The sequence below is a fragment of the Arachis ipaensis genome, chromosome B2 (assembly GCF_059453495.1).
Source record: "Arachis ipaensis isolate K30076 ecotype BB chromosome B2, ASM5945349v1, whole genome shotgun sequence".
In the NCBI taxonomy this organism is placed as follows: domain Eukaryota; kingdom Viridiplantae; phylum Streptophyta; class Magnoliopsida; order Fabales; family Fabaceae; genus Arachis; species Arachis ipaensis.
The window spans coordinates 88,502,461-88,574,549 of record NC_142437.1 but is presented as its reverse complement, the minus strand read 5'-3'; the positions used below and the strand labels follow the sequence as shown (position 1 = coordinate 88,574,549).

Below are 72,089 nucleotides of genomic sequence, written 5' to 3'. Positions count from 1 at the left end.
CCGAGATTGGATAGATAATGTCGGCCTCAAGCAGTCGGGTCACTTCCTTCTTCACAACTTCCAGAATTGTGGGGTTCAACCGCCTTTGAGGTTGACGGATAGGCTTGGCTCCCTTCTCTAGAAAAATGTGGTGCTCACAAACTTAAGGGATTATACCTACTATGTCTGCCAAACTCCACCCAATGGCTTTCTTGTTTCTTCTTAGTACATTAAGCAGTCGCTCCTCTTGTTGGAAAGTAAGTTCCTTTGCAATAATCACCGGGAGCTTTTGATTGTCTTCAAGATAAGCATACTTGAGGTGAGGTGGAAGGGGTTTTAACTCCATAGTCAGCTCATGGTTTGGCACTTGATTATCTGGAACCATTGGAGGTGGCAAGGTATCTTCAATATACTCAGGGAGCTTCCCCACACTTGCACCTTGAACCGTGTTCTTCTTCTCAACTATCTCTTGGTGAACTTCAGCCACAGTCTCATCAATAATATCACACTAGAAGAACGAGTGGTCTTCCGGTGGATGCTTCATAGCTTCATCAAGGTTGAAACTCACTGCTCTTCCATCAATCTCAAAAGAATATGTACCTGAGAAGGCATCCAATTTAAACCGAGAGGTCTTCAAGAACGGCCTTCCAAGTAAGATAGATGATGGTCTTCCTGAGTCATTAGGGGGCATCTCTAGAATATAGAGATTAATAGGAAAAATCAATTCCTTAATGCTCACCAAGACGTCTTCCGCAATGCCAACTACTGAGATTATGCTTTTATCTGCCAACACAAAACCGGCTGCCGACCTTCTCAACAGTGGAAGCTTCAAAGCATCATAAACAGATAATGGCATAATGTTAACACAGGCACCTAGGTCACACGTGCAATCAACAAACTGTACACCACCTATAGTGCACGTAACTATACAAGGACCGGGATCACCATATTTCTCTGGTATAGCACCCATCAAAGCAGAAATCGAGCTACCCAAAGGAATAGTTTCTAAATCATGGGTCTTTTCCTTATTCATGCACAAATCCTTTAGAAACTTAGCATACTTAGGAACTTGACGAATAGCATCAAAAAGGGGAATAGTTACCTCAACCTTTTTGAAGATATCTACCATCTTGGGATCTAGCTCCACTTGCTTTTTAGTCCTCCTAGCTAGGTGTGGAAAAGGAATGGAAATGGCCTCTTTCAAAACATTGTCTTCTTTAGATACTCCATCCCTTGGTTGAGCAACTTCTTCTTCAACCGCCTCTTGTACCTTATCCTCGTCTTTCACATCTTCTACCTCAACAACATCTTCATCTTGAGTGGCTTGTGTTGAGCTTGGCTCCTCGGGACTCCTCTCATGCAATGTAGTGTCAGACTTCAAAGTGATGGCATTGATTCCACCCTTGGGGTTAGGTAAAGGTTGAGAGAGAAGTGCACTAGAGATTGAAGATTGAGTATTGGAGGTAGAGGGTGGGTCCATACGGGATAGAAGAGCTTGGATGGTAGAGGTAAGACCAGTGATGCTAGAGGCAACTGTTGCTTAAAGCTCTTTTTGTCATTGCATAAGAGAGCGAATAATCTCATCTTGGATGGAGGAAGAAGGGAGGTATGTAATTTGGGAAACTTGTGGTTGGTTGAGTTGAAGTGCTTGAGCTTTCCTTTGGTGAGGTGGTTGGTATCTTTGGCCTTGGTTTTGCTGTTGGTACGGAGGGTTTTGTTGATACCGGTTTTGTTGGTAGTTATTATTCCACCTTTGATTCCCACCATTTTCTCTGCCTCCTTGGTTATAATTTTCTCTCCATCCCTGGTTGGGATTGTCTTACCAACCTTGATTGTAGTTACCACCTTGATTATAGTTACTGCCTTGTTGATAGTACCCTTGATTCGAACGGTTGTAATAAGTATTGGTAGCCGCCAAGGTGTTGTCCTCTTGGAGTTGTGGACATTCATCAGTATAGTGAGAATAGCAAGCGCAAATTTCACATACTCTCTGAGGGACTAACTATTGACATTGTTGTTGTGGAGGGGGTGGAGGCTGTTGTTGATTGAGTTGGAGTTGCTTGAGTATATTGATCATCTCTCCCAAAGTTTTGGTGAGAACGGCAATCTCACTACTAGAAAAAACTTTTGCAATAACCTTGGAATGATTATTCCTTTGCCTTGCATGTTGGGTAGACCCGGCTAAATCGGTGATAAGCTGCCACCCTTCCGTCGTCGTCTTGTACTTTGTCAAAGAGCCATTACTTGCAACATCCTAAAGGGTCTTGTCTTGAGGTTTCATGCCTTGGTAGAAGTAGCTAATTAACACCAATAGGTCAATCATGTGATGGGGACACGAATCTAGGAGATTCCTAAAGCGTTTCCAATACTCATACAGAGTCTCTGATTCACCTTGAAAGACGCAAGAAATTTCCTTCCTCAGTCTATATTTGACCTCTGATGGAAAGAACTTGTCCAAGAATTCCCATCTAAGGAAATTCCAATTAGTTACAACAGCTTCAGGTTGAGTGTAGAACCACTCCTTTGCTTTTTCGTCGAGAAAATGGAAGGCATATAACCAAACGGCAACCTCATCCGCACCATGCCGCCTAGTAGTTGAACAAGTTGTTTGAAAGTCTCTAAGGTGCTTGATAAACCACTATTTTATGGTTTATTTTGTATTAAATTGAGTGAATTTTATCCATTATTCTCACACTTATTCATATAATTCGCATGTTTTACATTTTCCTTCCTGATTTTGTGCTATGATTGAAAACATGCTTCTTTGGCCTTAAATTTGCTAATTTTAATCCTCTCTTATTACCATTCGATGCTGTGATATGTTTCTTAAGTGTTTTCAGGGTTTATAGGACAGAAATGGCCTAGAGGATAGAAAGGAAGCATGCAAAAGTGGAAGGAACACAAGAAATTAAGTATTTCAGAATATGGTAGCGACGCGAACGCGTGGCGGACGCATACGCAAGTCCAGTGACGCATACGCGTGGCTGACGCGTACGCGTGACAGAGCGTCGCGTGCTGCAATTAATAGAAAACGCTGGGGGTGATTTTTGAGCTGTTTTTGACCCAATTTTAGGCCCGAAAATACTTATTAGAGGCTGCAGAGTGAAGCTGGAAGGGGGGATTCAAAAACTTTTCATTCATACACTTTAGTGTTTAGATGTAGAATTCTAGAGAGAGAGGTTCTCTCCTGTATCTAAGTTTTAGGATTTTTAGTCTTGTTCCTTCTCAAATTCAGATTTCTGCCTTACTTTAATTTAGTTTTCTTCTACTTTTATTTGTTTTAGTACTTTGGTTTATCTACTTTTATCATTGATTCCTTTATGTTACCAATTTAGTTTATGAATTCTTCTTGTTTCCTTTAATCCATATTAATGCAAGTTATGTTTTCATGTTTACGATTGCTTCTTTCTTCATTTGTTATTATTGATTCCTTGCAATTTTTGGTCTTAGATTTACATTCTCTTATTACTTTTCTATGCTTTTATTTTGTGCCTTCCAAGTGTTTGATAAAATGCTTGGGTGGATTTTAATTTAGATTTTTATGTTCTTAACTTGGATTGATCAATTAGAGACTCTTAAGTTATCAAAACTCTTTTGTTGAATCGTAATTGAAGATTGCCAATTAGCTTGAACTTCACTAAATCTAGTCTCTCATTATGAGTTGACTAGGATTTGTGAACTCAAGTTGATTGTATGCACTTGACCTTCCTCCATTGGTTAGAGGTTAACTAAGTGAGGGCAATTCATATTTACCATCACAATTGACGATGATAATGAGGATAGGACTTCTAATTCTCTTTTCTTGCTAAGAGCTTTCTTTTAGTTATTAGTTTATTTTATTGTCATTTTACTTTCTCGTTTCTTATTACAAAACCCAAAAAGATACTTTCCCATAGCCAATAATAACCATACTTCCCTGCAATTCCTTGAGAGACGACCCGAGGTTTGAATACTTTGGTTAATTTTATTGGGTTTGTATTTGTGACAAACAATTTAAACATTGACCGAGGATAATTTGTTGGTTTAGAACTATACTTGCAATGCGACATTTTTGTGAAATCTTTACCAACAATTTTCCTCTGTTAGGGCTCTTGAGCGGGTAAACCATAGAATTTAGGAAGTAGATTGATCAATGCGGTCTTCAGTTCAAAATCAGTAGTCAAATTCTGATGACGCGCTTGAAATGGTTGAAGAGTAAAATATGGAGCTCCCGCTTCCTTGAGAGTGATCCTTCTAGGAGCAGCAATAGTATCTGCACCTAAATCAACAGAACAGATGTCAATGGATTTAGTAGGAGAGGAGTTAGTTTCTTCCTCAAATGACGCTTCAGACTCAACCTCGGATAAGATTGGTGAATTCGGTGAAACCCCTTCACCACCCTCGGAGACTATCCGACACCGAGCTCACCTAATATGTGAGATAGTTTTTTTAATTTCAGGATCAAATGCGGCTAGGCTCGGATCCGGTAATGAACGCGTCATTCAATAAAAGAAACATAGAGCTCATGGCAACAAAATATACTAAGAAAAATAAATAACAAATACTACTAATAAACAAAAAACACACAAATAAAAGATGCAATTATGTAAATATAAATATATTTATAGCAATCAATAACTTAACACACCTACGCAACTCCTCGGCAACAGCGCCAAAAATTGATAGGAGGAAAAATGCCGGTTAAGAATTTCTGAAAAGAATTTTCCAAAATGGCATTGCAAGTATAGCCTTAACCGACGAAATTTCTACTAACAATTTAGAATGTGTCACAATTAATAATAAATAACCGGGAGTAGAATCCCGGGTCGTTTCCCTAAGAGTTGACACAAGATGCAAATTATTGGTTAAGATTTTTCTGAATAATTTTTGAAATTGAGATCGGAAAAATAAATAGCTCGGAATTAAAGCAATGAATAACTAACAAGAGGTGATAAGTATTCAAAATAAAAGGCCTTGGTTAGGGGAGAGAATTGGAGTTTCTATCCTTGTTGTCTTTTCCAAGTATAATAGTAAGGGTTCATTACTCCCACTTAGTTATCCTCTAACAATTGAAGGAAAGTCAAGTGGGCGTCACTAACTCTAGCTCACAAGTCCTAGTCACTTCATAGGGAAGGACTAGAGTTGGTGAGAATTAAGCTAGCCAGCAATTTTCAATTACAGATTAATACTTGAGTATCACAACTCAAGAGTTTCTAATTACTCAACCCCCAACCAAGTTGGGAGCTTTACTCCATTAACATGAATGCCATTTTCATAAACACATAATAGCTATAAAAATCTGAAACGTTTCCAACGGCTCGGAAATTATTTTAGTTTTGCTAAACTAGAATTCAAAGAATACTTTAAAACTTTTCTAAAATGTCAAAAAATGTGATTTGTCATTTGAAATCCAAATTCTTTCAAAGTCACTAAAACTCCTCCAAGTAAAAATCTTTAAGTCAAATTAAAAAAAAACATAAATCTCTTCTGAATGACTTGCACCCAAAAACATAATATTTTTCTTAGAAAACAAGGCTAAGTCATAACTCTCTTTTCAATAATTCTTTTCAAAACATAATTTTATCACTTTCATAAATAATTCAGGTAAAGATAATAAAAGTCTTAAATTCACAATTCTCCAAGTAAAATAGTAAAGGCCTTAAATTCATAATTTTTCTAATAGCATTTCAAATAACGACTCGGATTTTATAGAAATTTTGGCAGCATCTCCGCTAAAACTTGGACTCTGCCACCCTTTTCGGGTCCCAACCAAACCATTCCACCACCCTCTTCAATGGGTTCAAAACCAAATCAGTCCAAAGTCAATCTGAATCTAAAAGTGTATACTATTTTCATATTTCAAGAAAACCGATTCAAACTCAAATTAATTTCCAACGGATTAAACTCGATTTCAAAACTTTAAAGAAACAACTTTAAAGAAACGCTTCAAGAACCGTCCGTTTCGCAAAACCAAACAATAATCCAGTCAAACAAACATTCATATCCATCCAAGACAACCAAACAATACATAAGACTTATACAATCACTAAAGGTACATTTCTCACACCAGTATCCATGTATAATAATTCCAAAATCATAAAGTTTAGTTCTCTAAAAATCCCCTACCTCGATAAGTCGAACCCGTGACCCAAACGCATCACAGAAAATATTTCCTCTCGGCCCGCGGTTAGCGGAATCCGCAACCTCAGTCTCGAACTATTTTCGCAGCAACCACAACAACTTAAAAGCGACATGCAACGCTCAGAACTCCACCCTACGGTTCCAAAACCTTTAACAACCCATAACAGAAACCTTATACGCTAGCAAAGAAGGTTTCTGATCAGAGATACCTACTTCAACAGGAAAGAACTGAGCCGAACAGCAGAATGAATCAGGATAGAAGCGACAGCAGCGGGATTGGCGGCTCTGATAGTGGCGCATGACGAAAAAACTTGCAGTGATCATATATCCTGACACAGACAACCTCAGTAACCACTCTCACAGTAAAAACCAACTTAACAGACAAAGAAGTTAAAGCAAGGTTAGAGCTTACCACACAGACACAGGCTTCAGTGGCGGTCTCAGGCGGCAGCAGCAGCAGCGTGGAACTCCAGCGACACAGCAACAAGCATAAACAACGGCGGACAGATCGGTGAGGGCGGCCTCCTTCCAACAGTGGCGGCAGGACGCGAACGGCCATCCTCTCCTCGTGGATTCTCTCCTCCGCTTCACCCATGGACGGCGGTAATGCTGGCTCCCTTCGGCGATGACGACGGCACAGACAACAGCAGTCAGAGGCGGCGAGCTTCAGCCGCGATGAGGAACGGTGGAACGGTGTCGTTCTTCTTCTCATCTGGCTCCCTCCTCCACGTCACACCAGCGGCGATGGTGGCGAGCGGCGAGTAGCTTGGCGGCGATGGCGAGGCCCACCAGCGCTAGCTCGTCCCTCTCTTCCTCTCCTTCTTCTCCGTTTCTCTCCTCTCCTCTGCGTGTGGTGTGCGTGTGTTTACTGTGTGTGCTTATGTTTGTGTGTGTGTGTTGGTGAGGTGGGTGTCATCATGTGAGATGAGGGGTGAGGAGTGCAGCTAGGGTTTCACTTGGGGTAAAGGAAAAAATTGTGATTTAATTAGGGTTAGGGTTTGTGTATGGAATTGAGAATTTGGGAGTTTAATTTGAAACTAATTGAATCTTTAAAATTATTTTAAAATATTATTTGTTGTATAAAAATACTATTTGGTTTGGAACCAAATACTCTAATTGAAATTATAAGATAATAGGATTAATTTCTTTTATTTCTAAAACTTAAAGTATTAAATCATAAAAACATCAATTAGTTGAAATAAGTCATATAAAAACTCTTATTATTTTATAACTACTAACTTTATAATTTAAATACAGAAAATAACTTAATAATTGTAAAATTAGATAAAATCTTAATTTAAATAGCCTAATCTCATTATTTTTGGATTTCTAAAACTTTAAATTGTAAATAAAAAAGTAATCCATAATTATAGAGTTTGAAAGAAAACCTTAATTTATTTCAAATCTAATTAATCAAAATTGCCTTTAATTATCTTTAATAAAAATAGTTTCTAAAATTAATCCTGTAAATAAATATATAATTTGAAATTAATTCATAGTAAGACTTTTCAAAAATTATGGGCTTTACAACGGTAGTAGTGTCAGGTTCAATGAACGACAGCGATACTTCTCTTCCCCCTTCAACTCGCGCGTCTCTCTCTCTCTTTCTCTTCGTGGCCAGCGACGGTGACGGAGGCACGAATAGCGACAGCAACTACTCCACTCTTCTCCACGGGCAACGGCGACGAGGCTGGTTGAACGGCGCTGCAGCTTAGTGACGGCGACGCGGTGGCATCTCGCGAGGATGACGATGGCAGCAGCTCCTTATGGTGGTCGCCCTTCTCCTCCCCTTGGCGACGCCAAAGGCGACAGTGAGCCCAGTGCCGCCGGCGTGGCTCCCTCTCCTTCTTCTTCTTTGTTCTCTTCTCCGTTCCCTCACTCTTCTCTTTTCTTTTTCTTTTTTGTGCGTGGATAATCGGGATGTTGACGGCAGTGTGTGTGAGGGAGTGGGTGAGGTGAGTGTGTGTGTGTGTTAAGGTTAAGGTTAGGGTTAGGAGTAGTGTAAATTAGGATTTGTTTTGGAAATTTTGGAATTTAGATAGTGTAGTAATTTTAATAAAAATAAAAGGATAGAATAAGAATTTAAATTTAGATTAAATATAAAATAATTATCTTTAAAATATCATTTTATTATTAACTTATAAATTATTTTTAAATAAATACTAATCAATAAAAATTAGAGATAATTAAATTAAATCTCCTTTATTTATAAAATAAGGTTCAAAAGCTTAATATTCAAATTAAAACACTTAAAATTCTCGTTATTTTTTAATTATTAAAGGTCTAAATTATAAGTAAGAAATTGTCCGTTTTATATATAAAATCTCTAAAAATATAATCTTAAATAAAAATAATAAATTATAGATAACTTATCATTTAATTTTTGAAAATTTGGAGTCTTACATAGAGTATCTTCAATTAACATCTTCATCATCTTCTAAATTAATAATATTATAGAAATTTGTAAAATAAATGGCCCTGACAAAAAAAAAAAAGGCTAGCCTACCAGAAAGTCCGCCTCACTTGCCAAATCACACATATTAGGCGGTGCGAGTTAGGTGTATAACACCCCGAATTTTGAAAAAAATAAAAAATAAAAATAATAATTTATTATTTTATTTAAAAAAATTATTCTTCTAAAAATAATTAAATTAAATTTTATGATATTTTGAGTTTAAAATTTATTAAAATTTTTAAATTATTTTTATTATTATAATAAGATATTTCAAAAAATATAAAAGAATTATTATTATTATTATTATTATTATTATTATTATTATTATTATTATTATTATTATTATTAAGGCTTATATATATATATATATGAACGAAGCTTAGAGGGATTCAAAGAAGTTAAAGCCAAACGTGGCTTGCTAATCATACATACATATATATAATTACACATGTTTTCTTTCCATTCAATAACCATGACACCTAACCCTTTCTTATCACATTAATCATCATCATCTAGCTTCTTTGCATTTCATTTTCTTGTAAGGTGAGAAAATAGTGACCGAGAGTGAGAGAGAAAATTGTGGAACCCTTATACCTTTCTACTTCAATTTCTTTAAATCCGTAACTCCAATAAAAAATCTAATCTGGTAAAAGTGTTCGTATCTTCCTCCTTTACACGTTGACATTATTTTTGTTCGGTGGAAACTGATAGTGACGTAGCTTCTCTTTCCCTTGAGTTCAGCCAACTGGAGTTCTAGGAGGCACAGACGATTTCAGACGTTTTCTTCTTCGGCAGCTCGGTCATAAATCTTCTCCAGAGATTCGAGTATTTTGATTTCGTACGGAGATAGTGGATAAAGCTGTGGTTGCAGCTGCCGCTGGGTGTGAGGCGAGAGAAAAGGGTTTTTTTGAGGCGTTTAGTTTATGGGTTCGACAATCGAGATAGGGGGTTTCGTTTTTAAAATTACAAGTTTTTAATTTAAGGATGCCAAAAAGCTTATTGAGTAATTGTAAATAATTTATACGTATTTTGTGTGTCTAATTGATGAGAATTGGTTGTAATTGTAAGTGTTGGTCATTTTTGGTGTTGCTTGTTAAATTCCAATGTGGTTTGAGTTTATGAATTGGGTTTGAATTGAGACTGTGTTTGATGCTGGAATTTATGGTTATGGAAGTGGATGGTAACTAATTTTGGTATTAGTATGATGGTGAATAGGTGCTGATGAAAGGCTGGTAAAAATACACAAGAAGGTAATTTTGGTTAGTATTAAATGTTAAACGAGTATGGTTGGAGGGATTTGTAAAGTCTAAATGAAGAAATGAATTTCCTTTAATTTTCAAAAGCAAAAGATTTGAAACGGGCTAATTTTATTGAAATAGAAAGAGGCTTAGTTTTAAAGAAAATGATTTGATTCTATTTGATATTTTGAACGATGTGAATATTGAAAACGATTTATTACTTGAAAATGTTTTGAAAAGGGTTTGAAAGATAATTAATGGAATCTCTGCCACAAGAGAGCAGAGAATAAAGATTAGAGAATATATTAACCAAAAGGATATCTGCCACAGGAGAGCAGAGAACAAAGATTAAAGGAATATATTAATTAATGAAATGAGTGCCACAGGAGAGCAGATGTGACATTGTTTGGGCCTTAGTGCCAAATGTATAGTGGGGACGCCCACACACTGAGAATTGTTTTACAGATGTACGCTTATTGATTTGAAAAGTCACACTGTATGCAGCCTAGCCGTATGACTTATAAGCACACTGTATGCATCTGAAAAGCCATATCTGGGACTCGTGCCCAGGTAATGTCGGGAGCGGGTAGGCAACCGACATATGAGCTCATGGCCTGCATTAGGAATAGACATGCATCATGTTGTTTGCACATTTGTATTTAGTTGTGTTTGTTTGTATTACTTCTCTGTGATTGTGCTGTTTGACTTGTTTGTATGTTGGTTTGAATCCCTTACTTGTGCTGTTAGTTCACGGATATATTGAGGTGAGATGTTGTGGTTGAAAAATGATTATGTGGCTGAGAGATGGTTAGTACGACTAATTTCGTGATTCAAATCTGTTTTGCGTTTAGATATTTAGAGAAAAGTAATTATTTATCTAAAGTAGAAATAAAAGTATTTTTAAAGGTTTAACAAAATAGTTTTAATAAGTAAGTTAATTATTTGCATTAAATTCATTACTTTTACGGCATTCCCATTCCCTACTGAGAAAGTGTGGTTTGTTCTCACCCCAAAATCTTCCACCTTTTCAGTGACAGGTTCGAAGATTTAGTATGAAGCTGCGGACGACTAGTAGATTTATTTGTGATACCTGTTGTTTTTATAGAGTTCCCTCATCCTTGTTGCTTTAGCTTTTATTTTGTCCAGATGGATGGATATTGTCTTCAAGTTTTATATTGAATTCATTTGTATAGTATTTATTATTATTAATAATTGTGTGATTTTTTTTAATTACTAAAAATAATTTTTCTGGTATTTTCTTATAAACTAAAACGCGATATCACCGTAAAGGCTCAATATTAAATAGATAATAAAGGAAATCAGGTTCGTAACGCCTTACTTTTGGTACGATCATGACGTGCTAAAAGTTAGGGTGTTACATTATGGTATCAGAGCAGTTCGTTCCCGTTAGAGCCTTGGAAATGGACTGACTATGCTTCATTGCATACTCTGAGTGTCTGTCATGCTTAGTGACTTGTTCTGATAACAAGAATTTAGATTTGATATGCATGACTATCTGATGATTAACGCTGTTAGTCTACCAATGCATACCTCATGGTATTAGGTCTGGCCAACCTAATACTAATGATTTATGTTTATGGGAATACTAATAGGTTTTCATGGACGAATAGAGCTAATAGGCGATGCGAATCGTGGGTTTTTGGAACGTTATGAGTTAGTTTCTTGATGCTACTCGGTTACGTATCTATTCTTTCATGGTTTGCCTTGAAGTTCTAGTTCGACATTTCTTTCCTGAAAAGAGTTAACTTATTATTCTCCAACCCTGTTTTCTTGTTCATATGCTTTCTCATTTGATCCTAACTGCATATGTTTTCTTAAATTTCTTGTGTATCAGTCTTGTATTGTTTAAACTTCTCTTCTTGACTTATATATTCTTCGATGTAATTTTGGACTTGTTTAATGAATTAAAGTCAATCGTTGAAATCTTTGTGAACCTTGTCCGAGTTGCTTGTCCTTTCTCTGAGGTCTTGTATCTTTTGAGTGACTTGAGATTCATTTTGGTGTCTCGTGTGACCGTTACACATAGCAAGTGGTGTGTTAGTTCTTTAGGATGCATTCGTGAACACGAAAGGTGGAGCTTGTAAGCGTGCGACGTCACAGGATGTTTTGAGATTTTGAGTCACGTGAAGAAGTTTGCGGAAGTTAGATTTTTGAACAGTAATGGGTCGCAAAGTATATGATGAGGTTGAGAAATTCACGAATAATCTGTTTGTTAAAGTACATTTTGGAGTGGCGAATATACCTCAGGTTGAAGTTTAGAATTGAAGCCCTAAAGTTGGTGTGAGATTAGATTAGTGTGTGGACGTTAAGCACATCATTTTAATCCCATGCATGTTTTATAACATTTCATTATCTTTCCTTACCATCACATGATTGAACCATGTTATCTTTTGCATCGAACATGTCTTGTTACTTTTGCTTTGCAACCACATTTCTACCCTTGTTATGCCATATGACCATCAAAGTATTTGAAAGTTGTATATATGTATATATGCTGAGATATATTTACTTCTTCCTTAAATATGTTTAAAAAGTGAAGTGGTATCAAATATCTTTCGTTTTGTATGAATTTTCGAGGGCGAAAGTTTTTGTAAGGTGGGCGGGATATAACACCCCGAATTTTTAAAAAAATAAAAATAAAAATAATGATTTATTATTTTATTTAAAAAAAATTATTCTTCTAAAAGTAATTAAATTAAATTTTATGATACTTTGAGTTTAAAATTTATTAAAATTTTTAAATTATTTTTATTATTATAATAAGATATTTCAAAAAATATAAAAAAAATTATTATTATTATTATTATTATTATTAAGAACTAAATAAGGCTTTTATATATATATATATGAACGAAGCTTAGAGGGATTCAAAGAAGTTAAAGCCAAACGTGGCTTGCTAATCATACATACATATATATAATTACACATGTTTTCTTTCCATTCAATAACCATGACACCTAACCCTTTCTTATCACATTAATCATCATCATCTAGCTTCTTTGGATTTCATTTTCTTGCACGGTGAGAAGATAGTGACCGAGAGTGAGAGAGAAAACCGTGGAACTCTTATACCTTTCTACTTCAATTCCTTTAAATCCGTAACTCCAATAAAAAATCTAATTCGGTAAAAATGTTCGTATCTTTCTCCTCTATACGTTGATGTTATTTTTGTTCGGTGAAAATTGATGGTGACGTAGCTTCTCTTTTTCTTGAGTTCGGCCAACTGGAGTTCTAGGAGGCACAGACGATTTCAGACGTTTTCTTCTTCGGCAGCTCGGTCAGAAAGCTTCTCCGGAGCTTCGAGTATTTTGATTTCGTACGGAGATAGTGAATAAAGCTGTGGTTGCGGCTGCCGCTGGATGTGAGGCGAGAGAAAAGGGTTTCTTTGAGGCGTTTAGTTTATGGGTTCGACAATCGAGGTAGGGGTTTGGTTTTTAAAATTACAAGTTTTTAATTTAAGGATGCCAAAAAGTTTATTGAGTAATTGCAAATAATTTATACGTGTTTTGTGTGTCTAATTGATGAGAATTGGTTGTAATTGTGAGTGTTGGTCAATTTGGTGTTGCTTGTTAAATTGCAATGTGGTTTGAGTTTATGAATTGGGTTTGAATTGGGACTATGTTTGATGCTGGAATTTATGGTTATGGAAGTGGATGGTAACTGATTTTGGTATTAGTATCATGGTGAATAGGTGCTGATGAAGGGCTGGTAAAAATACGCAAGAAGGTGATTTTGGTTAGTATTAAATGTTAAACGAGTATGGTCGGAGGGATTTGTAAAGTCTGAATGAAGAAATGAATTTCCTTTAATTTTCAAAAGCAAAAAATTTGAAACAGGCTAATTTTATTGAAATAGAAAGAGGCTTAGTTTTAAAGAAAATGATTTGATTCTATTTGATATTTTGAACGATGTGAATATTGAAAACGATTTATTACTTGAAATATTTTGAAAAGGGTTTGAAAGATAATTAATGGAATCTCTGCCACAAGAGAGTAGAGAATAAAAATTAGAGAATATATTAACCAAAAGAATATCTACCACAGGAGAGCAGAGAACAAAGATTAAAGGAATATATTAATTAATGAAATGACTGCCACAGGAGAGCAGATGTGACATTGTTTGGGCCTTAGTGCCAAATGTATAGTGGGGACGCCCACACACTGAGAACTGTTTTCCAAATGTACGCTTATTGATTTGAAAAGTCACACTGTATGCGGCCTAGCCGTACGACTTAAAGTCACACTGTATGCGGCCTAGCCATACGACTTATAAGCACACTGTATGCATCTAGAAAGCCATATCTGGGACTCGTGCCCAGGTAATGTCGGGAGCGGGTAGGCAACCAACACATAAGCTCATGGCCTGCATTAGGAATAGACATGCATCATGTTGTTTGCACATTTGTATTTAGTTGTGTTTGCTTGTATTACTTCTCTGTGATTGTGCTGTTTGACTTGTTTGTATGTTGGTTTGAATCTCTTACTTATGCTGTTAGTTCACGGATATATTGAGGTGAGATATTGTGGCTGAAAAATGATTATGTAGCTGAGAGATGGTTAGTATGACTAATTTCGTGATTCAAATCTATTTTGCGTTTAGATATTTAGAGAAAAGTAATTATTTATCTAAAGTAGAAATAAAAGTATTTTTAAAGGTTTAACAAAATAGTTTTATTAAGTAAGTTAATTATTTGCATTAAATTCATTACTTTTACGGCATTCTCATTCCTTACTGAGAACGTGTGGTTTGTTCTCACCCCAAAATCTTCCACCCTTTCAGTGACAGGTTCGAAGATTTAGTATGAAGCTGCGGATGACTAGTAGATTTACTTGTGATATGTGTTGTTTTTATAGAGTTCTCTCATCCTTGTTGCTTTAGCTTTTATTTTGTCCAGATGGATGGATATTGTCTTCAAGTTTTATATTGAATTCATTTGTATAGTATTTATTATTATTAATAATTGTGTGGTTTTTTTTATTACTAAAAATAATTTTTCTTGTATTTTCTTATAAACTGAAATGCGATATCACCGTAAAGGCTCAATATTAAATAGATAATAAAGAAAATCAGGTCCGTAACGCCTTACTTTTGGTACAATCATGACGTGCTAAAAGTTAGGGTGTTACAAGGTGGACTTTTTAAGTTTAGCAGTTTTAAATTTTCAGCCATCCCAATTTTTTTAGCGGGTTACGCGAGTTGGCCTGACAGATTTTAGTCTATTTACCACCGCTATATACACACACTAGCAGTAGATCCGCCCCACATATACACGCGATGATAAAACAATTTTTATGGTTTAAATTTTATTTATACTTGTTTTTATATAAATTTTTTAAATTTTTATTAGTTATATATTAGGCATTTAATAGTAGCTAGATTCAAGTAATAATTAAAAATTAATTGTAATTTAAAAAAAAGTATAATCAAGTATAAATTTTTACTATATAATATATATAAAACAAATGATTAATTATGCCAGCTTAATAATACAAATTTTTTTGTCCTATACCTATTAATTTTTTATGAAAATTTTGTTGATCTAGTTTATTTAAATATATCATTTGACTGTAATTTGAATATTTAAACATTCAGTATTATTCATTTAAGGAAAGAAGTAGATATTAGAGCATAAAATAAAAATTTTAAAAAAAATTATGTTATTTGAATTGAAGAATTGTACTTATTTATTTAAAGGCCTTGAAATTATAGCATCATGATTAATTTAATGTAAAAAAAAATTTTGAGTATATTAAATAATAAACTAACATGGATGTGTATAAGAATAATCATCTATAATAACCTCATTGTGAATTATTGTTCTTGATATAAGTGTTAATTTTGGCGACCTAATAAAAGGTTAATTTTTTTTTTTTTTAAATTTCCTTACATGTCATACTCTATAAATTTGTATACCCATAATATGTTGATATTTGTTTGCCTCTTTATTAGTTAATTTACTTTATAAAAGATAAGTTATTTACGAGATTAATAAAAACAATTATATATTCTTTAATGTTCAAAATTTGGCTAAATAAATATTATACTTAAAAACGTTGGTTAATCATGAGATTAAATCTTCAATTATTAAAATAGTATGTCCTAACTTTACATTTTTCATGTGCTAAAATCATTAGTATTAAACTAAAAACTAAAATAGTTATATTTGCAACTAGGCAAGAATCTACTTTTGGGAGAAGAGGAAACACTTGTCCCTACTGGAATTATGTAAATATATATATATATATATATATATATATATATATATATTATGATCTTATTTTTATCTCATAATAAATTATAAATAATTTTTTTAGAATTTATCTTTAAAACAATTTTATTTAGTTAAATTTAACATGTAGCAATATTTATCTTATTAACTCTGATTTAGTATTAAAACTAAAAATAAATAGATCAACTCAATAAAAAAATTAATAAGTAGTAATAATGTACTTTTTTTAATAAACCAATTGATTAATTATCAAACTACAAACTTAATTTTCTAAACACACATGAAATTGTTAACATCTTTTTTCGTTTTCAAAAATTATTTGATACAATAAAGAACATTTTTTGTTTAGCTGTCTATTAGTTAATATTATCTATTTTAACTTTTAAACATACTTGTTTTATAACCGTTGTTTTTGTTTAAAAAATTATTTTTTATATATATACTATAATAAATAAACTTTTTAATTGAGTGAAAAATAATCTATTGTTAAGTTTTTTAGTACTTAAATATAATTCTTGCTTCAAATTATAAATACTAGTGGATTAATAGGCTTAACGTGCCTATTGATTAATTATTGAGAAAAGGACAAATAAGTTCTTGACTTTTTGATTTATTAAATGTTTTCAATAATTGTGTAAAAATTAAAGATCGATTTGTCTTTATCTCTTAACTCTTTTATTTATTAAATGTGTAAAAATAATAAAAATACAATTAATTGAGAATATGGGATAACAAGTTGCTTATAATTTAATTAAGATTTTAAGTTGAGATTTTAGAAATAACAAAAAAATATTTAGAAATTGCGTATAATAAAAGGTATTTTTTAAAAGAAAAATTGTACACTAATTATATTCTTTTTAATTTCTATATCTCTAATTTTCTATTATATAATATAAATATTAATATTTAACAAAATTTTTTTTAATATATTTTCGCTCCACTATTAAAATTTGTTGGATTTGTCACTATTTGCATTAACACATAACTTAGTCAAACCCCCCCCCCCCCGCGCATGCATGCACAGATGAGAAAATAATTTGCATCCTATACATAAATTTTGGAAGAGGTTATTGTTTATACAAAAAAAAATTAAATCAAATACGATTATTGATTATTAAAAAAGGTTATAACTGATAAGGTAAAGTATTTTTTTTGTCTTTAATATTTATCATTTTTTAAATATTTCTAACGTTTAGTTTTATTTAATTTTGTCTCTAATATGTTCGACTTATATAAAAAGTATCCCTAAACGTCAATTTTATGTTATATACTAGGAACAAAATAAAAAAATTTTAGGAGTAGTTTTGAAAAAAATTAAAAACGTTAAGAATAAAATTGAATGCATTAAAAATATTAGAAATAAAATTGAATGAATTGAAAATATTAAAATTAAAATTAAATAAAATTAAATATTAAAATTATTTTTTAGAAAATAACAAAAACATTAAAAATAAAACATATACTTTACCATAACTGATATAAATACTTAAGAAATAAGAAGGGTACGTACTAATGAAAATTACAAGTTGGACTGAAAGTTGGTTTCACAATTCTTTTTATTTATTCTTTTATATTTGCAGGAAAATAGACCCTTATGGATACACACTTAGATCCTCATGGTCATGGATAATTGGAGGATACACACTTATTGATAATTGGACTTATTTGATAATATTGAATATTGTATATATTAAAGAAAGATAAAAATTTTAGCGTTAGTAATTTTAATTTATATTAATCAATATTTTTAGTTAACAGTCTAACATCTTTGATCTAATAGTTTAACATCATATATATCTTTAGCCAATATTTTTTAATATTACTCGCTAACTACAAACCAAAAACAATAATTTATATTAACTCTTTGGCCATGCTCTCAAAGAAAATATTATAATTTACAAAGTAAACTATTAAAAAAAAAAATAGGAATAACATCACCACCATGTTAAGATCAATGTAGGTGATCCTCCAGCTTGAACCTTTAGAAGCCAAATTACAAATAAATTAACAAACCAATGAAAAGAAAATCAGTCATAGCATCACCATGTTAAGATCAACATAGTTTGATATATAAAATGAATTGTTGGGATGAAAAAGTGATAAAATTGAGTATGGTGGTTTGTAGTAGAGAGAGAAGGATATGGAATTGTTTTGAATGTAATTGGTGTGGTTTTTGGAGTATAGAACAATGGTTTGAGTTAAGGTTTTGGTAAAATTAGAGATTTGGTCTTGTTGGTAAAAAGTAAATTTTTAACCAATTTCAATAGTCCATAATTTGAGCTTCGAATTTTGGATTTTAGTGAATTTTGTTTCAAAATGAAGATAATTTCAAGAGCTTTAAAACAGTTTAAAGTTTGTGAAAATCAAAGTTTTGTAGAGGAAGTTATGAACGTCGGAAGTTAGGTGTATAAAAGTAATTTTTAAAGACTTAACAGCTTTTGAGAAAAAGGGATTGTCGCGTACACAACCTGCACGCGCAACGCGAGCTATGCTCACTGTTTTATAATCTTGTGTACGCGGAATCCAATTTTGAAAGCTCGCGTACGCAAGAGTACGCACGCGACGTAAGCACTCTTCCCTGTTTTGTAATCTCGCGTATGCGAACATAGTTCCGCAACGCAAGCCCCCTGTTTTAGCCAAAAATGAACATTTTGAAGGTTTAACCAATTCTCTAACTTTCCAAACCTCTTTTACACTTGTTTAAGGTCTGTTAGTAAGTCTTTAAGCCTTAAAATGGGGATGAGTCTGTTAAATAAGTTGAGGAGATAACTTGAGAAGCTTTTGCGAAGTGTTATCTGAATTAATGAGGCGTTGGTAATGTTAAATAAGAAGTAAATAATGAAGATAATGACAATAGTAATGAAATGTGGCTGAGTTGAGAGGTGTTTGATGATGAGGTTGGCTATGAAAAAGAAGAACAATGAGAACTGAGTTAATTATGAACTTTGAATGAGATATGATGAGATTGATTAAGATATATGAAACCGAGTAAGATGCAGTGGTATTGTCCACTTGTTCCGGATAAGAAATGAGGAAGAAGAATGATTGAAAGTGATTATGAAGAAAACGATTATGAAAGTGAAGTGTGAATGTATGTTCTGTTTTGTTTTGTTGCATTATTTTCTCTCTATTGTAAAGTGTGTCGGTCACTATATTCTATGAGTGTGACGGGCACTATATCCCAAGAGTTTGACGGGAACTATATCCCAAGAGTGTGGCGGACACTATATCCTGGGAAATGCGGCGGGCACTATATCCCATGAGTGTAGCAGGTACTATATCCCAAGAGTATGAAAGGAACTATATCCCAAGAGTGTGGATGCATGTCAGAGAGACAATCTCTGGGTTAGCTACCGGATATGTCAGATTCTGGCAATATAACCGACACATGAGCTCACGGCCAGTAGGACAGCCATACATCATCTACATTTGTTTCTTTTGCTTGAGTGTGCATTATTTTTGTTTGCCTAACTGCTTTATCTCTGCTTATCTGCTACTTGTTCTACTTGCTATAACTACTATCTATATATGTGCTTTCCTTGTCTGTTTTGTTTGTCTTTGCAACTGAGAGATCCCTCGTTTGGCGGAGGTGTGACGAGGGTAGTTCTATCGGTGATTCAGAGGGTTGGAAGAAGCAAAAGTGAAGTGTTGAGTTAGGATTTGATTCAGAGCTTGAGAACCTTAGATAATTACCAAATTTCTGGTTTTGTTATTCCTTTGAGTTTAAATCTGAGTGGTCGGAATTCTAGGATTGTCTTTGCCTTTTTCAGGGCCTTATATCTTATTTATGTGGGCATCGTTACCATGCTGAGAACCTCCGGTTTTCATTCCATACATATGTTGCTGTTTTCAGATGAAGGATGCGGAGCACTGCACTGAGCATTCTAGAGACTCTTAGAAGCGAAGAACCATCTTGGGACTCGGTGGTTGTATTTGGTTTATTTTTATATATGTAATAGATTCTCCACCTTGTATTTTGTATTTGATCCCTCCTGGAGGTTGACTTGAAGAAACAGGAATTATGTTTATCTTTTGGTTTATTTTTTAGTTATATATATTCTAGCCGGCCTTTACTTCACAGGTCGAGTTTAGAGCTTTTGGTTCTCTATAAAATCCTTCTATCATATAACCTTTCGAGTGTGACACGTTTTCAATCTTATTTTGATCATCCTTTCTTCCAAGGCTCCTAGTTAAACTATTTTTGATATAAATCTATTTACGTATTTTTGTTTTAGAGGTCGTAGTGCCTCATCACCTTTGATTTACATCCCAAGCATAAAGTTCTGTGTGGTAGGGTATTACAGAATATAACCATCCATTGAAGAAGTGTAACCTGGAGGAAGGTCATAAGGAGGCCAACCAGCAGTTACTGGCGGTTGTGCTTGTATCACAGCAATTCGTCGGCGTTGATTTCGGCCACTATTCCCAACTGGAGATTAGTAACTGTTACACTCTCCACTACTGTACTACTTTCAGCACGTGACGATATCTTCGCTGGGATTGGTGCAACTATAGCATCATTATCATTTGCGGATGATTCCACATTAATATTAGAAACTTCTTCTGCTTTTCGAATAATCTTGTAACTTCTAAGTTGCATGCACTATATATAATTACAAAACACTTTTTGAGACAATTTTTAAAACTGTCTTACCAGACGTGCCAATTTGTTTTGCCGATTTTTAACAAATCGGAGTGGTTCAATATCTAAATTCTAGGAGCAAAACCTACTCCTCTTTGTAAGTATCAGTTTTTCGAAAGTGCATCAAAAATTCTTTCATTTGGTTAAACTAACAAAAGAAAATCTGGAAAGAAAGCAAATAAAATTGAAAGTAAAATGACTAGAATTGAAATGAATAATATTGAATTTAAATAAAGTAGTAATCGGCCTCCGATAAGATCGAAGGTCTTTTAAAATCAAATACAAAATGCTGAATCTTAAAAGAAGACTAAAAAAATAAACTTGCTGAAAAGATAAATTTGCATAAAAGATAAAGATTACAAAAAATTGAAAGAAAATTTAAAAGACATGGAAGAAAATTTACAGAAAAAAAAGTTTTTAACAGACTAAAAATTTCGTTGAGAATATAAGTGTGCAATAGTGTTTTCTGGTATGAGATTCCAACCCTTATTTCTTTAAATCTTTACCTATTTATAAGAGTTATCAAATTTAAATATAACTCCCACGTGCATTAATCTTTAAATAATTGTTTCCGTTCCTTATACAGTGTAAGTAACTAGCATCAATTATCTTCACTTATTACTCTTTTTCGATAAGACTTATCGATCAATCTTATATTTCTTTCTCGATAAATCCCTTTTTATAAGTATTACGTTCTTTAAAACAATATCCATCAAACCTCGACTTCGATATCTTAGAATTTATATTTTTTCGACTAACACTAACATTCAAATTTAGAGCATAATAAAAAAGCTTAGAATAACATACTCTAAGCGGGATTCACCTCACACCGATTGAAATGGAAAGAAAGGGTATTAAGAACAGAGTCACATAATATGAGTATATCATATATGGAAAGAAAAATCGAATTAAAATAATTTCGTTATTTTCGTCAAATAAGTCGCTACTATTGATTTAGAGGGAAAAAGTTTGAATAATATGATTTAATTTTATATTAGTGATAGTATATCTTAAATAATAGTATTTAATTATTAATTGAATTTTAAATTATGATTTAATATATCTTTAATAATTTAAAATAATTAATTATTAATTTAATTTATTAATTTTAGAAATGATGATTTTAAAATTTATTTTTACTAACTATAAATATTTACTATTATGTTAAAAAAAAAAGAGACAAAACCGGATGGAACTCACTCATTTGGGCTCAGATTAGGGTGGCCCACCCGATTTGCCCCCTTCAAAAAAAAAAAAAAAGAATCAAAGTAATGCGAATCTGTGGCTGAGGCTTCTGTACTAGTGGCTAAGCTATTTTGTCTCCTAAGATGCCAAAGCAAACCTTGGTTCAATAAAATTTTTACATTAAAAAAAAATATTACATATTCAAGTTTTTTTTGTTAACCAAGTTTAATTAAGATAGTCTAACATAACAAAAAATCAATTATCACTAGCATTATTTCAAATTTTATTATTTAACTTGATTGAACTTAGTTCATAAAAAGATTTGAATGTGTAACATTACTCTTTAAAAAATAACTTATAAAAACTAACTTTTTAAAAATTATAATACCTATATTTAGTAAATTAAATTAAAAATATTTTTTAATAAGCAAAAGAAATAACAATTACATTTAGTAAAATAACTTTAAAATTTAAAAATATTATAGTAGAAATAAACTTATTAGTTTAAAAAACTCAAATTTAAGTACTTTCAAAAACACTCATATCTTTTAAAAACTGCAACTATAAATATAACACAATTTTTTTTATTTATCAAACATAGAAGGAAGAACTTATATGCTCTTTTTTTTTTTTAACCATGGGCAAGAACCGCTTTTGAAAAACACAAACTCTTCCAAAAACTTTTCCGAAATCAAGCCCAAGTTCGATCCTCAGCAATAGCTGGGTCGTGATTGGAGAGTCTTGTAGCAAAGTCTGTGAATGGATGGGAGTATGACCCAAAACAAAGTAACAGGTAACGAGAATCTTGATCCTTTTTAACCATTAACGCCGCCAATGAGCCTTAGCTCATATGGCATATCTCCCCCTCCCCACTTTAAAGGTCTAGAGTTCAAACCCTAAAAATTGCAATTGAGAAAAAATGTGGTAAAAGTGTGAGGAGTGTGTGGGTATATTATATACCTAGGATTGGGAGTTGTCCAATCTATTAGAGTATCTAGAATTGGGAATTGTCTAATCACTGACCAAAAAAAAAAAAAAAAAAAACCATTAGCGCCAAGTCTCCACCATCGGTTACAATTCAAGTCGATCCATGGGTTTCTAGGTTAACTTTAGGCTAAATACAAATGACAAACGTGCTTACTGCTTACCTAAAGTGATTTTATTGGAGAAGGAAAAAAATCAAGGAATGCTAGACCATAAAATGAGAAATGGAAGACAACATTGCATGTGTAGATACATGGGTTTGATGCCATTGATCATTCCGCATTGCAGAATGTAAATAACTATTAATTAAAACGGTCCCACTACGTTACCAACAGCATATCTGCCAACTCTTATTTATAATTGTATTTCATGGAAGTATCTTCGTAGATGTGTCTAATAAAAATATCTTTTTTATGGCTGTATTAATAGAAGTGTCTTTATAGATATATTTTTTGGATGTGTCTCTTTATATATGTATTTAAAATATAATAATTAATTATTATTGATAATAAATTGACAGATAATATGTTGGTACCCTATACTTTTCCTAATTAAAATTCTTTCGATAAAAATATTATTATTGACAAATAATCCAGTTTTTAAAACTTGCTCACGTACACGTACGATACGAACCATACTTGCAAACGCAAAAGCTAACTTCAATTTGAAATTCTTAACAAAATAAATGTTTCACGTATTTATCCAAAATAAAGACAGTTTTTTATCTTTTTAAAGCATCACCATTTTATGATGATCATAAATGATTTCTTTACCGCATATAAAAATCCTATAAAATAAATGATTGATCTGTCAAATTTTCAAGCACCATAGGAATTCATAATCAGTCTAGCAAACATTTGAAAACATTCGTAAGTGATCAACTGATTTCTCCTCAATCTTAAGTTGTAACTAAAGATTAATAATTTGAAAGGCAAAAAGATCACGTCGTCAAATACTGAAACATCTCATTCTAGGAATCTAAAAAATAAAATATCCATTACAAAATTCCAACACAACCTTGAAATCAAAACCAAGATGTTTGAGAACTCATTTCTTCTTTCCAGCCTTGGCAGCATCAGAAGCCTTGGTCTGAAAATAAAAATAGGTTACTATTTTTACTAAGCAAGAGCAATACGAGATGAACAATCATCAATAAAAAAACAATTTGCTTTTGGCAACTATTTACCTTCTTTACTCCACGGATCTTCTTTGCCCTGTTCTTTCTCTCCTTCATTTGCTTCCTTGACTTTTCAACCTTAGTATCAAGTCCATTCTGCGAATGACAGAGGATTTTAGCGAAGGATTATGCAAAACACAGCAACATGGCACAGATATTAAAGAAGAAAAGTTCTAATTCCTCAAGACCAAAAAGAACAAATGGATGCATGACAAGACATGAGAATGGTCAGATTAAGCTACAGGGTAAGGGTCTTGTACAAAATATCTCAAGAAATTCTAGCATAGTAAAGGGGTAATTAATCAAGCAAAACAAATTATTGTATTGTTTAAGAGGAAGCAACTGTTAGAAGCCAAACAGCAACTAAAAAGAGCTAATGATTTCATCTGAAAACTAATGAATTCTAATATGCACAAGCTTTCAAATTAATCTTTTGGAACATCTCTATTGTTAATGCTCATTAATCATAACAGTATACAATTTCATGTTACATTATGGATCAACAATAAAGAACAACATATTTTCACCCCATGCAACTCCAATCTAAAAATAAAAAACAGTGCTGACAGCATCAGAGTACTATATTATTATACATAGAGGTCATCCAATAACAATTAATATTAGTAAGCACTAACTTACCAGTCTTACAATTTACAAAAACATACATCCTAGTTGCATGAAAGTGTTTCTCATTCCATAGCAATTACACTCATGAACAAAAACCACATTAGAAAAACAAAAAACCGAGTTATCTTACCCTAATTAGTCTGTACTTAGGCTCATACTTCTTAGCATTCTCAACAGTGTCATAAATCAAACCAAAACCAGTGGATTTGCCACCTCCGAAATGGGTGCGGAACTTGAACACAAACACGGTGTTGGGGTCCTTAACATCATAGATTCTAGCAAGCTTCTCCTTAAGCTCAGCCTTCATATTCCAAACACAACAAAAATTAGAAACCCTAAACACCATTATTGTCCAACCAATAACTACCTGACAAAAATCAATTAAATCTAAAGTTTTCGGCTAACAAACAGAATGTACCTTAGAAACATTTGCCCTCCCTGGATGAAGAACATCAATGACCTACAACCACACAATTAAAGAGAAAACGAGGCTCAGCTAAATCGTATGTAGCGCTCAATTCATCTATCATTATCAGATCCCAATTATTCCAAAATCTAGATACTTAAAGTCTATGATAAAGCCATAAAAACAGTGTGAAAGTGAGAATGGTGAACGAACTCACGAATTGCTTTCTGGAGAGGAGCCTGTTAGTCATAAACTTCCTTGTTCTGATGGTAACCGCTTTGTCAGCCATGTTTGTTGAAGCTTGAGGACCCTAATCGTGCTGGAAGAGTGTAGTGTTGAAACCCTAACAAAACTACATCCATATTTATAAGGGGCAAACCCTAACTTGCAATTTTTTTTTTACTTAAACCCAGGTGTATACGGATCGGATTGGATCAGATGTATCCGCAAAACAGAAACTTTATTTAAATGCATATTGCTACATAAAAAATTCAATAAAACTCTTTTATTCACACTTTTAAACCTATTTATTCCTAAAATATTTTTAAACAAACTTTTCTTAAATAACAAAAATAAACAATAATAGGAGGATCTCACCACAACTAAACAGGACCAAAGAACAAGTGAACAAGTATAATTCATGATATCTAATTCTTTTAGACATATAAACAATAACAGCAGCATCACACACAACAACTTAACAAGTAAGATGACAGAAAACTAAATTATAAAATCCGACTATGTTCTAGATTTCATCTTGTGAGTTTTATGTACTCTTCTGGTGGTACTAGCACCGACCTAGAAACAGCCAAAAACTAGTTTATATCCGCAACCAATTCCCAATTATTCACAATTCACAGTTCAATTAGTTTAGAATCTGCCAAAAACATCTATTCACAATTCACAGTTCAAATGACCTTCACAAAACTCAAATGATCTTCATAAAAAAATACCTGAAGTCCTGAACAATGAAGCTGATTCGCTGGAAGGAGGACGGTGAACCGACGAGAACGGAGGACGGCGATGCGGCAGTAAGGCAAGGCGGCGAGGACGTCAAGGCAGCGAGAACAGAGGACCACGGACTGAGAGGACGACAACGTGGCAGGAACTGAGTACCACTGACGGTGATAACGTCTAAACCAGGAAGAGGGAGGGATGAACGCAAGGAAAAGCGGCGAGAGGAAGCACGCGACGAAGAGGTACTAACGCGAGGAAGAGCGGGCGGTCTCCGGCAAGCAGTCTCCGGTGGTGGTCAAGGAAGAAGGAGTGGCCGAGTGGTGTCTCTGATCTCTGTGTATGGGTGTGGGTGTGGGTGTGGGTGAGGGTGAAGGGTAGACTGCAGCGGCGAAAAGAGGGCAAAATGTAAAATTAGGGTTATATATATTTACTTTTGATATCGTGTGAGTGTGAAGTAGTAAAATAATTTTCCATATAAATACATATTTATAAAAATAATTATTTTTAAGTTTTAATATTAACAAAATAAATAATTATCTAAAAAATAGATGTAAGATTTAAAATTTTTGAAAAATTTTATTATGAATCGATTTTAAATTTTTTATTTATTAAAGATTTATAAAAAAATTATTTTTTTAGAAATAATTAAATCAAATTTTGATAATTAAAATAAAAATTTTATATGTTATAGTTTAAATAATTAAGATTTTAAAAATTTTAATTTTTATAAATAAAAAATATTTATTATATTATTTTATATTTTAAATTAAAATATTTGATTAAAAAACAATCAACAAATTAATAATTAAATAATATTTTTAAAATAATTTTGAGAGATTAAATTAGATTTTAAAATTAATATAATATAACTAAATTTGATTTAGATTTTATTAAATTCTAATTAACCCAAAATCTCCAAATCTAACCCTAACCCTAACTAAAAAAAACCTAAATTTCATCTAACTCTAACCCTAACAACCAAAATCCATTTTCCCTTTCACCTAAAAAAATCCTAGCCGCCAAACCTCCTTGTACCCAAACATAGCAGCATCAGAAATTCAAAAAAAAAAAAAAAAAAAAGAAAGAAAACGTAGAGGGAGAGAAGGAGAAACGGAAGGCAGAGAAGAGAAGAGAAGAGAGGGAAGACGGCGCTGACAGGAATCACTGCCGCTGCACCGTCTTGTCACCGTTGAAGGAGAGGGAGAGGCGCAAACCAGAGTCACAGGAGGGAGAAGACGCTGCGTCTGGGAGTCGTCGTCATGTCTGTCGTCATCTTCGCGGGGTCCATGTCGTCGTCGCCGTCCTCATCGCGAAACCAGTGTCGCTGCCATCCATGGAGCCACGAGCCGCGTGGTGCGAAATTTCTAACCACAAACTAACCGGCAAGTGCACCGCGTCGTACCAAGTAATACCTTAGGTGAATGAGGGTCGATCCCACGAGGATTGAAGGACTAAGCAACAATGGTTAAGTGATTCACTTAGTTAGGCAAGTAGAAAATAGTGTTTGAGAGTTCAAAGAGCATTAAACAGTAAATTCAGAGTTTAAAGACAGGCATGTGAATAAGTTGGGAATAAAATATGGAGAAACAGTTAAGGTTTCAGAGTTATCTATTTTTCCGGATTAACTTTTCTTATTAACTATTTTAATCATGTAAGATTTGACTCATGGCAAACTATATGTGACTAGACCCTAATTCCTTAGACCTTTCTAGTCTCCTCTAATTCTCATTAACTGCCAATTCCTTGATCAATTAATTCCAATTAGAGGGTGATGTTTAATTCTAGTTATTATGCCACAAAAATCCTAATTATCCAAATATAAGAGGATTATATGTCACGTATCCCGTTAAGTCCAGATAATTAGAATTTAGGAGAAATTGTTTTCAAGCTATTGTTCAAGTAAAGAGCTTTTTCAAGTTATACAAGAACTCAATTAGAAAGAGGGTCATACTTCCGTTCCACCCAATTTCATAAGATAAAGAACAAAAACAATTCTTGAATTATAAATCAGTGCATGAATTAAAATAGAAAAGCAATAGAATCAATCCATACAAATAGACAGAGCTCCTAACCTTAACAATGGAGGTTTAGTTGCTCATGATTCAGAGAAGAAAATTAGGATTGTAAATTGGGCTGAGGTGGAATGAAAAGTTAACTAATGTTGGGATCCCCATAAGGGAAGTTTCTTTTCTCTTTTATATCTAATCCTAATTAATTAAAAATCTAATTTCTAAAACTAAAATAATATCTTTTTCTATTTTCAAGATAAAAATAAAGTTTAAATAAGAATTAATTAAATAATCAGCAAGTCTTCAATTGATGAATGGGGACCACTTGCTTCGTAGGATCCACGCCTAACCTGAAAAATAACGGGAAGTGTTCCTTCATTCTACAGCCTCTAATCTGTGTTTTCTGGGCCGAAAACTGGGTCAAAAACAGCACAGAAATCGCCCCCAGCATTTTCTGCGTTTTCTGTACGTGGTGCATGTCACGCGTACGCGTCAATCACGCGTACGCGTCGATGGTTTTCTTCTCGTGTCATGCGTACGCGTCAGGTACGCGCACGCGTCGCTGTGCAACTTCACTTTTCACGCGTATGTGTCAGGTACGCACACGCGTCGCCATGGAAAGCTCTAAATCACACGCACGCGTCAGGTACGCGCACGCGTCGATCCTCGCTGTCATCTCCTTTAATTCTTGTGCTGCAGAAATTCCATCAAATCCAACCGAATGCTACCTAAAATAAACAGAATTGCACAAGACTCAAAGTAGCATCCATAGTAGCATCCATAGTAGTTAAAAGATAATTAATTCTTGATTAAACTCATCAAATTAAATGCAAATTCACTAGAAAAAGATAGAAAAGATGCTCACTCATCACAACATCAAACTTGAATTGTTACTTGAATTGTGACTTTAAATGTTTTGTCTCAAACTTCACTTGACACAGAAACACCACAAGCACTTAACTGGGGAACTCTCTTTAAGTTCTAATTTTCCTTTCAGTTACTTCCAAACAGTGGTGCTTAAAGCCTTTGGTATACTCTGTTTAATTGCAATTGATCGACTCTGAATGTTTTGTCTCAATGATTAGTTGACACAAGAACACCACAAGCATGTGACTAGGTGGTGCACGAAATCGTGATCGTTCATTCCATGGTAACGGCGCTACAAACTTAATACGCACGTTCATAATTTTATTTCTTTTTCACAATTTCGATACAACTAACCAGCAAGTACACTGGGTCGTCCAAGTAATAAACCTTACGTGAGTAAGGGTCGATCCCACGGAGATTGTCGGCTTGAAGCAAGCTATGGTCACCTTGTAAATCTCAGTCAGGCGGATTCAGATAATTATGGAGATTTGCTAGTTAAAACATAATTGAAATATAAACTAGGATAGAGATACTTATGTAATTCATTGGTGAGAATTTCAGATAAGCGTATAGAGATGCCTTTCGTTCCTCTGAACCTCTGCTTTCTTGCTGTCTTCATCCAATCATTCCTACTCCTTTCCATGGCAAGCTTTATGTAGGGCATCACCGTTGTCAATGGCTACATCCCATCCTCTCTGTGAAAATGGTCCAATGCTGATGAGCGGATAATTTATACGCTTTTTGGCATTGTTTTTAGTATGTTTTTAGCAAGTTTTAGTTAGTTTTTATTATATTTTTATTAGTTTTTATTTAAAATTCACTTTTCTGGACTTTACTATGAGTTTGTGTGTTTTTCTGTGATTTTAGGTATTTTCTGGCTGAAATTGAGGGACCTGAGCAAAAATCTGATTCAGAGGCTGAAAAGGACTGCAGATGCTGTTGGATTCTGACCTCCCTGCACTCGAAGTGGATTTTTTGGAGCTAAAGAAGCCCGCTCTCAATTGCGTTGGAAAGTAGACATCCTGGGCATTCCAGCAATATATAATAATTCGTACTTTGTTCGGGATTTGATGGCCCAAACAGGCGTTCTAAGTCAGCTCAAGAATTCTGGCGTTTAACTCCAAAACTGGCACAAAAGCTGGAGTTAAACACCCAAACTGGCACGAAAGCTGGCGTTTAACTCCAAGAAAAGTCTCTACACATGAAAGCTTCAATGCTCAGCTCAAGCACACACCAAGTGGGCCCGGAAGAAGATTTCTGCATTAATTACTAATTTCTGTAATTCTATGCTACTAGTTCTCTATAAATAGGACCTTTTGCTATTGTATTTGACACACTTGATATACTTTTGATCTTTGAGAGTCTTATGCACGTTTGGAGGCTGGCCTCACGGCCATGCCTAGACCTTGTTCTTATATATTTTCAACGGTGGAGTTTCTACACACCATAGATTAAGGTGTGGAGCTCTGCTGTACCTCGAGTATCAATGTAATTACTATTGTTCTTCTATTCAATTCAGCTTGTTCTTGTTCTAAGATATCACTTGTTCTTCAACTTGATGAAAGTGATGATCCGTGACACTCATCATCATTCTCACCTATGAACGTGTGCCTGACAACCACCTCCATTCTATCTTCGATTGAGTGTTTATCTCTTGGATTCCTTAATCAGAATCTTCGTGGTATAAGCTAGAATTGATGGCGGCATTCTTGAGAATCCAGAAAGTCTAAACCTTGTCTGTGGTATTCTGAGTAGGATTCAAGGATTGAATTACTGTGATGAGCTTCAAACTCGTGATTGTGGGGCGTTAGTGACAGACGCAAAAGAATCACTGGATTCTATTCCGACATGATCGAGAACCGACAGATGAATAGCCGTACTGTGACAGAGTGCGTTGAACATTTTCACTGAGAGGACAGGATTGTAGCCACTGACAACGGTGATGCCCAACATACAGCTTGCCATGGAAAGGAGTAAGAAGGATTGGATGAAGACAGTAGGAAAGCAGAGAGACGGAAGGGACAAAGCATCTTCATACGCTTATCTGAAACTCTCACCAATGAATTACATAAGTATCTCTATCTTTATTTTATGTTTTATTTATCTTTTAATCATTCATCATCCATAACCATTTGAATCCGCCTGACTGAGATTTACAAGATGACCATAGCTTGCTTCATACCAACAATCTCTGTGGGATCGACCCTTACTCACGTAAGGTTTATTACTTGGATGACCTAGTGCACTTGCTGGTTAGTTGTGCGAAGTTGTGATAAAGAGTTGAGATTACAATTGAGCGTACCATGTCAATGGCGCCATTGATGATCACAATTTCGTGCACCAAGTTTTTGGCGCCGTTGCCGGGGATTGTTCGAGTTTGGACAACTGACGGTTCATCTTGTTGCTTAGATTAGGTACTTTTCCTTTTTATTTTTCGAAAAAATTTTTTCAAAAATACAAAAAGATTTTCTATTTTGTTCTTCAGAGTTTTTAAGAATGAATTCTAGAGTTTCATGATGATTTGTTGAAGTCTGGCTGGATGAGAAGCCATGTCTAATCTTTTGGACCGAGGTTTCAACTTATTATCACAAGAGCTTGTTGATTTCTATCAATTTTGCTGTTGAAAGTAATGATCTGCTAAAGCTTGGCTGGCCATTGGCCATGTCTAGTATTTTGGACCGGAGCTTTCATTGAAAGCTTGGCTGGCTAGTAAGCCATGTCTAATTCCTGGACCGGAGTCTTAGACTAGCATTGCAATGATTCCTGGAATTCTTATTAAAAGTTTTGATTCTCTTTATTTTCTTCTCTATATAATTCTCGAAAATCACAAAAAAAAATTTGTAAAACCATAAAAACCAAAAATATTTTATGTTTCTTGTTTGAGTCTAGTATTAATTTTTAAGTTTGGTGTCAATTGCATGTTTTTATTCTTCTTGCATTTTTTGAATACATGCAATATGTTCTTCATTGATCTTCAAGTGTTCTTGATGATTTCATTGCTCTGATCTCTAAATTCTCTTGTTTTGTGTGTTTTGTTGTTTCTCATATGCATTCTCAATTTGTTAGTGTCTCTTATATGAAATTTTTTAAGTTTGGTGTCCTGCATGCATTGTTTATTTGATCTTAGTTGCATTTTATTGATTCCCATCATCAAAAATTCAAAAATAGTTTTAAAACTATGTCTTTTCAAGTCAATAATACAGAGAATTGAAGATTCAGAATATTCAGCAGAGGAATCAAACAGAAAAAGCTGGGCGTTCAAAACACCCAGTGCAGAAGGAAAACTGGCGTTTAAACGCCAGCCAGGGTACCTGGCTGGGCGTTTAACACCCAAAAAGGTAGAGATTTGGGCGTTAAACGCCAGAATGGGCATCATTCTGGGCGTTTAACGCCAGGATGACACTAGAGGGAAGATTTTATTTTTAATTCACATTTTTTTTCAAGTTTTCATAATCTTTCAAAATCAAATCTTTTTCAAATCATATATTTTCAATCATATATTTTCAAAATCAATTTCTTTCCATTTTCAAAAATACTTGCTAACAATTAATGATTTGATTCAAAACTTTCAAGTGTGTTGCCTTTTCTGTTAAGAAAGGTTTAATGTCTGAATCATATCTTTTAAATTTCTTGTTAACCAAGTCATTAATTTTAAAAATCAAATCTTTTTTTTAAATTGTTTTTCAATCATATCTTTTCAATCATATCTTTTTAAAACCACACCTTTTCAATCATATCTTCTTAATCACATCTTTTTCAAAATAGTTTTCAATCATATCTTTTTTATTTCTAATTTCAAAAATCTTTTTTTCAAAAATCACTTTATTTCTTTCCCAACTTCAAATTTCGAAAATCATTCATCAAGTTTTCAAAATTTTCTTTTAATTATTTCAAAACCTTTTTAATTTATTTTCGAAAATTCTTCCCCTCTTCTCACATCCTTCTATTTAAGGACTAACACTCCTCCACTATCAATAATTCGAACTCTATCCCTCTTGATAAGTTCGAATTCTTCTCCTTCTACCTCCTCTTTCTATTCTTCTTTTCCTCTGACACCTCAAGGAATCTCTATACTGTGACATAGATGATTCCATACTTTCTTGTTCTCTTCTCTTTCATATGAGCAGGAGCAAAGACAAAGGCATTCTTGTTGAGGCTGACCCTGAACCTGAAAGGACCTTGAAGTGAAAGCTAAGAGAAGCTAAGGCACAACTCTCTGAAGAGGACCTAACAGAAATCTTCAAACTAGAAGAAGATATGGCAGCCGAAAACAACAACAATGCCAACAATGCAAGGAAGGTGCTTGGTGACTTTATTGCACCTACTCCCGACTTCTATGGGAGAAGCATCTCAATCCCTGCCATTGGAACAAACAACTTTGAGCTGAAGCCTCAATTAGTTTCTCTAATGCAACAGAACTACAAGTTTCATGGACTTCCATTGGAAGATCCTCATCAGTTTTTAGCTGAATTCTTGTAAATCTGTGACACTGTCAAGACCAATAGGGTTGACCCTGAGGTCTACAGACTTATGCTATTCCCTTTTGCTGTAAGAGACAGAGCTAGGATATGGTTGGACTCAACCTAAAGAAAGCCTGAACTCTTGGGAAAAGCTAGTCAATGCCTTCTTGGTAAAGTTCTTTCCACCTCAAAAATTGAGTAAGCTTAGAGTGGAAGTCCAAACCTTCAGACAGAAGGAAGGTGAATCCCTCTATGAAGCTTGGGAAAGATACAAACAATTGATCAGAAAGTGTCCTTCTGACATGCTTTCTGAATGGAGCATCATAGGTATCTTCTATGATGGTCTGTCTGAACTGTCCAAGATGTCATTGGACAGCTCTGCTGGAGGATCTCTTCATCTGAAGAAGACGCCTGCAGAAGCTCAAGAACTCATTGAAATGGTTGCAAATAACCAATTCATGTACACTTCTGAGAGGAATCCTGTGAATAATGGGACAAATCAGAAGAAGGGAGTTCTTGAGATTGATACTCTGAATGCCATATTGGCTCAGAATAAAATATTGACTCAGCAAGTCAATATGATTTCTCAAAGTCTGTCTGGAATGCAAGCTGCACCAGGCAGTACTAAGGACACTTCATCTGAAGAAGAAGCTTATGATCCTGAGAACCCATCAATAGAAGAGGTGAATTACATGGGTGAACCCTATGGAAACACCTACAATCCTTCATGGAGAAACCATCCAAATCTCTCATGGAAGGACCAACAGAGGCCTCAACAAGGCTTCAACAACAACAATGGTGGAAGAAACAGGTTTAGCAATGGCAAGCCTTTTCCATCATCTTCTCAGCAGCAGACAGAGAACTCTAAGCAGAACCATTCTGACTTAGCAACCATGGTCTCTGATCTAATTAAAACCACTCAGAGTTTCATGACTGAAACAAGGTCCTCCATTAGAAATTTGGAGGCACAAGTGGGTCAGCTGAGTAAGAAAGTTACTGAACTCCCTCCTAGTACTCTTCCAAGCAATACAGAAGAAAATCCAAAAGGAGAGTGCAAAGCCATCAACATGGCCGAATTTGGAGAGGAAGAAGGGGCAGTGATTGCCACTGAGGAAGACCTCAATGGACGTCCACTGGCCTCTAATGAGTTCCCTAATGAGGAACCATGGGAATCTGAGGCTCACACTGAGACCATAGAGATTCCATTGGATTTACTTCTGCCATTCATGAGCTCTGATGAGTATTCTTCCTCTGAGGAGGATGAAGATGTTACTGAAGAGCAAGTTGCTAAGTACCTTGGAGCAATCATGAAGCTAAATGCCAAGTTATTTGGTAATGAGACTTGGGAGGATGAACCTCCTTTGCTCACTAAAGAACTGGATGACTTGACTAGGTAGAGATTACCTCAAAAGAGACAGGATCCTGGGAAGTTCTCAATACCTTGTACCATAGACACCATGACCTTTGAGAAGACTCTGTATGACCTAGGGTCAAGTGTAAACCTCATGCCTCTCTCTGTAATAGAGAAGCTAGGGATCCTTGAGGTACAAGCTGCAAGAATCTCACTAGAGATGGCAGACAATTCAAGAAAACAAGCTTATGGACTTGTAGAGGATGTCTTGGTAAAGGTTGGAGACCACTACATCCCTGCTGATTTCATAGTCCTAGAGACTGGGAAGTGCATGGATGAATCCATCATCCTTGGCAGACCCTTCCTAGTCACAGCAAAGGCTGTGATTGATGTTGACAGAGGAGAATTGATCATTCAAGTGAATGAAGAATCCCTTGTGTTTAAGGCTCAAGGATATCCCTCTGTAACCATGGAGAGGAAGCATGAAGAGCTTCTCTCAAAACAGAGTCAAACAGAGCCCCCACAGTCAAACTCTAAGTTTGGTGTTGGGAGGTGATCGTGTGGAAAACGATCCAACACAAAACTTACCGGCAAGTGTACCGGGTCGCATCAAGTAATAATAACTCACATGAGTGAGGTCGATCCCACAGGGATTGAAGGATTGAGCAATTTTAGTTTAGTGGTTGATTTAGTCAAGCGAATCAAGATTTGGTTGAGTGATTTGTAATTTGCAGAAACTAAATTGCATGAATTGTAAAGGGGGAAAGGAAAATTGCAGTAAACTAAAGAGCAGGAAAATAAAGGAGCTGAATCTTAAAGTGCAAGTAAATTAAATTGCAGAAACTTAAATTGCAAGTAATGTAAATGGCTGAAGCTTAAAGTGCAAGAAACATAAATTGCTTGAACTGTAAAAGGGATTGGGAGTTGGGATTGCAGAAATTAAACAAGAACAAGTAAATTGCATTAAACAGTAAAAGAGAAAGTTGAATTGCAGTGAAGTAGATCTTAAACAGAAGAGTGAAATGCTTTGAGAATTTAAAAACAGAGAAAACAGTGCTTAATTTGCAGCAAAGTAAAAGAGGTTGAAGATCTCAGGGTGGAAGAGACTAGATAACAAGTCTAGATCTCAAATCCTTCCTTGATCCAACAAAAAAATAATTGCAAAAGAAACTGAAAAGTAAATTGCAGAAAGAGTAGAAGATGAAGAAGTAGATGGAAATTGGAATTCAATTATGCAGAAAAATTAACAAGATCTCAAGGTGAGATTGAAACAGAAGTTCTTCAATTCTCCACCCAGGATCCAAAGCAAGAAAATTAAAGAGTGCTCAAGCAAGAACCAAGAAGAAGAGAGATCAATTCTCCTTCCCAATTCTCTCAGAAAATTCAAAGTAAAAGCTCCCCAAGAAAAATTCAAAATAAGAGTCTAGAAGTAAAAATAAAAATCTCAAAAGTTCAAAAGTTCAAAAAAAGAGGTCCTAATTACATCAAACTAACTCCTATTTATACACTTTCTATTCTTGGATTTTGAAATTTGGATGGGCTTTTGATTTGGTGAAGAAATGAATTAAGTTGGATTTTTAATCCAATTTTTAGCCCAAATGCACCTCCCAAGGGTAAGCTCAGTTGGAAAAACCAACTGAGCACTCAAGTGTGCTGCCCGTGTCAAGTGTGGTGCGCCCAGCCTTGTTTGAGTGTCAATTGCACTAGAGCTCAGTTGGAATTTTGAACTGAGCTCTAGGCCGTGTCCCATTGTGCGCACAAGGCTTCCTTTGTTGCGCTAGAATGCTGCTTGACCGTGTCATGGTGCGCATGACAAGCTCCCTTGTGAGCATTTATTGTGCCAAAGAGTAGAAGGCTTGGGGAGAGTAATGCTCAGTTGGAAAAATCAACTGAGCTTTCCTTGGTGGCGCCTTGCTTTCAGCCTCAAGGTCCCAGGTTCAAATCCTGGTGGGAGCAAGTGGAGGAAATCTTTGAAGCTAATTTCCTTGGATGAGTGGGCACTCCTCCTTATGTTTTAAAGAATTCCCAAGTTCGAAACTTGGCTCAAGCATTTAAGCTATTTCCTCTTGATTTTCCTTGCAAGCTTGGTGGCACTCCTTCCTTATGTTTCAAGGAATTCCCAAGTTCGAATCCTGGGGGAAGCATTTTAGCTATTTCTCTTGATTTTTCCTTGCAAGGAGTAGCGTGTGGTTCCAAGTTCGAACCATGGAGGAGGCATTTTGGCTATTTTCTTCTCATTTTCTTTGCAAGGAGTGTTCCTTGCTTCTCTTTGGTCCTTGGTTCGAATCTTGTTTGGCTTCATCCCTTGGAATTTCTTCTTGAATTAATTTGGAGAGGTCCCCGATAAAGTTAACTTAGTTAACTTAGCTTTGTACCATTTTCTTGCTTTCTTTAGTGCTCAGTTAACTATTTGAACTTAGCTTTGTATCTTGCCTTCTCCTTTCATTCCTTGTGAAGCTCAGTTTATTTTATCAACTTAGCTTTCCTTCTTCCTCATTATGGCTATGCTTTTTCTTCCCTTTGCCACGCCTTCTCTTTCCTTGGGCACGCTTCTTGCTTCCTTTGGACACGCTTGTGGCTTCCTTGGGCAAGTTTCTTATGCCACGCTTTTCTTCTTTTCTTCTTTCTTCACCTACAAGCAATCAAAACAACCAATCAAAGTATCACTAAATTCACAAGGTTTATAAATCATTAAAATTCAATTAAATTTAGCTTAAACCCATGATTTAGCATTAATTACATGGTGGTTGTTTGATTCAAGGAAGTCATGCATTTTCATCCTAAATTACTTACTTAGAATGCAAGAAAGTGCATAAAACCTAATAAAAACAAAGAAAAAGGCTAGTGAAACTAGACTAAGATGACTTGTCATCACAACACCAAACTTAAAACTTGCTTGTCCCCAAGCAAGCACTTAAACATAAGAGAAGATAGAATGAAGTAGATAAGCATGCATGTCCTTATTAGGCACTTAGTTGAATTTTGTTTATGGGGTTTTATGCAGTTCAAAAATAGCTCATTTATTACTTGCTGTAAAAATAACTATGCTTCCTTAAGGGTTCACCAAGGTTGCTGCTATGATTCCTTACCCTTTTGCTTAATTCCCTTGTTGGCTTTTTTTGCTTTCTTTTGCATTTCAGAGCTTATTATTTATTAGAGGCTTGGTGTCAAATGTTGCAGTGGCCTTTGGCTTATTTTCACTCAACATTTTTTTTTCCACAGACACATGGCTCACCTTTTTCTTCCTAGGATCATTGATGCCCAGCATCTCTTTGGATTACTAAATGTTTTGTAGCTAGGCTGCTCTTTATTGTGGACTTTCAGTTGACAATCCCAAATCAGTTGATCTAAGTTGCCAAGTTTTAAAATACTCCTTAGAACCTACTTGTCCAAGCATATCCTAGTACACAAACACCATAGGCATATGTCCTAGGGTCCAAGCTATTGGTGTCTAGCTTATTGTTTGTTTCTTTGCCATCTTTTGGCTTTTCTTCTTTCTCTTTTTCTTTCTGTTTTGGTTTATTTTTCATGGGACTTTCATTATTTGAAGGATCATAGCAGCAAACTAGCTTAAGCTTTAAGAAACAAGTCATTCTGCAACATTTATTCAATGAGCTAATAGTTGAATCAAACACACACCACCACTAACTTCATTCTAACTTTTGCAACATTGAACAATGACTTTTCTAAATCAAACATCTTTCTTTTATTCAAACAGCAAGGGAAAACAAGACAAAGTATTCAATTTAAATGAGTGATGACAACAATTGTGCAGCTATTCTATTCTTAACTAACTTCTAATGTAAACAAAAGAAATAGTAAACCATGAAGCAATTGGAGGCATATCATGTTTCAGACATGCATCTTCCTTATTTAAGTAAAAGTAAGAAAAGGAGTTTCACCACCTCTATTTGTCAGGCATTTCCATTCTTTTGGATTTGCTGGATTCTCCCTTCCTTTTCTTCCTTGTCTGTGTATAATCTTGAGCTTCTTCACGAGGACATCTTCTATCCCATTCAGGATCTGTGAGGCCAGAGAGCCCAACTTCTTCTAATCTTTGCATTGTTGTCTGGGTGAAGCGGCGAGACTTTGCTACCTGGTGGTCTCTAAGTTTATGGCATTGCTCAAATGATTTGATTTGTGGATTTAGTACTGGCATGCATCGGGTTAAGTACTCCAACCTTGCTTGCATATCCTCATTACTCTCTGTCTGTTGCACATATCTAATCTCTCCAATGGTGTGATGAATATTCTTCCACTGGTACAGGTTGTAAGTATATTCCCCATACTTGGCTTGAGTTAGAAACATTTTGTCATATGATTCCTTAAGATTTGCTGTTTGTTCCTTCTGCCCTTCAAGAATATTTGCTTGGAATTCTTGTTGTTGGGATATTGATTGTTGCTGCCAACTCTCCAATCTTTCCTCCATTCTGTGTTGCCAAGCTTCATTTTGCTCCCTGTCCTTCGAATATTGTTCCTGGTACTCTAGATATTGCTCTTGTTGTTGCAGATAGAATTCTTGTTGCCTTGAATATTGCTCTTGTACTTTCACATTCTGTTGTGATATTTCATCAAGAACTTCCTGCAATTGGCTCATATCTATGATGCCCTGAGCTTGTTCGTTCCTCCTATGTGACCTTCTTCTTCTGTGAGTTATTTCTTCTTCTTGATCTTCCTCCTCTTCTTCATTAAGGCCTTCTATTTTTCTCTTTATAATTCCTCTGGTTCCTTTCACCTTCTCTGTATCTTCATCCTCGAAGAGCACTCCAGCCCTGTTACACAATCTCAGGATTGTGCTTGGGTGTCCAAGCCTACCCGATTTATTTGTGTCTTCGGCCATCTTCTGGATGCTATCTGCTATGAGTTGGGCAAGGTCGATTTTCCCACCATGTAGGATGCAGTATGTCAGGAGAGCTCTTTTGATTATGACTGATGAGGTATTTGCAGTGGGGAGTATTGATACCCTTACCACCTCATACCACCCCTTTGCCTCAGGTCTGAGATCAAGTCTCTTCAGACAACTCGGGGCTCCCTGTGAGTCTCTTTCCCAGTCTTTTCCTTCAATGCATAATCCCTCCAATATTTCATCAGGATCATTGTCGCCACGCAGTCTGTCTTCATAGCTAAGCTCATCGTAAGTTATGGTTCTCAACTTTAGAGCTCTTGCGATTGATGGTGGGCTAAAGTCCACTTCAACACTTCTGACATAACTTTTGTACGATGGGCTGTTTTTCGTTCTCCTTAATTGCATTGGCGTAGAATTCCCTTATCATCACAGCACTAATATCAGTGAGAGGACGGCACAGAAGATCCCATCTTCTTTCCTTGGTAATTTGTCGCATAATGGGGTATTCTCCCTCCTTTAGTTCGAACCCCATTTCAGGGATGACAATCTTTGTTTTCATGAGTCTATTGTATCTTGCTTCATGAAATTGGGATTTGAACCTTTTTGTGTCATAGGATGGAGGCTCTGTCACCATTGGTTCCTTTCCTAGTCTTCTCCTTGATCTTGAGGAGGCCATTGAATATGTGTGTGAATAAGAGATAGTTGGGGGTTGTGTTTGGAGTGATGTTCGGGTTTGTTGTGAAGAGAAAAAGGAAATTGTGTGCTTTGAGTGAGAATGGTCTGTATGAAAGTGCTCTTTATAATGTGTTGGGGGCTATTTATGGAAAAGGTTTTTAACTTTCCCAACAAGATCACAAAAGAGTATTGCATTCGGTTATGATGATGAATGGTGGGGATTAAGTTGAATAGTATAGATATTCATGAAAGGAATGGCCTGCATGTATTGTTGAAGCTTGACAAGGATTCTCTTCCTATTGGTTGCTTGCTTTTTCGGTGTCCAATGGTGCATGCATGCAGATTTTGCTTTCCAAGATTGGCACACCTCTCTAGGCACATGTGATCCTTCTCTTGGCTTGTCATAGCCGTTCCTTCCTCTTGTCTTTTCTTCAAGCCCCTTTTTTTTCTAATTAAATCAAAACAAAATGCTTCAGAACTCATTTAAAGCATGGTGGTCAAATGGTATATGCTTATATTTTATATAATGGTCCTTAGTTGTGAAAGATCAATTGTGTCCCTGAACCAAAGTTTGGTGAACACCAAACTTGTCTCTTGCTCAGTGATTTGAATAAACGCTTGTTACAATTGATACTTTCACCATAAGTGCCAATTTATCTCTTAGCATAAATTTCTAAAACTAAACAATGTATGATCCATCTTTGCATGACTTTGATTTTTTGAACAAAAGTTAAATTTTTCTCAAAATTCGTACATATGCAGACACCAAACTTAATGTTTGGTCATATACTTCACCAAAATGACTAAGCATATGATCTAAGAATGCTTGAAATGTTAACTTTTGTGTGCTGTCAAGCACACCAAACTTAGAAGTCTGGCATGTATTTCAAAGCAGTATATGCATCTGTCAAGGATGTCTAAACAAATTCAAAATCATGCTAAAGTGATCATACTTTTATTGAATTTAAAAGCAAGTAGGAATCATAAATCATGGGTTGCCTCCCATGAAGCGCTCGTTTATTGTCATTAGCTTGACATTGACTCCCTCTTTTATGGTGGTTGATGACTGTAGTGCCTCAACTTGTCCCCTCTGATCGTGAGCTTCTTCTTTGTTCCTTGGTGCTCTATCTCAGCATGTTCTAGTGATAATATTTTGCTCACAGTATAGTAATTGTTAGTCTGTTGGTCTGCTCCCAGTTGTTGATAGACTAACTGCACTTTGTCACCTTTGGAGAGCCCTTCTGTTGGAATTTTTTTGTTCTTCCAACCCTTTTTGATTCTGTTTTTGCTTTTCTTCCCTCCTTTTGTTGACTCTTCTTCTTTGAAAACAGGCTCCCTTTTGAAATTCCTTTTCTTAGTTGCCAATACTACAATGTCCTCTTGAGCTTCTTCATTACTTTGCACAGTCTCTTTCTCTTTTTGGCCTGCTGTATCATCTATCTCTTGCTTGGGAGGGCAGTTGTTGTTTGTCTTGTTGATTTCCTCCTTTCACTGCAGATTCTCCTTGTCTGTTTCTGTACCATCCTTCTTTTCATTACTGTTCTGTGTTTCTGGTAGTACACTCAGAGTGATACTTTCATTATGTATCCTGAGGGTTAATTCTCCTTGCTCTATGTCTATGATGGCCCTAGCAGTGGCCAAGAACGGTCTTTCCAGTATAATGGAGTTGCCCTCATCCTGATTCGAGTCCAGGATCACAAAATCTGCAGGGAAGATGAATCTGTCTACCTTGACTAGAAGGTTCTCTATTATACCCCTAGGGCATATCACTGATTTGTCCACCAATTCTAGAGACATCTGTACTGGTTTCACCTCTTTTATGCCTAGCTTTTTCACTAGAGAGGCAGGCATTAGATTGATACTAGCTCCCAAGTCACACATCGCCTTCTTGATGGTCATACTGCCAATGGCGCAGGGTAGAAAGAAACTCCCAGGGTCCTCGAGTTTGGGAGGAAGTCCCTTCTGGATTAGTGCTCTGCATTTCTCAGTGAGCAGTACAGTTTCATTGACTTGCCAATTCCTCTTCTTGTTGATAAGTTCCTTCAAGAACTTTGCGTACAGGGGCATTTGCTCAAGTGCTTCAGCTAAGGGAATATTGATCTCTAACTTCTTGAAGATTTCAAGAAATTTTTGAAAGTGTTGGTCCTTAGTCTCCTTGTTGAACCTTTGAGGATATGGCAAGGGAGGAGTGAAGTTATTTCCCTGCCTTGGGTCCTTAGTTGGCTCTTCAATTACTTCCTTTCTCTTTCTTGATTTTTGTGGCTGATCTTCTTTTTCTTGAGCTTGATTCTGAGTTTGCTTGCTTGCTGTCTCCTTCTTGTCATTGACTTTCTCTTCTTCAGCTTGTTTCTTGTCGCTTTCCTTTGGCTTCTTGGTTGCTTCTTCATCTTTCACCAGGACTTTTCCACTCCTCAGTTGAATTACCTTGCACTCCTCTTTAGGATTAGGAATGGTGTCACTTGGCAGTGAGTTTGATGACCTTTCAATGGTGATTTACTTGGAGAGTTGTCCAATTTGCCTTTCCATATTTTTCATGGAGGCTTCTTGGTTCCTCAATGTCATCTCTTGAGTTTTCATCATTTTTTCTATTAGGAGCTCCAGGTTGTTAATCCTTTGAGATTCTTGTGAGATTAGTTGATTGTGGGGTGTTGAGGGTTGAGGGTAAGTGTTTTGATTTGAGGTTTGGTTATTGGATGGGTAATGGTTGGAGTTGGGGTAGTTGTTTTGGGGTTTTCTGTAAGGGTTTTAGTTAGTTTGCTGCTGGTTGTGGTTTTAGTTGTTTCTTGAAGTGTTTTGATTTGAGTTTCTCTACCATGGTTGTTGATTCTGGTTGTGATTGTCTCCCCACCTTAGGTTTGGGTGGTTCTTCCAAGAAGGGTTGTAAGTATCACCATAGACTTCATTTGGCCCAGAATTTTGGTCGTGCATGTACTGGACTTGTTCTTGCTGTTGCTCCTCTTGAGTTTCTTCATTTTGCCCCCATGTAGATGATGGTTGGCTTGTATTAACTGCTGCAACTTGGAGGCTATCAATCCTCTTGGCCATTTGCTCAAATTGTTGTTGAATTTGCTGCTGCATCATTTTGTTTTGAGCTAGGATTGAGTCCACTCCTTCCAACTCCATCACTCCCTTCCTTTGTGATGGTTGGCGTTGCCTTTGGTGAGCAAAGAAATATTGGTTGTTGGCCACCATATCAATGAGATTTCGGGCTTCCTCTGCCGTTTTCATTAATTGCAAAGAACCTCCTGCTGAATAATCCAAAGCCTCTTGAGATTTCAGTGTCAAACCTTCATAGAAATTCTGCAATCTATCCCACTCACTGAACATTCCTGGTGGGCACTTCCTGATTAGAGCTTTGTATCATTTCCATGCCTCATACAAAGGTTCAGCATCCATTTGTGTGAATGTTTGCACTTCAGTCTTCAATCTAATAACTCTTTGAGGTGGATAAAACTTGGCAAGGAACTTGGTTACTAGATCATCCCAATTGTTGATGCTGTCTCTTGGAAAGGATTCCAACCATTGAGTGGCTTTGTCTCTGAGAGAGAATGGAAATAGCAGTAGCTTGTAACTGTCAGGGTGCACACCATTGGTTTTGACAGTGTCACAAATCCTCAAGAAGGTGGACAGGTGTTGATTTGGATCTTCAAGTGGTCCTCCTCCATAAGAACAATTGTTTTGAACCAAGGTGATGAGTTGTGGTTTTAGTTCAAAATTATTTGCATTAACATTAGGGGTAAGAATGCTACTCCCACAATGTCTAGGATCTGCACATGTGTAGGAAGCCAAAACTCTTCTCTGTGGTGGATTATTGTTGTTATTGGCTGCTCCTTCAGCTCCATTTGGTGGATTTGTTAGGTGTTCCTCCATATCTTGGAATTCTTCTTCTGACTCCTCTTCTCCAATAATGTTTTTCCCTCTTTCAGCTCTTCTTAATCTTCTGAGGGTTCTTTCGTCTTGTTCACAAAAAGTGGGTGTAACTCTCCTTGTACCTGACATACAACCAAAGCATAAAAATCACAACACCAGAAAGCAATAACACTTCAATCCATGGCTGAAGTGAAATGTTAATTGGCTTAAGCAAAAATTCAAACAGTTAGTGTGTTAGTCAAAAACAGAAAAATAAAAAGTGCTTGATCTAGATCTCCACTTCACTTAATCATTGTCAATCTAATCAATCCCCGGCAACGGCGCCAAAAACTTGATCGTGTGAAAAACGATCCAACACAAAACTCATCGGCAAGTGTACTGGGTCGCATCAAGTAATAATAACTCACATGAGTGAGGTCGATCCCACAGGGATTGAAGGATTAAGCAATTTTAGTTTAGTGGTTGATTTAGTCAAGCGAATCAAGATTTGGTTGAGTGATTTGTAATTTATAGAAACTAAATTGCATGAATTGTAAAGGGGGAAAGGGAAATTGCAGTAAACTAAAGAGCAGGAAAATAAAGGAGCTGAATCTTAAAGTGCAAGTAAATTAAATTGCAGAAACTTAAATTGCAAGTAATGTAAATGGCTGAAGCTTAAAGTGCAAGAAACATAAATTGCTTGAACTGTAAAAGGGATTGGGAGTTGGGATTGCAGAAATTAAACAAGAACAAGTAAATTACATTAAACAGTAAAAGAGAAAGTTGAATTGCAGTGAAGTAGATCTTAAACAGAAGAGTGAAATGCTTTGAGAATTTAAAAACAGAGAAAACAGTGCTTAATTTGCAGCAAAGTAAAAGAGGTTAAAGATCTCAAGGTGGAAGAGACTAGATAACAAGTCTAGATCTCAAATCCTTCCTTGATCCAACAAAAAAATAATTGCAAAAGAAACTGAAAAGTAAATTGTAGAAAGAGTAGAAGATGAAGCAGTAGATGGAAATTGGAATTCAATTATGCAGAAAAATTAACAAGATCTCAAGGTGAGATTGAAACAGAAGTTCTTCAATTCTCCACCCAGGATCCAAAGCAAGAAAATTAAATAGTGCTCAAGCAAGAACCAAGAAGAAGAGAGATCAATTCTCCTTCCCAATTCTCTCAGAAAATTCAAAGTAAAAGCTCCCCAGGAAAAATTCAAAATAAGAGTCTAGAAGTAAAAATAAAAATTTCAAAAGTTCAAAAGTTCAAAAAAAGAGGTCCTAATTACATCAAACTAACTCCTATTTATACACTTTCTATTCTTGGATTTTGGAATTTGGATGGGCTTTTGATTTGGTGAAGAAATGAATTAAGTTGGATTTTTAATCCAATTTTTAGCCCAAATGCACCTCCCAGGGGTAAGCTCAGTTGGAAAAACCAACTGAGCACTCAAGTGTGCTGCCCGTGTCAGGTGTGGTGCGCCCAGCCTTGTTTGAGTGTCAATTGCACTAGAGCTCAATTGGAATTTTGAACTGAGCTCTAGGCCGTGTCCCATTGTGTACACAAGGCTTCCTTTGTTGCGCTAGAATGCTGCTTGACCGTGTCATGGTGCGCATGACAAGCTCCCTTGTGAGCATTTGTTGTGCCAAAGAGTAGAAGGCTTGGGGAGAGTAATGCTCAGTTGGAAAAATCAACTGAGCTTTCCTTGGTGGTGCCTTGCTTTCAGCCTCAAGGTCCCAGGTTCAAATCCTGGTGGGAGCAAGTGGAGGAAATCTTTGAAGCTAATTTCCTTGGATGAGTGGGCACTCCTCCTTATGTTTTAAAGAATTCCCAAGTTCGAAACTTGGCTCAAGCATTTAAGCTATTTCCTCTTGATTTTCCTTGCAAGCTTGGTGACACTCCTTCCTTATGTTTCAAGGAATTCCCAAGTTCGAATCCTGGGGGAAGCATTTTAGCTATTTCTCTTGATTTTTCCTTGCAAGGAGTAGCGTGTGGTTCCAAGTTCGAACCATGGAGGAGGCATTTTGGCTATTTTCTTTGCAAGGAGCGTTCCTTGCTTCTCCTTGGTCCTTGGTTCGAATCTTGTTGGCTTCATCCCTTGGAATTTCTTCTTGAATTAATTTGGAGAGGTCCCCGATAAAGTTAACTTAGTTAACTTAGCTTTGTACCATTTCCTTGCTTTCTTTAGTGCTCAGTTAACTATTTGAACTTAGCTTTGTACCTTGCCTTCTCCTTTCATTCCTTGTGAAGCTCAGTTTATTTTATCAACTTAGCTTTCCTTCTTCCACATTGTGGCTATGCTTTTTCTTCCCTTTGCCACGCCTTCTCTTTCCTTGGGCACGCTTCTTGCTTCCTTTGGACACGCTTGTGGCTTCCTTGGGCACGTTTCTTATGCCACGCTTTTCTTCTTTTCTTCTTTCTTCACCTACAAGCAATCAAAACAACCAATCAAAGTATCACTAAATTCACAAGGTTTATAAATCATTAAAATTCAATTAAATTTAGCTTAAACCTCATAATTTAGCATTAATTACATGGTGGTTGTTTGATTCAAGGAAGTCATGCATTTTCATCCCAAATTACTTACTTAGAATGCAAGAAAGTGCATAAAACCTAATAAAAACAAAGAAAAAGGCTAGTGAAACTAGACTAAGATGACTTGTCATCAGGAGGCCACAACCAAACTCTAAGTTTGGTGTTGAACCCCTACATTCAAACTCTAAATTTGGTGGTGGGAGGTTCCAACATTGCTCTGAACATCTGTGAGGCTCCATGAGAGCCCACTGTCAAGCTACTGACATTAAAGAAGCGCTTGTTGGGAGGCAACCCAATTTTATTATATCTATCTATTTTCTATTGTTATTTTATGTTTTCTGTAGGTTGATGATCATGTGAAGTCACAAAAATAATTGAAAAAGCAAAAACAGAATAAAAAATAGAAAAAAAACAGCATACCCTGGAGGAAAAGCTTGCTGGCGTTTAAATGCCAGTAAGGGCAGCAAATGGGCGTTTAACGCCAGAAAGGGGCACCAGACTGGCGTTTAACGCCAGAAATGGGCAAGGAGCTGGCGTTAAACGCCAGAAAAGGGTAGCAGCCCGGCGTTTAACGCCAGAATTGGCAGAAAGGGTGTTTTTGCACGCCACTCGGTGCAGGGATGAGCTATCCTTGACACCTCAGGATCTGTGGACCCCACAAGATCCCCACCTACCTCACCATCTAAATTCAAATCACTTTCCCTCCCAAACCCACCCATACTAGCCGAACCCTACACCCCTCTCAACTCCTATATAAACCCATCTTCACTCCTTCATTTTCACACAACCTCAACACCACTTCTCCCCCTTGGCCGAACCACAAAGCCTCCTCCATCTCCTCCATTTTTCTTCTTCTTCTACTCTTTTCTTTCTTCTTTTGCTCGAGGACAAGCAAACCTTCTAAGTTTGGTGTGGTAAAAGTGTTTCTTTTTGTTTTTCCATAACCATTTATGGCACCTAAGGCCGGAGAAACCTCTAGAAAGAGGAATGGGAAGGCAAAAGCTTCCACCTCCGAGTCATGGGAGATGGAGAGATTCCTCTCAAGGGTGCATCAAGACCACTTCTATGAAGTTGTGGTCATGAAGAAGGTGATCCTCGAGGTCCCTTTTAAACTCAAAAAGAGTGAATATCCGGAGATCCGACATGAGATCCGAAGAAGAGGTTGGGAAGTTCTCACCAACCCCATTCAACAAGTCAGGATCTTAATGGTTCAAGAGTTCTATGCCAATTCATGGATCACCAAGAACCATGATCAAAGTGTGAACCCGGACCCAAAGAATTGGCTTACAATGGTTCGGGGGAAACACTTAGATTTTAGTCCGGAAAATGTAAGGTTGGCATTCAACTTGCCCATGATGCAAGGAGATGAACACCCCTACACTAGAAGGGTCAACTTTGATCAAAGGTTGGACCAAGTCCTCATAGACATTTGTGAAGAGGGCGCTCAATGGAAGAGAGATTCAAGAGGAAAGCCGGTTCACTTAAGAAGGCATGACCTCAAGCCCGTGGCTAGGGGATGGTTGGAGTTTATCCAACGTTCAATCATTCCCACTAGCAACCGGTCTGAAGCTACTATAGACCGGGCCATCATGATTCATAGCATCATGATTAGAGAGGAAGTAGAAGTTCATGAGGTTATATCCCAAGAACTCTATAAGGTGGCGGACAAGTCCTCCACTATGACAAGGTTAGCCTTCCCTCATATCATTTGTCACCTTTGCAATTCGGTTGGAATTGACATAGAGGGAGACATTCTCATTGATGAGGACAAGCCCATCACTAAGAAAAGGATGGAGCAAACAAGAGAACCTCATCAAGAGCATGAGGAATTTCCTCATCATGAAATCCCTGAGATGCCTCAAGGGATGCACTTTCCCCCACAAAACTATTGGGAGCAAATCAACACCTCCCTAGGAGAATTGAGTTCCAACATGGGACAAATAAGGGTGGAGCACCAAGAGCATTCCATCCTCCTCTATGAAATTAGAGAAGATCAAAGAACCATGAGAGAGGAGCAACAAAGGCAAGGAAAGACATTGAGGAGCTCAAGCACTCCATAAGAACTTCAAGAGGAAGAACAAGCCGCCATCACTAAGGTGGACCCGTTCTTTAATTTCCTTGTTCTTTATTTTCTGTTTTTCGAAAATTGTGCTCTATGTTTATCTATGTTTGTGTCTTATGATCATTAGTATCTTAGTGTCTATGCCTTAAAGCTATGAGTGTCCTATGAATCCATCACCTTTCTTAAATGAAAAATGTTTTTAATTGAAAAAGAAAGAGAAGTGCATGAATTTCAAATTTTAAAATAGTTTAATTATCTTGATGTGGTGGCAATGCTATTGTTTTTCTGAATGAATGCTTGAACAGTGCATATTTTTGAATTTGATTGTTTATGAATGTTAAAATTGTTGGCTCTTGAAAGAATGAAAGGAAAAGGAGAAATGTTATCTGATGGTATGAAAAATCATAAAATTGATTCTTGAAGCAAGAAAAAGCAGTGAAAAGCTTGCAGAAAAAAAGATATATGCGAAAAAAAAGCAAGCAGAAAAAGCCAATACCCCTTTAAACCAAAAGGCAAGGGTGATAAAAAGGATCCAAGGCTTTGAGCATCAGTGGATAGGAGGGCCCACAGGAATAAAATCCTGGCCTAAGCGGCTAAAACAAGCTGTCCCTAACCATGTGCTTGTGGCGTAAAGGTGTCAAGTGAAAACTTGAGACTGAGCGGTTAAAGTCGAGGTCCAAAGCAAAAAGAAGAGTGTGCTTAAGAACCCTGAACACCTCTAATTGGGGACTCTAGCAAAGCTGAGTCACAATCTAAAAAGGTTCACCCAGTTATGTGTCTGTGGCATTTATGTATCCGGTGGTAATACTGGAAAACAAAGTGCTTAGGGCCACGGCCAAGACTCATAAAGTAGCTGTGTTCAAGAATCAACATACTTAACTAGGAGAGTCAGTAACACTATCTGGATTCTGAGTTCCTATAGATGCCAATCATTCTGAACTTCAAAGGATAAAGTGAGATGCCAAAACTGTTCAGAAGCAAAAACTAAAAGCCCCGCTCATCTAATTAATACTGATCTTCATAGATGTTTTTGGAATTCATTGTATATTCTCTTCTATTTATCCTATTTTATTTTCAGTTGCTTGGGGACAAGCAACAATTTAAGTTTGGTGTTGTGATGAGCGGATAATTTATACGCTTTTTGGCATTGTTTTTAGTATGTTTTTAGCATGTTTTAGTTAGTTTTTATTATATTTTTATTAGTTTTTATTTAAAATTCACTTTTCTGGACTTTACTATGAGTTTGTGTGTTTTTTTGTGATTTCAGGTATTTTCTGGCTGAAATTGAGGGACCTGAGCAAAAATCTGATTCAGAGGCTGAAAAGGACTGCAGATGCTGTTGGATTCTGACCTCCCTGCACTCGAAGTGGATTTTCTGGAGCTAGAGAAGCCCAATTGGCACGCTCTCAATTGCGTTGGAAAGTAGACATATTGGGCTTTCCAGCAATATATAATAGTCCATACTTTTTCTAAGATTTGATGGCCCAAATAGGCTTTCCAAGTCAGCTCAAGAATTCTGGCGTTTAACTCCAAAACTGGCACAAAAGCTGGAGTTAAACACCCAAACTGGCACGAAAGCTGGCGTTTAACTCCAAGAAAAGTATCTACATATGAAAGCTTTAATGCTCAGCCCAAGCATACACCAAGTGGGCCCGGAAGAAGATTTCTGCATTAATTACTGATTTCTGTAATTCTATGCTACTAGTTCTCTATAAATAGGACCTTTTGCTATTGTATTTGACACACTTGATATACTTTTGATCTTTGAGAGTCTTATGCACGTTTGGAGGCTGGCCTCACGGCCATGCCTAGACCTTGTTCTTATGTATTTTCAACGGTGGAGTTTCTACACACCATAGATTAAGGTGTGGAGCTCTGCTGTACCTCGAGTATCAATGCAATTACTATTGTTCTTCTATTCAATTCAGCTTGTTCTTGTTCTAAGATATCACTTGTTCTTCAACTTGATGAATGTGATGATCCGTGACACTCATCATCATTCTCACCTATGAACGTGTGCCTGACAACCACCTCCATTCTACCTTCGATTGAGTGTTTATCTCTTGGATTCCTTAATCAGAATCTTCGTGGTATAAGCTAGAATTTATGGCGGCATTCTTGAGAATCCGGAAAGTCTAAACCTTGTCTGTGGTATTCTGAGTAGGATTCAAGGATTGAATGACTGTGACGAGCTTCAAACTCGTGATTGTGGGGCGTTAGTGACAGACGCAAAAGAATCACTGGATTCTATTCCGACATGATCGAGAACCGACAGATGAATAGCCGTACTGTGACAGAGTGCGTTGAACATTTTCACTGAGAGGACGGGATTGTAGCCACTGACAACGGTGATGCCCAACATACAGCTTGCCATGGAAAGGAGTAAGAAGGATTGGATGAAGACAGTAGGAAAGCAGAGAGACGGAAGGGACAAAGCATCTTCATACGCTTATATGAAACTCTCACCAATGAATTACATAAGTATCTCTATCTTTATTTTATGTTTTATTTATCTTTTAATCATTCATCATCCATAACCATTTGAATCCGCTTGACTGAGATTTACAAGATGACCATAGCTTGCTTCATACCAACAATCTCCGTGGGATCGACCCTTACTCACGTAAGGTTTATTACTTGGACGACCCAGTGCACTTGCTGGTTAGTTGTGCGAAGTTGTGATAAAGAGTTGAGATTACAATTGAGCGTACCATGTCGATGGCGCCATTGATGATCACAATTTTGTGCACCAAATGCGCTGTCACTGCATGGCTAATCATCTGTCAGTTCTCGATCATACTGGAATAGGATTTACTATCCTTTTGCATCTGTCACTACGCCCAGCACTCGCGAGTTTGAAGCTCGTAACAGCCATCCCTTCCCAGATCCTACTCGGAATACCACAGACAAGGTTTAGACTTTTCGAATCTCAAGAATGGCCATCCATGGGTTCTAACTTATACCACGAAGACTCTAATATCTCAGACTCGGTCCTCTGTATTAGATATCTAAGAGATACTCATTCTAGCTTGTTTGCATGTAGAACGGAAGTGTTTGTCAGGCACGCGTTCATAGGTGAGAATGATGATGAGCGTCACATAATCATCACATTCATCATGTTCTTGGGTGCGAATGGATATCTTAGAATAGGAATAAGCTTGAATTGAATAGAAAAACAATAGTACTTTGTATTAATTCACGAGGAACAGCAGAGCTCCACACCTTAATCTATGGAGTGTAGAAACTCTACCGTTGAAAATACATAAGTGATAAGGTCCAGGCATGGCCGCATGGCCAGCCCCCTAAATGTGATCAAAGGATCAAAAGATAATCGAAAGATGTAAATACAATAGTAAAAAGTCCTATTTATACTAAACTAGTTACTAGGGTTTACAGAAATGAGTAAATGATGCAGAAATCCACTTCTGGGGCCCACTTGGTGTGTGCTTGGGCTGAGCATTGAGCTTTACACGTGTAGAGGCTTCTCTTGAAGTTGAACACCAGTTTGTAACCTGTTTCTGGCGTTTAACTCCACTTTGCAACCTGTTTCTGGCGTTTAACTCCAGAATGCAGCATGGAACGGGCGTTGAACGCCAGTTTGCGTCATCTAAACTCGGGCAAAGTATGGACTGTTATATATTGCTAGAAAGCTCTAGATGTCTACTTTCCAATGCAATTGAGAGTGCGCCATTTGGAGTTTTGTAGCTCCAGAAAATCCACTTTGAGTGCAGGGAGGTCAGAATCCAACAGCATCTGCAGTCCTTCTTCAACCTCTGAATCTGATTTTTGCTCAAGTCCCTCAATTTCAGCCAGAAAATACCTGAAATCACAGAAAAACACACAAACTCATAGTAAAGTCTAGAAATGTGAATTTTAATTAAAAACTAATAAAAATATACTAAAAACTAATTAAATTATACTGAAAACTGTGTAAAAACAATGCCAAAAAGCGTATAAATTATCTGCTCATCACAACACCAAACTTAAATTGTTGCTTGTCCCCAAGAAACTGAAAATCAAATAGGATAAAAAGAAGAGAATATACTATAAATTCCAAAATATCAATGAAACTTAGCTCCAATCAGATGAGCGGGACTTGTAGCTTTTTGCCTCTTGAATAGTTTTGGCATCTCACTTTATCCATTGAAGTTCAGAATGATTGGCATCTATAGGAACTCAGAGTTCAGATAGTGTTATTGATTCTCCTAGTTCAGTATGTTGATTCTTGAACACAGCTACTTTATGAGTCTTGGCCGTGGCCCTAAGCACTTTGTTTTCCAGTATTACCACCAGAAACATAAATGCCACAAACACATAACTGGGTGAACCTTTTCAGATTGTGACTCAGCTTTGCTAGAGTCCCCAATTAGAGGTGTTCAGGGTTCTTAAGCACACTCTGTTTTTGCTTTGGACCTTGACTTTAACCGCTCAGTCTCAAGTTTTCACTTGACACCTTCACGCCACAAGCACATGGTTAGGGACAGCTTGGTTTAGCCGCTTAGACTAGGATTTTATTCCTTTAGGCCCTCCTATCCACTGATGCTCAAAGCCTTGGATCCTTTTTATTACCCTTGCCTTTTGGTTTTAAGGGCTATTGGCTTTTTGCTCTTGCCTTTTGGTTTAAAGAGCTTTTGGCTTTTTCTGCTTGCTTTTTCTTTTTCTCTTTTTTTTTGCCTTTTTTTTCTGCAAGCTTTTGTATTCACTTCTTTTTCTTGCTTCAAGAATCATTTTTATGATTTTTCAGATTATTAAATAACATTTCTCCTTTTTCCTTATTCTTCAAGAGCCAACATGTTTAACATTCATAAACATCAAATTTAAAAGACATATGCACTGTTCAAGCATACATTCAGAAAATAAAAAGTATTGCCACCACATCAAAATAATTAAACTAGTTTCAAGGATGAATTCGAAACCATGTACTTCTTGTTCTTTTATTTTTAAAACAGTTTTCATTTAAGAGAGGTGATGGATTCATATTCATAACTTTAAGGCATATATACTTAGACACTAATGATCATGTAATAAGACACAAATATAAATAAACATAAAGCTCAAAAATCGAAAAACAGGAAAATAAATAAACAAGGAGATTAAGGAATGAGTCCACCTTAGTGAGGGTGGCGTCTTCCTCTTCTTGAAGAACCAATGGTGCTCTTGAGCTCCTTTATGTCTCTTCCTTGTCTTTCTTGCTCCTCCCTCATAGCTCTTTGATCTTCTCTAATTTCATGGAGGATGATGGAGTGCTCTTGATGCTCTACCCTTAGTTGTCCCATGTTGGAACTTAATTCTCCTAGGGAGGTGTTGATTTTCTCCCAATAATTTTGTGGAGAAAAGTGCATCCCTTGAGGCATCTCAGGGATTTCATGGTGAGGAATTTCCTCATGCTCTTGTTGAGGTCCATGATCTCTTGTTTGCTCCATCCTTTTCTTAGTGATGGGCTTGTCCTCTTCAATGAGAATGTCTCTGGCCTTAGGTGCCCTAGATGGTTATGGAAAAATAAAAAGCAATGCTTTTACCACACCAAACTTAGAAGGTTTACTCGTCCCCGAGCAAAAGAAGAAAGAAGTGAGTAGTAGAAGAAGAAGAAAATGGAGGAGATGGAAGTGTGGGAATGGTTCGGCCAGGGGGTTTTTAGGGGGTTATGATGTGTGAAAAGGAAGGAGTGATGGTTTGAATTTAAGTGGGTGGGTGTAGGTGGGTTGTATGATGGTTTTGGAGGATAATGGAGGTGATTGGTGGAGGTTAATTGAGGAAGAATATTATGAAAAGGTGCGAAGATGAGAGAAGAAGTGGTAGGGATCCTGTGGGGTCCACAGATCAAGTGGGGTCAAAGACTTAACATCCCTGCTCCAATTAGGCGTGTAAAACGCCCTTGCTGTGCAATCCTGGCGTTTAACGCCAGATTGCCTGTTTCTGGCGTTAAACGCCCAAATGTAGCTTGTCAGGAAGATGCTTGTTTCTGTCGTTAAACGCCAGCTTGGTGCCTGTTTCTGGCGTTAAACGCCAGACAGATGCTTGTTTCTGGCATTTAAATGCGAGACTGCTCTCCTCCAGGGTGTGCTCTTTTCAATGCTGTTTTTCATTCTGTTTTTGATTTTTTAGTAGTTTTTATGACTTCACATGATCATTGATGAGCGGATATTTTATACGCTTTTTGGGGATAATTTCATATAGTTTTGAGTATGTTTTAGTTAGTTTTTAGTCTATTTTTATTAGTTTTTAGGAAAAATAATATTTCTGGACTTTACTATGAGTTGTGTGTTTTTCTGTAATTTCAGGTATTTTTCTGGCTGAAATTGAAGGAGCTGAGCAAAAATCTGATTCAGGCTGAAAAAGGACTGCTGATGCTGTTGGATTCTGACCTCCCTGCACTCAAAGTGGATTTTCTGGATCTACAGAACTCGAAATGGCATGATTCTAATTGCGTTGGAAAGTAGACATCCAGGGCTTTCCATAAATATATAATAGTCCATACTTTGCACAAGGATAGATGACGTAAACTGGCGTTCAACGCCAGTTTTCTGCCCAATTCTGGCGTCCAGCGCCAGAAAAGGATCAAAAGCTGGAGTTGAACGCCCAAACTGGCATAAAAACTGGCGTTCAACTCCATAAATGGCCTCTACACGTGAATTGCTTAAGTCTCAGCCCAGCACACACCAAGTGGGCCCCAGAAGTGGATCTCTACATCATCCATCATAGTCTACTCATATTTTGTAACCCTAGGCTACTAGTTTAGTATTTAAACAACTTTTAGAGACTTATTTTGTATCTCATGACATTTTTAGATCTAAACTTTGTATTCTCTGATGGCATGAGTCTCTAAACCCCATTGTTGGGGGTGAGGAGCTCTGCTGTGTCTCGATGAATTAATGCAAGTATTTCTGTTTTCCATTCAAACATGCTTGTTCCTATCTAAGATGTTCATTCGCGCTTAACTGTGATGGAGGTGATGATCTGTGACACTCATCACCTTCCTCAAATCATGAACGTGTGCCTGACAACCACCTCCGTTCTATATACGATTGAATGAGTATCTCTTAGATTCCTTAATCAGAATCTCCGTGGTATAAGCTAGAACTGATGGCAGCATTCATAAGAATCCGGAAAGTCTAAACCTTGTCTGTGGTATTCCGAGTAGGATTCAAGGATTGAATGACTGTGATGAGCTTCAAACTCCTGAAGGCTGGGCGTTAGTGACAGACGCAAAAGGATAGTAAATCCTATTCCAACCGGATCGAGAACCAACCGGTGATTAGCCGTGCTGTGACAGAGCGCGTGAGCGTAGTTTTCACTGGAAGGATGGAAGGTAGCCATTGACAACGGTGATCCACCAACACACAGCTTGCCATAGGAGGACGTGCGTGCGTGAACAAGAAGACAGAGGAAAGCAGAGATTCAGACGACAAAGCATCTCCAAAACTCCAACATATTCTCCATTACTGCACAACAAGTAACTTTTAATTTATGCTCTCTTGGTTATTCGCAATTCAACTGATAAACATAATTGACTTCCTGACTAAGATTTACAAAATAACCATAGATTGCTTCAATCCAACAATCTCTGTGGGATTCGACCCTTACTCACGTAAGGTATTACTTGGACGACCCAGTGCACTTGCTGGTTAGTGGTACGAGTTATGAAAAGTGTGATTCACAATTCGTGCACCAAATTTTTGGCGCCGTTGCCGGGGATTGTTTGTGTTTGAACAACTGACGGATTATTTTGTTGCTTAGATTAGGAAAAATTTCTTTTTTTTTTGTTTAGAGTCTCTTATTATTGTCGTGTTAAAATTTTAGAATCCTTATTTTCCTTTTAAAAATAGTTTTCAAAAATAATTTCTCTATTAGATCCTGTGCCAAACTTTAAGTTTGGTGTTTTCTTGATTGATTTTTCTTAAAATTTTTGAAAATTTTGGTTTGGTTTTCTAAAAAATTTTAAGTTTGGTGTTCTTTCTTCGTGTTCTTGAGTTTTCCTTGTGACTTGATCTTAAAATTTTTAAGTTTGGTGTTCCTTGGTGTTTTCCCTCCAAAATTTTCGAAAACATGGAGCATTAGATCTAAAAATTTTAAATCTTGCGTCTTTTTTGTGTTTTTCTCTTTCATCATAAAATTCAAAATTCAAAAAAAAAAATAATAAATAAATAAATAAAATAAAATAAATAAAAAGGTAAATCAATCCAAGTTATATCCCTTTATCCATCATGGACATAAGTGGAAATGAACAGTCCAGGAGGACTCTGGGGTCATACTCTAACCCCTCTACTGCTTCGTATGGGAGTAGCATCTGCATACCCTCCATTGGAGTTAGTAGCTTTGAGTTGAATCCTCAGCTCATTATCATGGTGCAGCAAAGTTGCCAGTATTCCGGTCTTCCACAGGAAGAACCTACAGAGTTTCTGGCACAATTTTTACAAATTGCTGACACAGTACATGATAAGGAAATAGATCAGGATGTCTACAGACTATTACTGTTTCTATTTGCTGTAAAAGATCAAGCTAAGAGGTGGTTAAATAACCAACCTAAGGCCAGCATAAGAACATGGAAACAGCTGACAGAAAAATTCCTGAATCAGTATTTTCCTCCAAAAAGGATGACACAGCTAAGGCTGGACATCCAAGGCTTTAAACAAGGAAATAATGAATCTCTTTATGATGCCTGGGAGAGATACAGAGAGATGCTACGAAAATGCCCCTCTGAAATGTTTTCAGAGTGGGTTCAGTTAGACATCTTCTACTATGGGCTTGCAGAAGGAGCTCAGATGTCTTTAGATAACTCAGCTGGTGGATCTATCCATATGAGAATGACAATTGAAGAGGCTCAAGAGGTCATTGATACAGTTGCCAGGAATCAGCATCTGTACCTAAGCAGCTACCCTTCCATGAATGAAGAGGTTAAAACAGTAACTGCTGAATTCAGTACTGTAAAACAAGCTGCTGAATTCAATCGACAATTAGATTTTCTAACAAAGCAGCTAGCTAAATTCAAGGACAAGCTACAGGAGACAAGGATAGCTAATATACATATGGACGAATAGTTTAAGCAAACAAAGCAGCAGCTATCAAGGCAAATAGCAGAAGAATGCCAAGCAGTTCAATTAAGAAGTGGGAAAACATTAAATACCCCACCTCAAGGCATCAAAAATTCAAGAAATGAGCAACCCACCAAAGATTCACCTGAGGACAGTAAGAGCCCAGGGAAAAATAATTCTGGCGCTAAAACGCCAGAAAATGGGTGGAAGGCTGGCGCTGAACGCCCAGAGCATGCCCAAAACTGGCGTTCAACGCCAGAAACAAGGCAGAATTGGCGTTCAACGCCAGAAATGGGCAAGAATCTGGCGTTGAACGCCCAAATGGGGCAGAATCCAGCGTTGAACGCCCAAAATGGGCACATTTCTGGCGTTCAGGCGCCAGGAACAGACAGTGAGCTGGCGTCTAACGTCACTCCAGCTTCTGACTCTGGCACTCAATTGCCAGTGAGGGATCAGACACACACAAGTGCTGATAACAACCCCTCTAAAATGGCTTCTTTAACCACTAAGGTTGAGGAATATAAAGCCAAGATACCTTATCCTCAAAAACTTCGGAAAGAAGAGCAGGATAAGCAATTTGCTCGCTTTGCAGATTATCTAAGAACTCTTGAAATAAAGATTCCATTTGCAGAGGCACTTGAGCAAATACCTTCTTATGCCAAGTTCATGAAAGAGATCTTGAGTCATAAAAAGGAGTGGAGAGAAACAAAAAGAGTTCTCCTCACTGAAGAATGCAGTGCAGTCATCCTGAAAAGCTTTCCTAAAAAGCTTAAAGACCCTGGGAGTTTTCTGATACCATGCATATTAGAAGGTGATTGCACCAAGACAGTTTTATGCGATCTTGGGGCAAGCATCAACCTAATACCTGCATCCACTATCAGGAAGCTTGGCTTAACTGAAGAAGTTAAACCAACCCGGATATGTCTCCAACTTGCTGATGGTTCCACTAAATACCCATCAGGCATGATTGAAGACATGATTGTCAGAGTTGGGCCATTCGCCTTTCCCACTGACTTTGTTGTGCTGGAAATGGAGGAGCACAAAAGTGCTACTCTCATTCTAGGAAGACCCTTCCTAGCAACTGGACGATCCCTCATTGACGTCCAACAGGGGGAAATAACCCTGAGAGTCAATGATGATGAGTTTAAGTTGAACGCTGTCAAAGCCATGCAGCATCCAGACACATCAACAGACTGCATGAAAGTTGATCTCATTGACTCTTTGGTAGAAGAGATCAACATGGCTGAGAGTCTCGAATCAGAGTTGGAAGACATCTTTAAAGATGTTCAGCCTGATTTGGAGGATTCAGAGGACATGAAAGAGCCTCTAAACTTTCTTCTGAAAGAGGAAAAACCTCCTAAACCCGAGCTCAAGCCACTACCACCATCCTTGAAATATGCATTTCTGGGAGAAGGTGACACTTTTCCAGTGATCATAAGCTCTGCTTTAAATTCACAGGAAGAGGAAGCACTTACTCAAGTGCTAAGGACACACAAGACAGCTCTTGGGTGGTCCATAGGAGACCTTAAGGGCATAAGCCCAGCTAGATGCATGCACAAAATCCTATTGGAGGATAATGCCAAACCAGTGGTTCAACCACAGAGGCGGTTAAATCCAGCCATGAAGGAAGTGGTGCAGAAAGAGGTCACCAAATTACTGGAGGCTGGGATTATTTATCCTATTTCTGATAGCCCCTGGGTGAGCCCTGTTCAAGTCGTCCCAAAAAAGGGAGGCATGACAGTGATTCATAATGAAAAAAATGAACTGGTTCCTACAAGAACAGTTACAGGGTGGCGCATGTGTATTGACTACAGAAGGCTCAATACAGCCACCAGAAAGGATCATTTTCCTTTACCATTCATAGACCAGATGCTAGAAAGACTAGCAGGTCATGATTATTACTGCTTTTTGGATGGCTACTCAGGCTATAACCAGATTGCAGTAGATCCCCAGGATCAAGAGAAAACAGCATTCACATGTCCATCCGGAGTGTTTGCTTATAGAAGGATGCCATTTGGGCTATGTAATGCGCCTGCAACCTTCCAGAGATGCATGCTCTCTATTTTCTCTGACATGGTGGAAAAATTTCTGGATGTCTTCATGGATGATTTCTCAGTATACGGAGACTCATTCAGCTCCTATCTTGATCACCTAAAACTTGTTTTGAAAAGATGCCAAGAAACCAACCTAGTTTTAAACTGGGAAAAGTGTCACTTCATGGTGACTGAAGGAATTGTTCTTGGGCATAAAATCTCAAACAAGGGAATAGAGGTGGATCAAGCAAAAATAGAGGTAATTGAAAAATTACCACCACCCGCCAATGTTAAGGCAATCAGAAGCTTTCTGGGGCATGCAGGATTCTATAGGAGGTTTATAAAGGATTTTTCAAAAATCGCAAAACCTCTAAGCAATCTGCTAGCTGCTGACACGCCATTTGTGTTTGACACAGAGTGCCTGCACGCGTTTGAAACGCTGAAAGCTAAGCTGGTCACAGCACCAGTCATTTCTGCACCAGACTGGACATTACCATTTGAGCTAATGTGTGATGCCAGTGATCATGCCATTGGTGCAGTATTGGGACAAAGGCATGACAAGCTTATGCATGTCATTTATTATGCCAGTCGCGTTCTAAATGATGCCCAGAAAAATTACACAACCACAGAAAAAGAACTACTTGCAGTGGTTTACGCCATTGACAAGTTCAGATCATACTTAGTAGGATCAAAAGTGATTGTGTATACTGACCATGCTGCTCTTAAATATCTACTCACAAAGCAGGATTCAAAACCCAGGCTCATCAGATGGGTATTGCTTCTGCAAGAGTTTGATATAGAAATAAGAGACAAAAAAGGGACAGAGAACCAAGTGGCTGATCATCTGTCTCGGATAGAGCCAGTGGAAGGGACGTCACTCCCTTCTCTTGAGATCTCTGAGACGTTTCCTGATGAGCATTTATTCGCCATTCAGGAAGCACCATGGTTTGCCGATATTGCAAACTATAAAGCTGCAAGGTTCATACCCAAGGAGTACAACAGGATACAAAAGAAGAAATTAATCACTGATGCAAAGTACTACTTGTGGGATGAACCTTATCTCTTTAAGAGATATGCAGACGGAATTATCCGTAGGTGTGTGCCTAGAGAAGAAGCACAGAGGATCCTGTGGCATTGCCACGGATCTCAATATGGAGGCCATTTCGGAGGTGAGCGAACAGCCACCAAGGTCCTCCAATGTGGCTTCTATTGGCCCACACTCTATAAAGATTTCCGAGAGTTTGTACGTAATTGTGACAGTTGCCAAAGAGCTGGTAATCTGCCTCATGGTTACGCCATGCCTCAACAAGGAATCTTGGAAATTGAGTTGTTTGACGTATGGGAAATTGACTTCATGGGACCTTTCCCACCATCATATTCAAACACTTATATTCTGGTGGCAGTTGACTATGTATCAAAATGGGTTGAGGCTATTGCCACACCCACCAATGATACTAAAACAGTGCTGAAGTTCCTCCAGAAACATATCTTTAGCAGGTTTGGTGTCCCTAGAGTGTTAATCAGTGATGAGGGCACTCACTTCTGCAATAAACAGCTTTACTCTGCCATGGTTCGGTATGGAATTCGCCACAAGGTGGCCACTCCATATCATCCACAAACCAATGGGCAAGCTGAAGTCTCTAACAGAGAATTAAAGAGAATCCTGGAACAGACAGTAAATACCCGTAGAAAGGATTGGGCACGGAGCTTGGATGATGCTCTGTGGGCTTACAGAACAGCATTCAAGACCCCTATAGGGACCTCTCCATACCAACTCGTGTATGGTAAGGCATGCCACTTGCCCGTGGAACTGGAACATAAGGCCTACTGGGCAACCAGATTCCTAAACTTTGATGCCAAATTAGCAGGAGAAAAACGATTGCTCCAGCTAAATGAGCTAGAGGAATTCAGATTCACAGCTTTCGAAAATGCCAAGCTTTATAAAAAAAAATAAAAAAAATGGCACGACAGAAAGCTGTCATCTAGAATCTTTGAACCAGGACAGAAGGTCCTCTTGTTTAACTCTAGACTCAGGCTATTCCCCGGGAAACTGAAATCCCGGTGGAGGGGACCATACGTGATTACAAGTGTGTCACCATATGGTTATGTGGAGCTTCAAGATATTGATTCTGATAAGAAGTTCATTGTCAATGGACAGAGAATCAAGCATTATCTTGAAGGCAACATTGAGCAAGAATGCTCAAGGCTGAAGCTAGATTAAAAGCTCAGCAAGGTCCAGCTAAAGACAATAAAGAAGCGCTTGCTGGGAGGCAACCCAGCCATGGGGCAACAATCCTCTAAGCATTTTGCCCTAATTCTATTTTTATTTTTATTTGTTTATATAGAGTTCATTGACAACAGGGTAAATAATCATTTACAGAAGACCTCGGCACACAAAACAGAGAAAAAGATCTCACTGGCAAGAAAACGCCAGTAAAAGAGCATTTTGGGCGTTCAACGCCAGAAAGGGGCACCCACTGGGCGTTGAACGCCAGTAATGGCAGCAGCTGGGCGTTGAATGCCCAGGAGAGCAGCAATTGGGTGCTGAACGCCCAAAACAGGCAGTGTTTGGGCGTTCAAACGCCAGGAATGCAGGGAGGAGCCAAATTCATCTTTTCCACACGTATTTCCATTTTAATTTCAAATTTCATGCTTCAATGCATGATTTTTACATGAACATGTCAAGAACCCTGATTTCTAAATTCCATAATTTCTAAAAACCCTACCAAAAAAAAAAATTTTTTTTAAATGTATTTTAATCCATAAGCACCACGCATCTTTGCAAATTCAATCCAACTCTTTTCAAATCTTTTCTGAAAACAAATCTATCTTTTCAACTAATCCATATCTTTTTCAAATCTCCATATTATCTTTTTCAAAATTCAAATTTATCTTTTTCAAAAATCTATCATATCTTTTCAAAATCAAATTATATCTTCTATCTTATCTTTTTCAACTCAATCTTTTTATCTTATCTTTTCCAAATTTTCGAAATCCCACCCCCCATCCCTTTAAATTTGGGTTCGGCCACCCCCTCCTCCATCAACAATTGCACCTAGCTCTCCTTCTATCTCTCTCCTTTCTTTTCTTTTGCTTGAGGACAAGCAAACCTCTAAGTTTGGTGTGTTTATCCGAGATCACTAAGATCATGGCTCCCAAAGGAAAACAACCCACTCCAAGAGGCAAGAAAGAGAGCGTTCCAAAACCACTTTGGAATCAAGGGAAGTTCTTATCTAAAGAACATTCAGACCATTATCTTAAAGTAATGGGTCTGAGATCAGTGATCCTGGAAGTTAGATTCGATCTGAAAGAAGATGAATATCCGGAGATCCAGGAGCAAATTCGAATCAGGAACTGGGAAGTCCTAGCTAATTCTGAAACGAAAGTAGGAAGGAACATGGTCCAGGAATTCTATGCTAATATGTGGCAGACTGACAAGCAAAAACTATCTGGAACTGCCTTCTATGAATTTCGGACCATGGTCAGAGGGAAGATTGTTCATACCACCCCTGACAAGATCAGAGAGATCTTAAAGCTACCTCAACTAAAGGATGATCCAGACTCCTTCAACAGGAAGATGATGAGAGCAGACATTGACCTGGATAAGATTCTAGAGGACATATGTATCCCTGGAGCCAGGTGGACCATCAACACAAAGGGTGTCCCAAATCAACTCAAGAGAGAGGATCTCAAACCAGCCGCCAGAGGATGGCTGGACTTCATTGGGCGTTCTCTGTTGCCCACTAGCAACCGTTCTGAAGTCACAGTTAAAAGAGCAGTGATGATCCATTGCATCATGATGGGGAAGGAAGTGGAGGTTCATCAGCTGATTTCAACTGAACTCTACAAGATTGCTAACAAAAATTCAAAAGAGGCCAGGTTGGCTTATCCAAGTGTGATTTCTCTGCTCTGCAAGGACGCTGGAGTAAGGATGGGAATAACTGAATATATCCTAATTGAAAAGTCAATCACCAAAGCATCAATGGAAAAATAACAAGCACAGGAGGATCCCATCAAGAAGAGAGCACAGGAATTCCTCCCAGAGATTCCTCAATCTGAATACTGGGAGTATCTTGAGACGTCTGTTACCAAGATACGGGAAGCTATGGAGCAAATAATAAAAGAACAAAAGGAACACAGTCAAATGCTGACCTATATGTTTAAAGAACAAGAGGAGCTGGGGCGTGACTTAAGGGAACTGAAGCGCCAAAAGTCTTCTCTTGTAGGACCAAGCACCCCAAGGATCAGAGGAACCCCCGTGCCCCCGGAATAAAGGTTGTTAATTTCCAATTTCTGCCTTAACTCTGTGACAGTGTCCTTATAAAAGTTTACCTTAGAAGTCATATAGTAGTAATTAGTATCTATTTTGATTTTATCTCCCATTTAAGCTATAGTTTATTTTTCTCATCATCAGCAAATATGAATAAAGTAATAGATCTTTTGAATAAGAGGAAATAAAATTTCGAGTTTAATAAAAGAAATTCTAATTGGTTAAATGTGGTGGCAATGCTTTCTGTCTCTGAATGAATGCTTGAACAGTGCATATGTCTTTTGAATTTATTGTTTCAGACTGTTAAATATGTTGGCTCTTGAAAGAATGATGAACATGAGACATGTTATTGATAATCTGAAAAATCATAAAAATGATTCTTGAAGCAAGAAAAAGCAGCAAAAAAAAAAAAAAAGAGAGAAAAAGCAAGCAAAAAAGCCAATGACCCTTAAAACCAAAAGGCAAGGGTAAATGAAAAGGATCCCAAGGCTTTGAGCATCAGTGGATAGGAGGGCCTAAAGGACTAAAATCCTGGTCTAAGCGGCTAAACCAAGCTGTCCCTAACCATGTGCTTGTGGCGTGAAGGTGTCAAGTGAAAACTTGAGACTGAGCGGTTAAAGTCAAGGTCCAACTCCAAAAAGAAGAGTGTGCTTAAGAACTCTGGACACCTCTAATTGGGGACTTTAGCAAAGCTGAGTCACAATCTGAAAAGGTTCACCCAGTTATGTGTCTGTGGCATTTATGTATCCGGTGGTAATACTGGAAAACAAAGTGCTTAGGGCCACAACCAAGACTCATAAAGAAGCTGTGTTCAAGAATCATCACACTGAACTAAGAGAATCAATAACACTATCTGAATTCTAAGTTCCTATAGATGCCAATCACTCTGAGCTTCAATGGATAAAGTGAGATGCCAAAACTGTTCAGAAGCAAAAAGCTACTAGTCCCGCTTATCTAATTAGAATCTGAGCTTCAATCAAAAAACTCTGAGATATTATTGCTTCCCAACCTATTAGTCTTCTATTTTATTCATCTAGTTGCTTGAGGACAAGCAATAGTTTAAGTTTAGTGTTGTGATGAGCGGATATTTTATACGCTTTTTGGGGATAATTTCATATAGTTTTGAGTATGTTTTAGTTAGTTTTTAGTCTATTTTTATTAGTTTTTAGGAAAAATTCATATTTCTGGACTTTATTATGAGTTGTGTGTTTTTCTGTAATTTCAGGTATTTTTCTGGCTGAAATTGAGGGAGCTGAGCAAAAATCTGATTCAGGCTGAAAAAGGACTGCTGATGTTGTTGGATTCTGACCTCCCTGCACTCAAAGTGGATTTTCTGGAGCTACAGAACTCGAAATGGCATGCTTCCAATTGCGTTGGAAAGTAGACATCCAGGGCTTTCCAGCAATATATAATAGTCCATACTTTGCACAAGGATAGACAACGTAAACTGGCGTCCAACGCCAGTTTTCTGCCCAATTCTGGCGTCCAGCGCCAGAAAAGGATCAAAAGCTGGAGTTGAACGCCCAAACTGGCATAAAAACTGGCGTTCAACTCCACAAATGGCCTCTGCACGTGAATTGCTTAAGTCTCAGCCCAGCACACACCAAGTGGGCCCCAGAAGTGGATCTCTGCATCATCCATCATAGTCTACTCATATTTTGTAACCCTAGGCTACTAGTTTAGTATTTAAACAACTTTTAGAGACTTATTTTGTATCTCATGACATTTTTAGATCTAAACTTTGTATTCTCTGATGGCATGAGTCTCTAAACCCCATTGTTGGGGGGTGAGGAGCTCTGCTGTGTCTCGATGAATTAATGCAAGTATTTCTGTTTTCCATTCAAACATGCTTGTTCCTATCTAAGATGTTCATTCACGCTTAACTGTGATGGAGGTGATGATCTGTGACACTCATCACCTTCCTCAAATCATGAACGTGTGCCTGACAACCACCTCCGTTCTATATACGATTGAATGAGTATCTCTTAGATTCCTTAATCAGAATCTCTGTGGTATAAGCTAGAATTGATGGCAGCATTCATGAGAATCCGGAAAGTCTAAACCTTGTCTGTGGTATTCCGAGTAGGATTCAAGGATTGAATGACTGTGATGAGCTTCAAACTCCTGAAGGATGGGCGTTAGTGACAGACGCAAAAGGATAGTAAATCCTATTCCAACCGGATCGAGAACCAACCGGTGATTAGCCGTGCTGTGACAGAGCGCGTGAGCGTAGTTTTCACTGGAAGGATGGAAGGTAGCCATTGACAACGGTGATCCACCAACACACAGCTTGCCATAGGAGGACGTGCGTGCGTGAACAAGAAGACAGAGGAAAGCAGAGATTCAGACGACAAAGCATCTCCAAAACTCCAACATATTCTCCATTACTGCACAACAAGTAACTTTTAATTTATGCTCTCTTGGTTATTCGCAATTCAACTGATAAACATAATTGACTTCCTGACTAAGATTTACAAAATAACCATAGATTGCTTCAATCCAACAATCTCTGTGGGATTCGACCCTTACTCACGTAAGGTATTACTTGGACGACCCAGTGCACTTGCTGGTTAGTGGTACGAGTTGTGAAAAGTGTGATTCACAATTCGTGCACCAATCATCAAGTACAGAAAAGTGACGAACGGATAAAAATGGTTGCGTGTTGCGGAACCTGGTAAGCGGAAGGGGTGGAACAGGGAAGAAGGTGGCTGCGGCGGCGTCCGGCGCGGTGGTGGTGAACGGCGTCGCGGTGGCGGCTGAGGGGGCAGTGGCGGAGGGAGGTAATAGGGTTAGTGAGAGAGGAAGGGGATAGGGGAAGGGAGGGTGGTGGTTGTTGCTGGCTGAAGGGGGTGGGTGGCAGAGAGGGGGGTGCGGCTGGACGGCCGGCGGTGGCTGGGCGGTGCTCGCGGTTGGCAGTGGTGGAGAGGGGAGGAGAGAGGAAGAAGGAAGAAGAGAGAAGGGGAGGGGGTGGTACGGCGGTGGCGTCTGGGCGGCGGCATTGGGGTGGTGGTGTGGTGGCTGGTCGGCGGTGGCTGGGGGAAGAAGAAGAGAGAAGGAGAAGAGGGTTGGGGGTGAAAAGGGGGGGGGGGTTGCGCGACTGATAGGGTTCGCGGGCTGGGGGGTTATATTTTCGAAACCACGCGGCCGCGTGGGGCACGCGGTCGCGTAGGGCACGCGGTCGCGTGGTTGGGATGAAAATGGGGGTGATGCGATCGCATGGGTCGCGCGATCGCATGAGAGGGGGGAAAGAGGGGTGACGCGATCGCATGGGTCGCGCGATCGCGTCGCTGGAATTCGTGCTAAACGCACGACTCCAGTGCCGTTTCAGCGCAACTCTCTGTCTCCTTTTGGGGTGATATGCAATCCATGCGACGCGATCGCGTCGCTCACGCGGTCGCGTGGGATTGATATTGTGCAAGTGACGCGATCGCATGGGGCATGCGATCGCGTGGGCCAATTTGTGCGAAACACACAAGGGCCGCACGATTCCAGCCTAACTTTCTGTTCGTTGGATCCTTACGCCGATATATATATCACGCGGCCGCGTGGGTCACGCGGTTGCATGGGTGGTGTTTTTCGCGATACGATGCGATCGCATGGGGCATGCGGTCGCATCGTGCACCCCTTGTTTTTTTTTATATGCATGAAAAATGCAGAATGCAATGACTATCATGAATGCTTATGCATGATTCCAGGTTTAATAAATTAAAATGAAAAAGGAAAAATGAAAGCAATTAGCAAAAAATAAATTGAAAAAGAAGCGACCATACCGTGGTGGGTTGTCTCCGACCTAGCACTTTTAGTTAAAGTCCTTAAGTTGGACATTGGAGGAGTATCCTGTTATGGTGGTTTATGTTTAAATTCGTCCAAAAATCTCCACCAGTGCTTGGAATGCCAATAGCCTCGGAGGTCCCAAACTAAGAATGTGAAGCTTCTGAGCAGCTTCAAACAAATTTTTAGGCTCCTGGGGTAACAAATGTCAGAATAAACCTCAGAATTCCAAGCCTTGTGTTTAAATCCGCCTCCTTCTTGGTCTACATGTCTCCATCCGGGCGGTTTAAAAAGTAGAATCTCACCGTGGTGACCAAACATTCTCCGTGATCCATGCAATTGAGCATGATACCAATTCGTGTACTTCGAGGTGAAGCGCGGAACCCTATTGAACCTGGTGCACCAGTTCTGAGTACGAGCCAATTCCCTCTTACTCTTAAAGCCGCAGAGAGCTCTAAGTTGGCCATCTGTTTCAAGCAAACCATATTCAAGTGAATAAGTAAAGCTATAAGTTAAGGATTGTACCCACTTGAAGCTTGTATTAGGTGATAATGGCCTTGGAATTGGTGTTTTTGGTGGTTCTACAAGTTCTGTTTCCTTGTGCTCTTCTGTGAATTCTTCCACTTCCTCGCAAAGATCTTCAATTGTATCTGTATCCTGGTCAAAGTCCTCTATGTCTTCCTCATCACTCGAGTCATAGATTGGAGGTTGAGAGAAATCTACCTCTGCATCATCTTCATATTCACTTGGGGAAAATCCTTCGATCTCAGAGAATTCACTTGCGGGCGCACGTTCATCACTAGGAGAACTAGACTTGTGACTATCATCATCAAGGAAATTTGCTTCTTTGATTATTCCGTCTGATTCTTCGTAAACAACTTGCCTTGGAGATTGTACGGTATCCTCCTTAGCATCAACTGTAGCATTTTGGACGGAGTTTTCCTCAATTCTGGATTCCCAAGGAAGTTCATCATCTCCTAGATCTTCAACCAACTCTTCTTCTTGAACAATGACAGCTTCTTCTACTTGTTCTAGTACGAATTCATTCTTTGTCTTGTCCACTGGAGTCTCTAGTATTTCTTTCATGCTACGCTCTTCATCGGGCTGTCCACATGGAGCTGTGGTTGATCCTTGTATATTTGAGCGCCTAGTGGCCCATTGAATTAGTGCTTGCTCCAGTTGTTGAATGGTTGTTTGAAATTTAATTACTATTTCTTTTAGGTGATCCTCTGCTTCGTGGTTTGCCGGACTTGGACATGATACAAAGGAAAGTGGTGATGATTGGGAACGATTGGATTGGTATTGGGGTAAGGAAGGATCATATGATGGCGAATGGTGAAGAGAAGCTTGTGAGTGTGGTGGTTCGAGGTTATGTTGAAAGGATGGTTCATATGCACGGGGTGGGGCTTGTTGGTAGTTACAAGGTTGTCCACCATGTCTTTTAGCTGGGTATGCACGGTAGAATGGTCTTTGTCCAGGATATCTCGGAGGGTGTTGCTGCCAAAAGGGTTGATTAGATCCTCTTGGTTCTATCCATCCTCGATTGGTCTGACCTTGATGCACATTCCTGCTGTAACTTCTATTTCCTTTAACAATATTAGAACCAAACTAAAAGCGAGGGGGGTGAGAGTTCATAGTAGCAAATAAAGATAAAAAGGAAAAACAAAAATAAATAAACAAGCAAAAGAAAAATATTTACATTAACCAATAATAAGGCACACGTTAGCAGTTCCCCGGCAACGGCGCCATTTTGACGTTGAGGTTTTTGCCAGTAAAGAATGTCATAAAAATAGTCGCGTTGTAGATATAGTCTCTAAACCGACAAAAATCCCTTCGTACAAACGTTTTGGTTGTCACAAGTAACAAACCCCTTAAAAATTGTTAACCGAGTATTCAAACCTCGGGTCGTCTTCTCAAGGAACTGCGAGGAAGTATGTTCTTATTATTGGTTATAAAGGTTGTAATCGGGGTTTAGAAGGTGAGAAGCAAGTAATTTAAATGACGAGTGAATTAAATGGCAATTAAAAATAAATAATAACTGTAAAACAACTTTTGGCAAGATAGGGGAAATTAAAAGTCCAACTTAGTTATCCCTCTCAACAATAATGAAAGTTGTATTTTAATTCCACTTGGTCAACCTTTACCAGGGCAAAGGAAAGTCAAGGGACTAATTAAATTGACCTTTGAATCCTAATTATTTCCTAAGAAAAGGTTGGAATTATTTAGGTTTAGCTCAATTAGCAAAATAACGATTATCAATTACGTTGAGTTTAATAACTGTTGAGTTACTGAATTCTTAACCAAGACCAAAAGGGGAAAAAGTAAATTGCTGGAATAATAAAAGTGTCCTTAGATGGGGAGCAATGGCAACTTAAATCAAAGAGAACAATCATAAACTGAAAATACCTCAAATATCATTAATTCAAATAGAAATCTGTAACATGGAATAATTCATAAATCAAATTATAATAATCAATTCAAATGTTGGGATAAATAAATAAAAGTAAAACTAAAATAAAAGAACATTAAAACCTGGATCCAGAGTTACTCCCAAAACAAGAAGAAGTCCTAAATCCTAAGAGAGAGAGAATCTCTCTCTAAACTAAATCTAAATAATGAAAACTAGAAATTGGCGAGCTCTCTTTGGATGGAAGCATTCCCACACTTTATAACCTCTGGTCTATGCTGTCTGTACTTGGATCTGGGCCAAAAAGGGCTTCAGAATTCGTTGGGGGCGTATTCTGTAATTTCTGGTGCGTGGCCTCTGTCACGCGTCCGCGTGGGTCACGCGGTCGCGTCATTCGGAGCTTTTTCTTGCCACGCGGTCGCGTCAGTCATGCGACCGCGTCATGTGTGTTCTGCTTAAGGCGCGCGGTCGCGTCAGTCATGCGGCCGCGTCGCTGCTGATTCGTGCTTGGCACGCGATTGCGTCATCCATGTGATCGCGTGGATATCAGTTTCCTTAAAGCTCCGTTTTGCTTTCTCCTTCCATTTTAGTATGTTTCCTTTTTCATACTTTAAGTTATTCTGCCTTAGAAAATCTGAAACTACTCAACACACTAATCACGGCATCGAATGGAAATAAAGGTAATTAAAATAATTAATTTTAAAGCTTAGAAAACATGTTTTTCATTTACATCACATAATAAGGAAGGGAAAGTAAAACCATGCAATTAATGTGAATAAGTAGGTGAAGGATTGTATAAATCACTCAAATTAAGCACAAAAGAACTCATGAAATATGGGTTTATCAATGGTCTAATGACATCTTTGATAATTCAGACAGACCATCATAGAATATATCCAGGATGGTCCATTCTGAAAGCATGCCAGAAGGACACTTTTTGGTCAGTTCCTTGTAAATCTCCCAAGCTTCATAGAGGGATTCACCTTCTTTTTGTTTGAAGGTCTGAACATCCACTCTAAGCTTGCTAAGCTTTTGAGGAGGAAAGAACTTGGCTAAGAAAGCCGTGACCAGCTTATCCCAAGAGTTCAGGCTATCTTTAGGTTGAGAGTCCAACCATATTCTAGCTCTGTCTCTTACAGCAAATGGGAAAAGCATAAGCCTGTAGACCTCGGGATCAATCCCATTGGTCTTAACAGTATCACATATTTGCAAGAATTCAGTTAAGAACTGAAAAGGATCTTCTGATGGAAGTCCATGAAACTTGCAATTCTGTTGCATCAGAGAAACTAATTGAGGTTTCAGCTCAAAATTGTTTGCTCCAATGGCAGGGATTGAGATTCTTCTTCCATGTAAATTGGAATTTGGTGCAGTAAAGTCACCAAGCATCTTTTTTGCATTGTTATTATTTTCGGCCATGTCTCCTTCTTTTTCAAAAATTTCTGTCAGATTTTCTCCAGAGAGTTGTGCTTTAGCTTCCCTTAGCTTCCTCTTCAGAGTCCTTTCAGGTTCAGGATCAGCCTCAACAAGAATGTTCTTATCCTTGTTCCTGCTCATATAAAAAAGAAGAAAACAGAAAAGAAAATATGGAATTCTCTATGTCACAGTATAGAGATTCCTAATGTAAGTAGAAGAAGAAAAGAAATTCGAGCACAGAAAGAGGGAGGGGGTTCAAATTTTTAAGAGAAGTGTTAGTAGATAAACAAATAATTAGAAGGAGGTGAGAGAGAAGAATTTTTGAAAATTAAATAAATTAAAATAAAAATACTTTTGTTTTTAAATTAAGGTTAGAATTCGAAAATTTAAAAAAAAGGAAAAATAAAATAAAATAAAATTAAAATTTAAAACAATGAGTTAATCAAAAAGGAATTTTTAAAAAGAGGAAGGTGATTTTCGAAAATAGAGAGAGA

At 37.4% G+C, this 72,089-nt stretch overlaps 1 protein-coding gene and 2 non-coding genes across 5 annotated transcripts; 1 reads left to right on the top strand and 2 right to left on the bottom strand.

Moving 5' to 3' along the window:
- Positions 1-23,709: 23,709 nt before the first annotated feature.
- LOC107625436 (small ribosomal subunit protein eS24z) lies at positions 23,710-26,463 on the bottom strand. 3 transcript variants are annotated; one of them, XM_016328069.3, is made up of 6 exons: positions 26,017-26,463; positions 25,281-25,415; positions 25,076-25,117; positions 24,788-24,958; positions 24,040-24,126; positions 23,710-23,942 (listed from the first exon to the last, which is right to left on the bottom strand). In XM_016328069.3, exons 2-6 carry the CDS (start codon positions 25,350-25,352, stop codon positions 23,901-23,903), a joined length of 414 nt encoding a protein of 137 aa, XP_016183555.1. In that variant the 5' UTR covers positions 25,353-25,415; positions 26,017-26,463; the 3' UTR covers positions 23,710-23,900. The 3 variants fall into 3 exon arrangements, with proteins under 3 accessions (XP_016183555.1, XP_088359573.1, XP_088359574.1); XM_088503447.1 differs by having other exon boundaries at positions 25,281-25,406; positions 26,017-26,420; XM_088503448.1 differs by having other exon boundaries at positions 25,281-25,382; positions 26,017-26,420.
- Positions 26,464-33,556: 7,093 nt separating this feature from the next.
- Positions 33,557-33,664, bottom strand: LOC148574754 (small nucleolar RNA R71). Its single transcript, XR_015906093.1, has one exon. It is a non-coding gene; the product is annotated as a small nucleolar RNA R71 (small nucleolar RNA).
- A 37,437-nt stretch (positions 33,665-71,101) lies between these two features.
- On the top strand, positions 71,102-71,205 carry LOC148574753 (small nucleolar RNA R71). Its single transcript, XR_015906584.1, has one exon. It is a non-coding gene; the product is annotated as a small nucleolar RNA R71 (small nucleolar RNA).
- Positions 71,206-72,089: the final 884 nt, after the last annotated feature.

Coding starts and splice junctions, on each gene's coding strand:
- LOC107625436 (XM_016328069.3), bottom strand. CDS start 25,352: ATGGCTGACAAAGCGGTTACCATCAGAACAAGGAAGTTTATGACTAAC. Junction 24,959..25,075: donor GGAGGGCAAATGTTTCTAAG/GTACATTCTGTT, acceptor TGGAATATGAAG/GCTGAGCTTAAGGAGAAGCT. Junction 23,943..24,039: donor AGATCCGTGGAGTAAAGAAG/GTAAATAGTTGC, acceptor TTTTATTTTCAG/ACCAAGGCTTCTGATGCTGC.